General features: G+C 49.4%; 1 protein-coding gene across 5 annotated transcripts; it reads right to left on the bottom strand.

The window, feature by feature from the left end:
* Positions 1-18,286: 18,286 nt before the first annotated feature.
* On the bottom strand, positions 18,287-65,487 carry Usp10 (ubiquitin specific peptidase 10). Of its 5 annotated transcripts, none has more exons than NM_009462.2 (14): positions 64,908-65,487; positions 43,930-43,998; positions 39,259-39,316; positions 33,709-34,737; positions 28,681-28,772; positions 28,037-28,146; positions 27,374-27,429; positions 27,065-27,168; positions 25,389-25,488; positions 23,749-23,926; positions 22,502-22,667; positions 20,914-21,058; positions 19,584-19,649; positions 18,287-19,264 (listed from the first exon to the last, which is right to left on the bottom strand). In NM_009462.2, exons 1-14 carry the CDS (start codon positions 64,926-64,928, stop codon positions 19,077-19,079), a joined length of 2,382 nt encoding a protein of 793 aa, NP_033488.1. In that variant the 5' UTR covers positions 64,929-65,487; the 3' UTR covers positions 18,287-19,076. The 5 variants fall into 5 exon arrangements, with proteins under 5 accessions (NP_033488.1, NP_001297559.1, XP_030099273.1 ...); NM_001310630.1 differs by having other exon boundaries at positions 33,709-34,734; XM_006530845.4 differs by lacking the exon at positions 64,908-65,487 and adding an exon at positions 64,315-64,901 and having other exon boundaries at positions 18,293-19,264.
* Positions 65,488-66,177: the final 690 nt, after the last annotated feature.

The raw sequence follows: 66,177 nt of genomic DNA, 5'->3' as shown, positions 1-66,177 counted from the left end.
ATTATCAGTGTGTGTGTGATGGGAGGGGATTGTGGCCACAGTCAGAGGACCACTCTGTGGCTTGAGGTCCCCTCTTCTGCCTTTATTTGAGTTCCAGGGATTGGACGTAGGCCTTACACAAGTCTTACACAGCTAATACCCTACCTGCTGAGGCACCCCGCTGTCCCATATAAAAACATAATTTAAAAAGCTAGAAAGGTACCTCCATGGTTAGAGTACTGGCTGCTCTTCCATAGGGCCCAGGTGCAATTCCCTGCAACCACATGGCAGCTCACACCTGTCTGTAACTCCAGCTCCAGGGATCGGATGTCCTCACATGTTTCAAAATTATTTTACGAATTTTTGCCAGTATATTTTATTTTGTATCTATAATATATACATATCTATGGATTTTTTTTAAATGTGTGAGGGCCGGAGAGATGACTCACTGGGTAGAAGAGTTGCAGACATAGCTACACCAGCCTGGTGGCCCACTTTTGACCCCAGATCCCACACATTTATAATCCCAGGACTCCTATGGAAAGATGGGAGGAGGAGACAGGAGAACCAGCCAGAAGCTAGTTTGGAGTAGGCAGTGTAGCAGCAGACACCAGAGAGACATCCACACCCCAACCCACCTCCACTCCCATCCCCACTCCACCACCAAGGTGCCCTTTGACTTCCACATGAGCAGTGTGCTGCAAGAGCATACTCACACACACACACACACACACACACATACACAGAAAGAAAAAGTTTAGACACAAAGGCACCTCACACAGAGCTTAAGCCTTTGCTAAGGTGCCTGCTGGATGCAAGTATTTGGAGACACTCCTAGGTGTCTAGGACTAAGGACCATAAGGTCTGTTCTGAAGGAAACCAGGACAGACAAAATGGGACACATCAGCTCTAAGAGGGAACATCAGGGGAGGAGGATGTGATGGCAGGAGCAGTCCTTGAGGGGAACACTTTGAGGAAGAGCATGGGACCCCCCCCACAGAAGCTGGAAAAGGACGATAACTTAACCCCTGCACCTTCAGGAGCCAGCCCTGACACACTTAGACCCCTCCCACTGAGACAGATCTGAGACTTCTGACCTCTGGGATGAAGACAGTAAGTTTATACCTCATAAAGCAACTCAGACTGTGGTCATTTGTTATAGCAACCACAGGGAACTCATACGGACCCATGGCTAGCTGTGCCTGTGAGAGGGTGGCAGAGAGGCCGCAGACTGGGGCCACAGGCTCCACAGGAAACCATCATAAATCAGCCCATAGCACCGCCAGCAGTTTCTGGGCAGAGCCTCGAAAGGGCAAGGTAGCTAGAGGCTCCCAGACCACACACCACTAGGCGTGGCCCAGTGCTCTGGCTTCAGACGGGTACCTATCCAAGCCTCTTTACCAGAAATGCGATTACTCTACTTATTTCTCAAGCCATCAATTAACACATCCCAGATGTACAAACTGGCCAGCAGCCAGTCTCAGACTGCCAGGTATGGGCAGCCCACACAGGAGACGTGGGGATGACCAGAGAGGCTGTGAATGTCTGAAAAAGCCCCACAGGACTGAGGGTGGCAGAGACCACAGACAGCAGGCACTTGGGGCCATTGGAGCATCCCTTTTGAGTCCTTTGCTGTCCTCCTGGAAGGACATTCATATGACTCTAAAATAATCAACAGTCAGCCAGCTTGTCTGAGGCGACAAGACTATGAAGTGCTCTGTTCTTGGGGCCAGAGATGGGAATTAGGGCTTGCTTCACGATACACAAGTGCCCCACCACTAAGCCATGGTCAAGGCATCTGAGTGTGTTTGTGGTATATGTAGGTATGTGTGTGTTATATGTATATGTGCATGTGTGTAGCATGTGTGGTGTGTGAAATTTGTATGTAGGTGTGTGTGGTGTGTGTGTGTGGTGTATGTAGGTATGTGTGTTATATGTATATGTGCATTGTGTGGTATGTGTAGTGTGTGCAGGTATGTATTTGTATGATATATGTAGGTGTGCGTGTATGTGTGTGTGCACGCATTTGTGTTATGAGTGGTGGGTGTATGTAGGTCTGTGTGTATGTAGGGGTGTGTGATGTATGTGTCATGTGTGTGTGATATGTGTAGTGTGTGTAAGTGTGTGATGGGTGGTGTATGTAGGGGTGTGTGATGTTTTTAATACGAGGTTTTGGAAAGCCCTTCCAGGAATGACTGAGAAAGGAAGGTGCAGGCTTAATGGTGATGTGTTTTTCAGGTTGACAAGGGGTCAACTGTGCTCGATAATTTTATGTCAGCTTGACACAAGCTAACGTCATTTGAGAGGTGGGAGCCATAATCAGGAAAATGGCTCTGTGAGACCAGGCTGCAGGCACGCCTACATGGCATTTTTCTTAATTAGTGATTGACAGTCTCCATTATGGGTGGTGTCCTCCCTGGTCTGATGGCTGGGTTTTTTAAGAAAGCAGGCTAAGCAAGCCATGGGGAGCAAGCCATGGGGAGCAAGCCAGTAAGCAGCACCCTTCCATTTCTTCTGCTTCCAGATTCCTGCCCTGACTTCCTTCAGTGATGAACAGGGTTCAGCCCTCAGCAGCAGACCTGGGAAGTGTTTGATAGAGAAAGTCCCAGCAAGCCAGAGAAGTACACACACACACACACACACACACACACTCAGCTCCAGAGGAAGAAACAAATGGCCTGGCTCCCCAGATGACTCAGTACAGGAAAAGACATTGACGTCCGCCTAGCTTCCATTCTGTTACCTTGTGATGCCCACAGGTTAATCCAGGTGTGCGTCTGTATGATGTATTGTTAGCAAACACAGAGAGACGGGTAGGGAGACAACTTTATAAAACGCTTTCCACGCAAACACAAGGGCAATCTCTAGAAGCAAAGAGCTGGGCCTGGTGGAGGTGGGCAGAGTCTGGGGACTCCCGCAACCTAACTGGAAGCTCCGGGCCAGAGGCCTTGCCTCAGAAGCAGGTGGAAGTTCTTGAGAAATGACACCGGAAGCTCACACTTTGTGCACACACCAAGCCTCGGGGGCTGAGAGGCGGCTCAGTGGGATAAAGCCCTCGCCTTCAAGTGTGAACGCCCACAATCTGGATCCCTAGAAGTCACACAAGCTGCAACCCCAGCCGGCAGGGAAGAGACAGGAAATCCTCTGGGGCAGCTGGCAGGCTAGATTACAACGGTGTGACACGTGTACACTCATGCGCACGAACCCCACACTTACACACCAACCCCCCATGCAGATCTTACTGTAAACTGTGAAACTACTTATTAAAAGCTGAGTGGACTGGTGGGACTTAATTTCCACCATTTGGGAGGTGGGGGAAGGGTGGTCTCCTGTCTCCTCTGACAGGAGTGTCAGGAGGCAGTGGCCAGAGCCTAACCATCTTAAAAGCAGCTCCTCCATTTTTGCTAGCAGGGGTCAAACTGAGTTCATATTCCCCAGGTTCAAGATCCAAAGCCTACACTGCTTCTCCGTGTGTGTGTGTGTGTGTGTGTGTGTGTGTGTGTGTGTGTGTGTTTTGGGGGGGGGTGTTCTTAATTGTCCTTTAACTAGTAAAGTATGTAAATTAGGGGACTGCTGCCCAGGTACACAAATTGTAAACCGTATAGCTGATTACCCGTCGGCTCCCTGCGGCTGGTCCATTCCTTTGTTCCTGCATCACTCCCGAGCAAGTGTTTAGAAAGATGGATCTGGAACCAGAAACCCAGGATGACACTCAACCACCCACGGATACTCCCTTACTCAACGCTTTGTGTCAAAGATTTGTTTCTTTAGACAATCCCCTGGTTTTATGGCCCACTCTTTACAAATGCTGTCTGACTTCCCTTCGGGAAGGAGGTTCAGTTCCTGAACTGGCTGTCTCCCCATGCATACAGAAAATAAAGTCTTTGTTTAAGTTTCTCCTGGATCTCCCTGCTCCCCAGTCACTGGCCACCGGCCCAGGAAGACAAAGAGAGCAGAGAGATCCACAGGGTTTCAGATGGCCCATGAGGATAAGCGGTAATAAGTACAGGCCACACCAACTTTTTGGTTTTGTTTTTTCAAGACAGGGTTTCTCTGTGTAGCCCTGGCTGTCCTGGAACTCACTCTGCAGACCAGGCTGGCCTCGAACTCAGAAATCTGCCTGCCTCTGCCTCCAACTTTACTCAGGGTGAATCAAGGGTTCTATAGTTTGGGAGGAAGATGGGTAGGAATACCCAGGGTAGGCAAAGGTCATTGGCTGAAGGCTAAGGAACTCAAATGCCTCACTAGCATGGAGAGGCACTCCAGGGGTCTCAAGTGCTCGCTGGTCAGGTTCTTTTCCTGAGTAAGATAACTGAACCTGTTATATAACCAAGGCTACCATCATGACATTCTGCAGGGAGTGTGTGTGTGTGTGTGTGTGTGTGTGTGTGTGTGTGTGTGTGTGTGTATGTGTGTGACTTCTCCGGACAAGGTCTGAGGAGAAGCCCTGCTGACAGAGAGTCCGCCATTTTGTGTCTGGTCAGAAGGTTCTCTGGACAATGGTAGATTTCTACCTTAATTAGCAGGGCATCAGGGAGTGAGTCTTTGGAGTGAGTTTTCTTGGCTTCTCCCTAGATCCACCAGTGGGAAACCTTTCCAGAAGACAGGACTTTGGTCAAGGCTGCATAAGTCGCTGCACTCCCGCTACAGCCTCCAAAAGAGCTCTCAAGAAGACAAAAGGACAGTGACCTCCTCCCCTCATAGAATCAGCCATCAAATCCCAGCCAAAGATGAGCTGACTCCATTGTTGAAAGCACATCCTGACACTGGGCTGGGGGCGAGGGTGTCCGCCTCACTCACGTGGAATACTGAGGGATACAGAGAGTACGGTCACAGCAGCCTGGCATGGTGTTACGAGGCTCCCGCTTCACCCCAGGAGTCACGGGAGAGCAGCAACTCTTCCTACGTTGTGAAGAACTACATACCGAAGTCCTGTGGGCAACACCAGCATTGCTCTCCAGGAGCTAAACAGATTAAGCAAAACCAGAAGAGAGCGGCATGGAATCACGGTACAGAGCTGAATACAGAGGAAAGGAGGAAGGTGGCAAAGGGGGTGATGGGTGGCCAGGTTCCCCAGCTGTTGTGTCAGAACAGGAATGTCTGCATGACCAAGGGAGGGAGAGAGACAGAAGCAGGTAGGGAATTGTGACTCGGGAGGGAGGGGAACGTGGGAGAGCGGGGAGTCCTGAAGTGGGTGGGGAGAGGCTAGGAGTAGCCAGCAGCTTTCCTCTGCCCTGTTAGGCAATGGACAGCTGTGTGACAGACAGCAAGACATCTGTGACCCAGGGCAGACTGTCCACACTGTGGCAACCTAAGAGCTGTGTGCTGTTGCCAGATGCATAGGGAGGCGGAATGTCACCTGTCATCAGGGACTGCACAGGGTGACAATCACTGCACGAGCCTCTCAGGGGAACAAGTCTGTGACAGTCACTGTGTCCAGTGGGGGAGCGGGGGGGTTCTGATGCAGCAGCTAGAACTTACACCTCCTGCCAGCGCTGGGGAAGGACTGTGAGTCAGGCTGCTCACTGCTGGCTGCTGGCTACAGTCACCCACCGGGTTCCCACGGGCAGGAGGGAGCCAGCACTCTGGGAATGGGGATGGCAGCTCAGAAAGAACTTAGGCTTCCCAGAACTCTTAACCAAAACAGAATGCGCCAACCTCGTGAATTCTGAGGGAAAGCGCTCTTCACTGGCATTTCCCACATCACCAAGGCCCCTGAGGCTCAGTGGCTCCCAGGAGTCCCTGGGCCCCGGTGTTTGCTGACCTCAGAGGCTCCATGGAAGCTGGCCTGGGTTTGAGTCCCCGCTGAGCACCCTGGTGCTGTCGCCTTCTCTTGACCTCCTCCCCTGCTCTGTAAATGAAGAGCTTTTGAGGCGCTAGGTGCACAGTTGGTACCCAGATGCCCTTGTTCGAGAGTGGTGGTTTGCAATCATTTAAGCTACAGGCTCCTAGGGTGCTGGAGACAGGTAAGTCTCATAGCCCTCATGGAGACGATTCTATTGGCAGTAATAGGTAATTAACACAGAGATCCACAACTGGTGCAGAGAATAAGATACTGTGGAATGCTCAGCCCTGACTGGGACACCTGTGTCACAGGCCCTCCTCCGCAGCCTCAGGAACCTTTGCAGAAGAGGAGGCAGAGAGAGCACTAAAAGCCATGGGCTGTGGATGACTGACCGTCAGGAAACCGTCTTCCCTATGTAGCAGGGCAGCAGCATACATGAAGTCACAGCAGTCAGTTGTGACAGTGTGCACAAGACCTGTGTAAGCTCAGGCCACCCAGTCCTCCTCCCCTGAGCAGAGGAGCAAAGGCTGCTGGGAGAGGAAAAGCCAGTTAAGCCAACTCACACTCCAGTGGGTGGCCACACACCCAAGAATGGATGGGTGGCACAAACTGGGTTAGCTGGGTAGGAGTGTGGTAGATACAGAGTTGGGTGGGAAACTAAGGGGGGGGAGCGTGGATCAAGGAAGAGGTGGAGGAGGGGTGACTCTATGATCAAAACATATTATACAAGATTCTCAGAGAACTATTAAAAAAATTAAAAGGTACTTACAGGTCAAAGTAAGTGATAAAGAAAAAGAAAAGTGAAGCGAAATAAAATTGAGGTCCCTAGCTGTGTTCCTGAACCAAGCCACCCACCCACTAAAGCTCTGGTTGCCCAGGCCCCCAACCCTTCTGCTGACAGCTGCGCTGATCAACCGTTCCCTGAGACCCTGATGTACAGAGGAGGAGCCTGCTTGGCAGAAGACAGCACATTCAAGACCTCTGCATCCCAGACTTTCTTATTTTCTGTGATGGTTTCTATATGCTTGGCCCAGGGAGTGGCAGTGTTAGGAGGTGTGGCCCTGTTGGAGTAGGTGTGTCACCGTGGGTGTTGGCTTTAAGACCCTCATCCTAGCTGCCTGGAAGTTAGTTTTCTCCTAGCAGCCTTCAGATGAAGATGTAGAACTCTCAGCTCTGCCTGCACCATGCCTGCCTGGATGCTGCCGTGTTCCTGCCTTGGTGATAATGGACTGAACCTCTGAACCTGTAAGCCAGCCCCAATTAAATGTTGTCCTTATAAGACTTGTCTTGGTCATGGTGTCGTTCACAGCATTAAAACCCTCTAACTAAGGCACTTTCTCTGTCTTCTGACATCCTGGCTCTCTCTCAGGACCCTGTCACTGAAGAGTGACCTGCTGGCCCAGGTCACTCTCCCTCCATCATTGTAGGCTATCTGCGGCTCTGCTTACCAACCCCAGGGTCACAAATGGCAGAGGCCCTAGAGTAGTACTCAGTGCCACCATAGTTACAGTCAAACACATCTTTATGTCCCTTACCTACTATGTGTGCTGTGGCTCATATGACTGGCCCCTAAACACCCACATGTTGAAGACTTGGTTCCCAGCTTGTGATGTTATGGATGGTGGTATAGCCATGCCATTTGGATGGGGACCTAGTATTGGGGCCCTAGTACCTTCTCATCCCTCCCTTTCTGCTTCCAAGCCACCAGAAATGAACGAGCCTCATCTGGCCGTGCTCCACACACATCCGTACTACAGGTCCAGATAAACCTTCTCTCCTTGTAAGATGTTTATCACATTTTATCACAGTAGCAGAAGCTGACTGACAATCTGGTTCACAATTGGATGTGGTAATGTCCCCAGTCTTCATTGTCCCAGTGAGGAAGAGGACAGACTTCACGCTGGCAAAAATGCAGGATGAAGAATATGAGCAACTGGAGAAGCTGACGCTTCGGGCAGAAGCCTTGGCTGCTGAAAGGACGACTGCTCGACCCTTTATGCATTACTTCTATGAAGAGGTAAAAGGTCACTGGGTATGGCGGTTCACACCTGCAGTCCTAGGATTCAGAAACTGAGGCAGTGAGTTCCAGGACAGCCTGGGCTACAGACTGAAACTATGACCCATAACAAGAAATATGAAGCAAACAAACAGTTTGGAAAAGCAGAGAGGACCCCTGCCCCCTCCAGGTGCATCACATTCTGGGAAAAGCCAGATACCATCTCAGAAAGTCTAGAAACGGCCACCCTCACACTTGAACGCCCAGCTCCCCTTGTTATCAAGAGACCTAGGCAGGCAAGGACAGAAGAAAAGGAAGAGAGACTGGAGGGACTGCTCAGCGGTTTGGGCGCTGGCTGCTCCAGCAGAGGACCAGGCTTCAGTTTCCAGCACCGCAGGGCAAGTCACGGCTCGGTAACTTTAGCTGAAGAGGATCCGATGCCCTCTGCTGGCCGCCTCAGGCACTGTGCACACAATCTGCTGGCTAATTTGACTCAGGCTAATTGCCACAAACTTGAGTCAGTCACCTGAGAGGAAGGAGTCTCAGTTAACAGAATGTCTCCATCAGGATGGGCTGTAGGTAAGGGCATTTTCTTAACTAGTGATTGATGGAGGAGGGTCCAGTCTACTGTGGGTGGGGTCGTTCCTAGGTTGGTGGTCCTGAGTTCTATAGGCAAGCAGGCTGAGCAAGTCACGGGGAGCAAGCCAGTAAGCAGCACTCTTCCACGGCCTCTGCATCAGCTCCTGCCTCCAGGATCCGGTCTGTGTGACTTCCTGCCCCAAATTCCCTCACTGATGAGATGCTACCTGGAAGTATAAGTTGAAGCAAACCCTTTCCTCTCCAAATCATTTAGGTCGTGGTATTTATCACAGCAATCGTAACCCTGACGAAGAAACACGCACAATAATAGTAAATGAATCTTTCAAAAAAGGAAAGGAAACCGAAAACCATACAGACTGGACAGAGAGGAAGGCAACATCCCAGGCCATCAGCCACAGAGTATCCTCTACAGACCGGAATCCAAATAACAATGAGCATAAAGAATCATCCACTGAGAGGTGGTTCAATGGTTAGAGCAATGGCGCGCGGGCGGGGGGGGGGGGCCTTCCAGAGAATGTGGGTTCTGTTCCCAACACCACAAGACAGCTCCCAACCATCTGATTCCAGTTCCACAGGATCTGGCCTCTGGGGGCACAAGGCACACACTTGGTGCACAGACACATATGCAGGCAACACATCCACACACATAAGAAGGTAAAAATGGAGGAAAGACTGCCAACAGCTGTCCACAGCATGGGCTGCGATGGTTCCCCTTGGCCGTCCACTTGATGGCGTGCAGAATCACCACAGAAACAGCTCTGGGACTGTCTGTGAGGAGTGTCTGGATCGGGTTAACTGAGCAGGTTAAGACTCAGCTTGAATGTGAGTGGCAGCATCCCATAGGCTGGCATTCCAGAGTAAATAAAAACGAGAAAGTGAACGGAACACCAGCCCAGTCTCTCTCTCCCTCTCCCTCTCCCTCTCCTCCCCCTCTCCCTCTCCCCACTCTCTTTCCCTCTCCCCCCCTTGCTCTCCCTCTCCCCCCCTCTCTCCTGACTCTCGATGCCACATGACCAGCTGCTTCCCTTCCTGCTACTGTGCCTTTCCCACCATGATGGACCCCCAAAACTGTGAGCCTAAAGGAACCCCTTTCTTCCTTAAGATGGCTTTGTCAGGATGTCTTTAGTTTGGGTTTCTGTTACTGAAGCGACACCATGACCAAGGCAAGTCTTATAAAGGACAACATTAATTGAGGCTGGCCTAAAAGTCCAGAGGTTTAGTCCATTATCATCCTGATGGGAAGCATGGAGGCCGACATAGTGGGGAGGAGCTGAGAGTTCTACATCCAATGGGCAGGCAGCAGGGCCACGCTTGAGCATCTAAGACTTCAAAGCCCCCTCCAGAGATCAGTTCCTCCAACAAGGCTGTACCTACTCCCACACTGCCAAATCTAACAGGGCCACTTGCAATGGGCCTATGGGGGCCATCTTCTTTCAAACCACCACACAGGAGTTTGGTCACAACAATCAGATAAGTAAAGCAGGCAGAAATTGGTACCAGGAGGTGGAGAGTGGAGTCATTGTTGTGATGTATCCACCCAGGGGGCTCCAAAGTCTTTGGAGGAGTTTACAAGAGTTTGTAGCTGTGCGCCAGAGAAGTCCTACAACGCCTGGAGCAGGGCTTAACTGTCCTTTCTGATGGGAGCCTGAACCATTAGGTGACATCCCTCACACTCCCTGGCCTGTTTGTTTCCCCACTAGCTGTGAGCTCTTCAAAACAGTAGTGGCCAGGTAGGGCGTGATGGCTCGGGCCATCATCTTAGTTATTTAGGGGGCTGAGGCAGGAGGATCTCAAGTTCAAAATCGCCATAGTTTACAGGGTGAATTTAAGGCATTCCTGGGCTACTTAATGAGAGCATATCTAAAAGAAAAAAATAGGGTGACTGGAGAGATGGCTCAGTTAAGTAGGAGCACTGATTGCTCTCCAGGTCCTGAGTTCAATTCCCAGCAACCACGTGGTGGCTCACAACCATCTGTAATGACATCCGATGCCCTCTTCTGGTGTGTTTGAAGAGAACAACAGCATACGGACATATATAAAATAAATATAGCTCTTAAAAAAAAAACAGAAAAAGGTCTGGAAGCATTGCTCAGTGGTAGCATGCTTGGCTCACTTGCCAAGGCTCTGGCTTCCACCCTCAGTGCTGGAAAAAAAAGAGGAGGAGAGGGAGAAGGGGGGAGGAGAGAGGGAAGAGGAGGAGGGGGAAGAGGGAGAAGGAAGAGGAAAGGGGAAAAGAGAAGGAGGAGAGAGGAAGAAGAGAAGGAGGAGGAGGAGGAGAAGGGTAAAAAAATCTCACCTCCTGAGTTTCCTTGCACTATAAGCAAAGCAGAGACTGTGGTTGCTGACTGAACAAACATTCGCACGTGAAGATGGGTCCTCACCAGATTCTGATATCAGATTTGAGGCAGCTGTTTCTGAAAGCTCACGTGTGTGTGCTGGTGTGTGTGCTGCAGCCTGCCAGAGGGACCACAGAGGGTCCACTCATACCACCCTGGACTTTCAGGGAAGCTATCGGCTCAGTCAGTCAGTCAGTCATAATAATAGCATGAGGAACCCCTAAGAGCTAGGCTTATTAAAAACCAACTAGGTCTGAGGCTGGGACCATGGAGGATTTAGAAATATGTTTTCAGACTCTTTGCCAAATGTTTGATGACATCCCAAGACAGCATTCCCAAGCAAACTTCCCCTGAAGTTCGTAACCCACAAGTATTTAAGGGGGAACTTAATACTCAGGACTAGGATCTGTTTGTGCTTAGGTCACCCAAACGGAATGGCACTCGGTGCCCAAGACATCTCCATGCCCTGTGCTGTAGACGTGGAACTGGATCTCGGTGTCTTACGGGCACAAGACCGTTATGCTAACTCTCAAACCAGAAATCAGGGCTTGCCTTTCAAGAGGGCACAGAACTTGGCCTGTGTGCTCTCTAGTTAAGTCTGCTGGGTTTACGGCACAGTGAAACCTCAGGCCTTGGAGAAGGGTGACTGGTCTCCTGCAATGAAGGGAGTGAGCAGGAGTGGCTACCCTGGGCCTGGAAATGGAGGAGACAAACTTTGCCGATCAAAAAGGGGAAAGTGGCTAGGTGTGATAGCACATGCCCAGAATTTCAAGTTCAAGGCCAGCCTGGGTTACTTATAGCCCTGTCTCAAAACACAAACAATAAGCAAGAAGTGCCCGTATGGGAAAATCGTAGCAGAGATACAGCACAAAGCAAGCATCCTGGCTGGCCTCACACTGGAATCCACTTTCCTTCCCTGCACTGAGAGTTGGCTCTGCAGGGGCCGGGCGTGGCGCTGAAAGGAAGGATGCATCACTGTGGCATGTCACCAGGTCCTCCTGGCAAAACTTACAGGACCCAGAGAGTGGGGCTGGGTGGCACAAGCCAGAAGGGAGGCCCAGCAGGAGTCAGCACCCCCCAGGTCAATGCAGCTCTGCCCACAGCATCCTTTTCTGCAAAGGCACCCGAGGTCTCTGCTCTTCTTATGGAGCAAGCAGTTTAGCAGAGGCAGATCAGGGAGAGCAGCAGGGACATACCAAGGTGGGCAAGGGACAGTGCCTGAAGTCACCCACTGCTGACTGTGATGTCTGCTTCTTTGCTGTGTGGGCTCAGCCTGGCACCGGAGGGCTTGGTGACTGCCAGCAAGTGGCAGTCAGGAAGAAGGGACAGAACACAGTTCAGAGGCAAGAGATACAGTCAAGGAAATTGGCAAACCTGGGAACTGTTTGTGTCCAGGAGCCAGAGGGACTGATGGTCAAGCAGACTCCAACTCCAGAGTTCCTTACTGCAAATGTTCGTTACGTTAGTGGAGGTTAAGAATGCTGGACACCAGCAGGCCAGTGACTCCTGGAGAGGCAGCAAGCTCCAGGCCCTGTGGGTCCACACTTGAGGCTGCAAAACTGCTGGTGACTCACAAAGGAACCAAGAACATCCAGGGCAGACCTCGCTGGTAGCAAATCTATCCATGCACAGAGACAAACAGAAATGGGGGACCTCGGCAGCAAAGGGGGACACCATGAACAGGTAGGGGACGATGATGAGGGTGCAGACTGTTCGAGGCTGATAGAAACTCAGGTCCAAAATATCAGCTGCTAACCTGGGGAAATGAAACCCTGGGGGATCTGGCAACCTCTGGAGACCTTTTTAACAGCTACCCTGAAAGTGGGGTGGGGTGGGGGTGCTGTGTATATGTACATGCTCGGGGCCTTAGATGCTAGCATACATAGGAGGGTGCTCCTAAAGCCACCACCACCTAGACTGAGAGACTGGAGACATGACAGCCAGGCCTCAGCTCACGCAAGGCCCGGGGATCCTGCAGCCTGTTAGGACATGTGAGTCAATTATCACATCGAGTGCGTGAAATAAAGGAGTCAGTATGGTTTGAATATGATTGGCCCAGGGTATAGTACTATTAGGAGGTGTGGCCTTGTTAGAGGAAGTGTGTCACTGTGGCTGTAGGCTTTAAGACTCTACTCCTAGAGGCCATGAAGCCAGTCTTCTCCTGTTTGCCTTCAAAACAAGATGTAGAACTCTAAACTCTTCCTGCACCATGCCTGCCTGGATGCTGCCATGCTCCCACCTTGATGATAATGGACTGAACCTCTGAACCTGAAAGCCAGCCCCAATTAAATGTTGTCCTTTTTGTCTTAGGGTTTCTATTCCTGCACAAACATGATGACCAAGAAGCAGGTTGGGGAGGAAAGGGTTTATTCAGCTTCCACTTCCACTTATTTAGCTGTTCATCACCAAAGGAAGTCAGGACTGGAACTCAAGCAGGTCAGGAAGCAGGAGCTGATGCAGAGGCCATGGAGGGATGTTACTTACTGGCTTGCTTCCCCTGGCTTGTTCAGCCTACTCTTATAGAACCCAAGACTACCAGCCCGGGGATGGCTCCACCCAGAATGGGCCCACCTCTCTTGATCACTAATTGAGAAAATTTCTTACAGCTGGATCTCAGGGAGGCATTTCCCCAACTGAAGCTCCTTTCTCTGTGATAACTCCAGCTGTGTCAAGTTGACACAAAACTAGCCAGTACAATTGACCCCTTGTCAACTTGACACACAAATACATCACTAGTAAGCCTCAACACTTAGTTCTTATTCATCCCCAAGATCTAAATAACTTTAAAAGTCCCACGGTCTTTGCAAATTCTTACATACTAAGATTTCAATCCCTTTAAAATATCCAATCTCTTTTAAAATCCAAAACCTTTTTACAATTAAAAATCTCTTAACTGTGGGCTCTGCTAAAATACTTTCTTCCTTCAAGAGGGAAAAAAATATCAGGTCGGAGTCACAATCAAAAGCAAACCGTCTAGCATCCATCCAGCTCACCATCTTCTGGGCTTCTCCAACAGTTGCCTTAGTCATGTCAGTTCACAGCAGTAAAACCCCAAGGAAGACGCCTGCCCTCCGGGAAGAATTAGAGCATACTCCTGCTGTATCCAGAAATGAGCCTTCCTGTGTGGGGCTGTCAACATGGTCAAGCAGAAGTGGTCTCTGCTGCTGAGTCTGGTCTCAGGGTGGACACAGTCTCTACCCGGGTTATTTCTGTGCCTCAGAAGGTTTCAGAAAGCTCGTGGTATTGCTATAAAGGGAAGTAGATAATAATAATAATGATAATAGATAATAATATACAAACAACAGCCTGTGCAGCTGGCTCCCAGCTGGCCACTGAAAGGCTGGAAGAACATAGGTCCTGTCCCTCCAGGGCTACCACATAGCAATCACCCTGGGCTGCTTTGGTGAGGCTGCCTAGGACACAGGCCCCTTATACTGTTTCTTAGTAGCTAGCAGGAACGTAGCTCAATGGCAGAGCATTTGCCTAGCATGTGGGTTCCTTGAAAAGCACCCAGCAGGTAAGATCTATCTCCCTGGCCTTGGAGGTGGCTCGCTGAACTACATGAGCTTCAGTGAAGCACCCAGAACTGACAGGGTGATAGCAACCAAGATGGAGGTGGGGGTGGGGGTAGGTGTGCCCACAGGTTAGTGATCAGGCAAGAAAGGAGGAGGCAGGACTTTGAAACTCAGCTGCAAAGGCTGAAGCAGAAAGATTACTGCAGGCTACAGAGACCATCTTTTTCTTTTTGGATGGATGGATGGAAGGAAGGAAGGAAGGAAGGAAGGAAGGAAAAAGGGAGGGAGGGAGGGAGGGAGGGAAGGAAGGAGGGAAGGAAGGAAGAAGGAAGGGAGGGAGGGAGGGAAGGAAGGGAGGGAGGGAGGGAAGGAAGGAAGGAAGGAGGGAAGGAAGGAAGAAAGAAAAGAGCCGATTGCCCGTGGCTGTTCCTGAGCCGCAGGCCTGGGAATACATTCACTGACTTCTCTACAACTTCCTGCACAAGAATGGCCTGTTCACAGGAACAGCAGGATCATCCTGTGACCCAGCTGAGGGTCAGCTCCTTAGGCATCAGTGCACCACAGGGGCTGAGATGGCCTCTGTCCTCACCTAGAGTTTGTGTTGGTCAAGCTGGCTCCTTCCTGTCCTACAGGCCTGTGCCCCTACATACGTGCAGGGTATCACCCCACTCACAGTGATATCACAAGAGGGGGAAGGTGGGCTGCTGCTTAGATGTCACGAGGCTGGCCCCGTGGGCTCTGCTCCCCTCTTCAGTCACTGTGGGAGCCTTACAGCTCTGGGATTCCTGCCTGTGTTTCTATTTCTCTTCTACAGCCACCAGCCTCCGAACAAACACTATGTGACTCATGGCAGTCAGTCACCAGTGGCTCCCTCAACAGGCTGAGGTCTGGAAGGGTGTGAGTTCTTGTCTTCAGCACAGCAGGAATGGCTGGCACAGGCTCCAGAGCAGGCAAGTGCCTGCCAAGTCCCCGAGTGCACACACAAAAGCAGATACTCCTTGCAATAGCCTCAGGGTGCACAAGCCTGGGGCCTGCTTGGAGGACCAATCACAGAGCTTCCTTCAGCTTGGAATGCAGACAGAGACAGGGAAAACTGGAGGACAAGATCAAGCTGCAGGTAAGGGGATGCCAACCAGGGGTGCGCTCTGACCCAGCTTACCAACCTCACGGGGTAGCGTCTCCAACTGCAGCCCAGTCAGTAAGACACTAGAGAGCTGCCATCTTTCCTCTGCGGAGTACAGGACTGCTATAAACTACATATGAAAATGTAAGTCTAGGATGTGCAAGTCTTGGCGGCCTCACAGGAGAACAGACTCAAGGAGCAATAAAGGCTTGCCCACGGTCCGGAAGTGCTCCCTCAGGAGAGAATCTGGGCACTCAGAAACACTTCTTTACTTTAGAAAAATATGTAATTTATCTTAAACAGTAAAATTATCAAAATATTAAGGTAAAGTATGAAACCCTGCTTTTATTTGAAGTTCTAGCTAGGAGGATGCTGGAGTGATGGATGCCTCAGCTCAGTTAGGAGCACTGGCTGCTCCTTGTAGAGGTTCGATTCCTAGAACCTACATAGCAGTTCACAGCCATCTGTAGCTCTAGCTCCAGGGATCCCATGCCCTCTCTTGGCCCCACGGGCACCAGATATGTATGTGGTACACAGGCACATACAGGCAAAACATCCGCACATAAAAAATATGTATTTTTTAAAAGTATAGGCTAGGAGCCCAAGGGCAAATGTACAGCGACCCTGCTCTGGGACTCCAGGGAGCATCCTGGAGCCCCACCACGCGGCCCAACACTGTAAACCAACACACTCCAGATGGGCTTTGAGGCTTCCAATCCTGAATGCCCATCCTGGGGATACATGGCTGATGTCACCTTAGCATTCATTCACCTTGACTTAGAGGAATCTACACCCTGACCACTAGGCTAGGAAAACAGCTACTTCAAAAACCCCCGATAGCAAAGTTTGCAGGAAGTTCCAGGTATGAATGAGTCAAAGCCAGGGGACCCCACCAGGAAGCTTCGTACCTTAGCACCAACACCATGGTAGGATTAGACTCCAGGGTGAACAACAGGAGGCCTGTGTCCCAGGGAGAGAACACTGACAACGCTTCATTCAGGGCTGGTGTGTCTCATCCACCCCAGCTCGCGCACCTATCTGCGCCTGGCTACGTACTGATGTAGCTCAGGCAATACAAAACTGAGATGCTACCAAAAACTACAGACTCTGGGCTCGAGATAAAGCCCAGTAAGGACATTACACACAGTGGCTCCCATCTATATAAGTCCAGTTCCAGGGGACCTGGCTGGGTGTTAAGTACACTGGTTCCAAGGTGTGAATGTGATGCACTGAAATGCACACAGGCAATGTGTGTGTGTGTGTGTGTGTGTGTGTGTGTGTCTTAAACAGTAAAAATATCAAAAAAGGTAAAGTATGAAACCCTGCTTTATTCGAAGTCCTAGCTAAGATATATTTTGATATACAGGACGGTGGTGGCACACACCTTTAATCCCAGCACTTGGGAGGCAAAGGCAGGCAGATTTCTGAGTTTGTGGCCAGCCTGGTCTACAGAGAGTTCCAGGACAGCCAGGGCTACACAGAGAAACCCTGTCTTGAAAAAACAAACAAACAAACAAACAAAAAGGAAAATTTAAGACTTGCATTAAGTTAAACCATACAGAGTCTACAGCTATGTTCATCTATCTCCAATGAGGTTTAACATGACCTTAAACCTCAGGAAGGAAGCTATTAAGGTTCTAGGGGTAGCCATTAAGGTTGGGCTAACGGCTAGAGGGTCTAGGAGGAATGCGATGCCTTCTGAGAAAAACAAAAACAAAAAAACTAGGGTTCATACTGCCTCAGGAGGATAACTGAAGTGTCTATGTAAGTCAGGAAGCCTTAGATACAGGATCTGGCCCCTCTCGACCAACAACTATTGCTAAACAGTACCAGAATAGCTGCGCAATCAGTAAAGAGTTAAATTAGGGGCTGGCGAGATGGCTCAGCACTGACTGCTCTTCTAAAGGTCCTCAGTTCAAATCCCAGCAACCACATGGTGTCTCATGTCCACCCGTAATGAGATCTGACAATCTCTTCTGGTGCGTCTGAAGACGGCTACAGTGTACTTATGTATAATAATAAATAAAAATCTTTGGGTTGGAGCAAGCAGGGACTGAGTGAGCAGAGCTGACCAGAGTGAAATGGGGCCGACCGGAGTAAGCAGAGGTCCTGAAATTCCATCTGTACAGCTACAGTGTACTCACTAAGCACTGCCCTCCAATACCAGCTTTCTTCTTGACCTGAGCCACACACAGGAAAGGGTGCAGAATCTCATGCTGGCAACAGAGTGGCCAAAGTCAAAAGTCCAGACACACCACGTAAGAAGACAGCCCCCAGAAGAGAGCTGCAAAGCTGCTAGCTGACGGAGATATCCGTGCGCTGCACCAGACTCACTTCCTCGCTGTTCACCGTTCTACGTGGCCGTCATCTCTCAGGACAACACAGGCTCCAAATGGTACTGGGGGTAAACTCACCTGCACACATGCAGCTGCTCATCTACATGGCAGGCATGTGTCGGGCCTCTTGTAATGGCTTGAGACACAGTAAGCAAGCCCCAGCTGTGGAACGGTGTGCTCTGACACATTTGTCCCAGCAACACCCCACGAAGAACGAGCACCTGAGTCCCTCTGGCTGTCACCAGGTTTCCAGGAAGCACGGGGGCCACCAGCTCCACATCCTGAAGTGAGGCTAAGCAGGACTTGGGTGGAACACTGCCCCTTAACGGAAGGAAGGCGCTCCAGAGTAAAGGGTTTCAAGCCAATGGAAGCCCTGCCCTGTGCAAGCCCCGTGTACAGCCAACTTCCTATGGCTGGCAGAGCCCTCTTCGTCTCTGCCAGGAACTGAGGCAGCATCAGAAATACTCAGGGAAGACGCAGGCTTTGACCTAAGTCACAAGATCAGAGGGAGCAAGACTCCAAGACAGGCCCTCCCCCACTCAGCAACAGCCACACTAACCCAGCATAGCCAGGGTCCTGGCTAAGTTCCGAGGCTGAGCACACCAAGAAACACAGCTTTAAACCAACTTTGTGATCTTTATTGATGGGTGACAACTTTATACTCCTAGGAATCAATACACTGTGTACGTGGGGGACACGGCATCAGAGAGGCGTGGCGGGAGATTACACAGCAGACACTGGGAATTGTCAGTCCATCATTGTGCCCACTGTTCATGTGTACACAGCATGAATGTGATTTGAAATCTTTTCAGGGTAATAAAGTTACAATCACCCACCTCTGCAGCCTGACGTCTACCCACATGTCTGACCCGCGGTGTCTACGTCAGCGGTTTCCCTCTCGTAATCGTTAAAATGTGTTTCCTATTAGGAACCAGCAACAAGTTTTTTTTGTATTTATTTCCTTTTGAAGTAAGAGCGATCTCTAATGACGACTGGCTCGTTTTTGTCATTTATCAAAAACTACAGGGTAAAGGAGGAGAGTGTGATGAATTAAAAAAATTATTTTTTTAAGGAAAGATAAAATTCATTTTCACAAATTTACAAGAGCTGCTGGTGCGGGACTTATTCCACTACGCGATCAGACTGGGACACGGTGCGAGCCGCCTCCTCCGCCCGGGAACCAGCGGTTCTTCAGAAGCGGCGGCTCTCGTGTGCCCTCACCCAGGCAACAGTCCAGCTTCTGAAGTCAGTCAGCACGAGCTGCGCTGTGCGGGCCCTCAGGCACCTTCCATCCAAGCCCACGGGCGCAGAGGGAGTCTCTCTACAGAGCCACTAGAGAGGTGGGTAGTGAGTGAGTTGGGAACTGTAGGAAGCAGCGTCAGGCACACACGGGCACACGGGCACGGTTACAGCAGGTCCACGCGGCGGTAATATAGGAGGTAGGCTGTGCGGTCGGCAGGCGGTTTCACCACCTGGTACTGGTTAATAACCTTGACCGTTTGGTCATCGATTCGTAGCCAGCCATTAAGCCCAATCTGGAAGACGTCCGTAGTGTAGTGGCCGCCTGTAGCGCTGTTGCCATGGTGGTAGACCACTGGAAGACAGCACAGAGCAGGCAACCCATGAGAAAAGGCTCTCACCCTGCTGCCACAGGCCCCCACTCCCACGACCCCCTCCACAGGGAGGTGGCCCCACTCGGGCCTGCAGGCTACTGACTCAGGTGGACACTGACACCCGGTAAGACCCCTCTCTCCTGTCAGCCACAATTCAGGGCAAACATGGTCCTGAATGCTTTCCTGACAACCAGGCTCTCCTAGAACAATCTCTGTGGGAGAGTGATCCAGGGCAGTGTTGCCTGGCACCCTAGCCTCTGTTCACTGTGTTTTGGGGGGACCAGAGGCAAACACACTCACCTGCAAACAGCCTATAGGTTCTCTGGCATTTAAAATTTTTATTTTTGATGCCTGGAGAAAGTAGTTCTGAAAAACAAAATAGCAACACTTCAACAAAGACTTCACAGAGCAGCAGGGCTGGCTGAACAGGGTCCCCTGAAACACCCCCCCCCACACACACACACACACTTTGAGGGTCAGACAGCCACAGGGCAGAGGAGGCAAGCACACACCCTGCTCCTAGACTAGGAGATCAGGGTAGGCAGTGCTGGGACAGAGGAGGGCCAGCTCCACCTAGGAGCTTCTCTTAGAGCAGATCAGATCAGATCAGATCAGATCAGATCAGATCAGATCAGATCAGATCAGAGCAAGACACAGCTGTCTTTTGGTTTCCCGGTTCTCTGTACTCTGTACTCTGTGCCACACTCCGGCATCATCTAAGATGTTCACCCACATGGTGGATCCAGTTCCTCCAAGGTGCCTTCTGATTTCCACAAGAAGGCTAAGACATAAAAGCCAACACATATGTGCTTTGGTATGAATGCCTACACTCCCACATACACAACACACACACCTATTTAAACAACCTTCATTTATATAAGTACCAGTCTCTTAGGGCTCTTCAAAACTTGCTGTCAGAGCTAGTGAGACGCCTCAGCACTGGCTGCCCTTGCAGGGCACCGGGCAGATATGCAGTGCTACCGCTGCTGAGCCACAGGCCTGTGGAACGCAGAAGCCAGCACATTTCTGCACAGGCACCGTGCTGCTGTGTGGGCGGATGAAGACCCTGCCAGCACCAGCTGCTCTTCTGCTTTCTGCTTTAGGTAAATTACGTTTTGCTACTACCTGCACCAGGCAAATCACTATAATAAAGTTCATGGCCAGTCTAGTTTACATAGAGAGCTCCGGGCCTGTCAGTACTTCATATAGAGAGCCTGCCTTAAACAAAGATAAAACACTTGACTAAAATATAAGGCAACGTAGGGGGAGCTGGAGAGAGGGCTCAGTAGTTTAAAGACCACTGGCCAATTTCAGAGGACCAGGGTTTGATTCCCAGTACCCACATGGCGGCTGACAGCCACCTGTAACTCCAACCCCAGGGGATCCAATGCCCTCTTTGGGCCTCTGCCAGCATCAGGCAAGCACACTGGGCAAACTTGAGCATACAGGCAAACGGCCCCTAAAGCAAATTTAAAAATAAGAAAACTACCTTAATGAGCATTTCCATATAGAATCCACAAATGTCAATAAAATTAAACAAAGAGAGTCCTAACTAAAGGTCTCCCTGGTGACTGGGTGGTGACAGGCTCCTGCACCTGCGGGGCCTGCAGTGGGCACAGGCCAGCATTACCTCTGCTGATCTCCAAGTCCACAGGGTAGTCAATGTTCTTGACCAGCTTCTGGCATCCACCTGTCTTCTCATAGACAAAGCGCTTCAGGTGGAGCACGAGGACAGGGGGCAGCTTCTCCAGAGTCACTCTGCGGCTCACCTCAACCTGGGACAGAGTAGCCAGGGTCACAGGCTGCCTGCCTGGCTACAGCTGCACCCTGTGGGGCTCCCTAGCCCTAGCCACACCTGCACCCCACCCCTATGGACACCTGCAACTGAGCCATCTGAGCAAGCTGGCTGAGGTACGGCTGGAGTGGGTAGGCACCAGCCTGTCTCGTCATCTCAGTCACAAACCTGTCTAGTAGCTTTCTTCAAACACACGTTTCAAGTAATCCTAAAGCCACTGCCCTGCCACTCGCTCCCCGGGCCCTTTAGTGCTTTCACGGCCTCCTGAAGATCCTTAAGCAGCAATGAAGATAAAGCTTAATGGAGTGTAACTCAGGAGAGTGTGGTCTGGCCTGCTGGAGCCCTGTTTCTCTCTGCCCACCGCACTTTCCCAGCTATGACGACTCTTAGGGTTTCTTTGTTGTCTCCACTAAATGGTTCTTCAGTCGCTCACTCCTCAAAACCCCATTATTTACTTGAAGAGAAAGAGAATTTAAGTAATAAGCTAAAAGACAGAAACCCACAGACACAGGCTGAACCAGCTAGCAGCTGCCCACAGCCAGATCAAGGGTACCCGCATGCCCTCTGCTGCAGGCCTTCAGCCCCGCACTTCTTACTCAGGCCAGCTACCGGGCTTCTGTCCCTGGCTCCTGGTACTTAACAACCACCAGGCCCGAATCAGACAACATGGTGGAGACCTTCCTTCTGCAGGTCCCCAGAGTGTGGCATGGCCGGCCGGCCAGAGTGGGAGACCTCAGAGGGAGCCGAGGCTGGGGTGTCTTCACTCCTCAGTACACAGCTCACAAAAGGGCATTTCTGAAGACAGGTCTGAACTGGGATCTCTTATTTAACCTTGTAGCCTCTACACTCCACTGAGTGTTTCCAGCTTTCTAATACCAAGAACTCTTCAGAACAGCGCCACCCTAACTAGCCAGCATCCATCTTGCCTTATGACCTCAATGCCACAGTCTACAAAGGACCTGAGAGAGGATGGCCTCCACTGCAGAGCAGTCGGGCAGGCCACTGAGAGCCAGACACCAGCCCCTCTCCATGAGCTGCAAGCCCAGCTCCTGACTGTCCAGGATGCATACATTCAAGACTATTGCCATCACCACATCAAAGAGCAGCAAGCATCAGAATAGTCTGTCTGTCTGTCTGTCATTGGCGATCTATGCTTTTGCAACACAGATGTGCCCGGAACTCCCTCACATCCTAACGCCTCCCTCTGCTAGAAGTTGGCTGGCTGCAGATCCCAGGATTAGATTCTGAGGAACTGAGACACAGAGGCAGAAGAGAGACATTCCCTCGGGTCACAAGAGCCAGAGACACAGCTGGGAGTCCGTCTGGTTCAACTACTGCGTCCTGAAACCCTGGGCCTTCTCAGTAAAGCAACTGTGTGAGAGGCGGACTCAGGTCGGCTTCCCTCAGCCAGCAGTGACCATACCTCCTGCTTGGTTTTGGTGGTGTAACCTTGGACAGACTCCCTGGCCACCAAGCTCTCCAGCGCATCCTGGACTGTGCGTATCTTGTCAGACTGGATGTCCAACTGCAGCGTGAAAAACAGTTGCAGAGTAGCTGACTCTTTGGAACTCTGCTGGTAGACCACAGACCTAAAGATTGCAATTGAAAACAAACAAAAGTAAGAGGCCACTCTCTGTCACTTTCCCTTAAAACTAACTAACAGAGAAGGAATAAGTACACAAGCAAGTTTATTCAGTATCACAGAACCAGAGACAACAGAACAGCCAAAACCGCCCTGAATTTAAAAATATCTCCGCCAACTACCAGCCTCTGTGACTAGCAACTGAGCTGTACATTTTCCCAGCTTGGCTCAGACACTTCAACTTCCAAATTCTTTGCTTGTACACCAGAGCACAGCATGCACCAGCTAACAAACTGAATGGAGTAGGGGTGGAGGTGTTTAACAAAGTATCACAGCCTGTTCTAGTGCAACGGGGATTGCGGGAATCCCCAGGGGACCGGGACTTTTAATGCTGCTCTCCTTCTATAAAACCATCAGGAGGGGGAAGGGGAGCAGGCTGATGACAATAAAACCATGTCGATGGTCTGGGAGGAGAGGCGACCAGCCTTGAGGGTAAGGCGCCACCTGACCTTGTTGTTTCCTTAGTTGTTTTTCTTCATCTTTCTTTTTCTAACTTCTTCTGAATAAAAACCATAAGTGCCTCATCTCTCATTTCACCTCATCCAGGGAACACTCTATGATTCAATCTTGTTTGTGCAGCCTGGTGTCCCAGTTTATGAGCAAAGCAGAGCTGGTGGGAGGTGGCTCTGACTGTCGGGACAGATGTGACACCCAGCTGAAATCCTTCCTGTCAGGGTCGAATGCCCCAGCCTTCCTCCGGAGTGCCAGGCAATGACTGACGCCCCCTGGGTTCCCAAAAGAAAGTTGAAAAACATCAATGAAAGTAAACCGGGGCAGTGGTGGCACACGCCTTTGATCCCAGCACTCAGACAGTTCAAGGCCATCCTCCGCTACAGAATCAGTTCCAGGACAACCAGCGAGCGCTATATACAGAGAAACCCCGACTCATATCAAGCGGCCCATGTCAAGCAATGGGCCAGAGCCCTGGGAGCTGAGCATTAGAGCAAGGGGAAAGCAGGCAAGGCAGATGGCAGGGAGGATCCAGACACTGTCACACCTGCCCCATGGGAACGTGGGAAAGCACAGACCTGATGTGTCCCCCAAAAATGCCAGTGATGGGCGTCTGGACGAAGTCCGCCTGCCGGGTGATGGACGTCTTATTCTTGGGACCCACTTGCTCCCACTCGTCCTCGCTGCCCTTGCCCGTGTCTTCCAGCTCCTCGTCCTCTATCAAGTCGCTTCTGGGCCCATTGGAAACAGAGTGTTCTAAAAAGGAGAGGGCCTGCTGAGGCTACTGTTTTCAAGAACAAACTATCCAAGCAAGTACGTCCGCACAGATTCTATGATAAGAGCTGGCTAAACAGACTCATGAGGGCCAGGGAGAAGCTCGGCGGGTGAAGCCACGTTCTCCGGGCCTGACAATGAGAATGTAACTCCTGCGGTGACGTGGTGAAGAGAACGGACTCCTGATTTGTCCTCTGACCTGCACCTTACCTCAGAAACCTCTCTAGCGCGTGCGCGCACACACAATTACAATTGCACATGGGTGGGTGGGCGGGCAGGTGGACAGATGGATGGACACACACACTCAGAAAGGACCAAAATAACAAAAAACCCCACAAAGAAAAAAGACCCCAAAACCAAAACAGGTGACCAAGCAGTGGTGGCCCACACCTCTAATTCCAGCACTTGGGAGGCAGAGGCTGGCAGATCTGTGAGTTCAAGGCCAGCCAGGACTACAGAGTTCCAGGACAGCCAGGGCTACACAGAGAAATCCTGTCTTGCAAATCCACACATATAAGAAGATCTAGTTATGCTCTACACTGAAAGTCACAGTAGGCAACTGAAGCAGCCAGCCTCACTGGACACTCTCAGACACCAAGCTCTGGAAATGCCACGCAGGCAGGGCACTGAGACGGGCTAGAGCACAAAGACTAAGCGTTCCAGGCCAGCCAGAGCTTCAGAGAAAGACCTTGTCTCAAAATCCAGAGACGTTCACATTTCACAGTTGTCTTTGGACAACTGGAAAAATCTGAAGAGACTCTGTGGCTTGAGAGAAGAAGCTATGCTCGAAGAGGAGGCCTTCAGCAGGGGCAATTATCGCCAACCTCCCATCCCTAAGGCAAACGAGCAGAGCAGTCTGGAGTGAGCTTGCACCCACGGGGGTCTTCCCACTCGCTTCTGTCTTTCTGTATCTCAGAGGTCATTTGAATGTGAAATTCTCACGGAACTCCACACTTAGCTCTCGGCTGGTGGCACTGCTTAGGCAGCAGAGGCTGGCTGGAGGAGAGGACATTACTGGCTGGGGCTTACAGCCTGGCTCTATGCTCTGTCCACTCTCTGCTCGCTGTGTGTGGGTAAGCGTGGTCATCTAGCTTGCCAGTGTGCCCTCCGCTGTGATGGACTCTACCCCCCCGGAAGCCTAAGCCCGAGCAAAGCCTTTGCAACGGAACAGGAACTATAGAATCTCCCTCTAGAGTAAAAGTTGAAACATGTGCGTGAGCTGGGTACATTTCAGTTATCCAAGCCCAACTTTCTCACTGCTCTACTAGGAAATGAACAACAGCTGGCTTTTGATGTATGCTAAGCACTGCTGATGGACAGGAGACTTCTAACTGTGCATGCCTGCACATGTACATGCATGCCCATGTGTATGTATCGATAGCACAGACACGTGACCTTCCTTGAAGCCACTATCAGGCAAACAGTCTCACCCAGAAGAACCTACTTTCGTGCGTGGGTGAGAGTAGCTTCTTCAGGCTCAGCATCTCTTCATGGAGTCCATTGAGGATGAAACCTAGATACTCCTCTGCGTCCTCCTGCCGGCCCTGAGGACAGACATGGGCACATTAATTCCAACCAGCTGGAGTAAGGCCTATAGAAGCCCCAGCACCTAGAGCAAACTACACCTTAGATGAATGCTCTAGACCAGTGAACCCAAATCCCCAGAGTTGCCATGAGAACTCTGTAGCCTATTTCTATAGCTAACCTCCTAGGCACAGATACTGGTACACACAAGCTGGTCTTAGACAATAGCGCCACTCAGCGCTGTGAAAACGTCCACAGTTCTAGAAGGTCCCTGGGTGCCTTCCACCTCCACTCCACTGCATCTGCACACTGTCGTTACACTTCTGGTTGTGCTTCTAATCCCCACTCTTGGGAGGCATTCCTAGCACCCCAAATCCCAAGTAGTGGGAAGTGAAACTCCAAAACAAGAAAAGCTGTATCACAGGCATTTAAAAAAAAAGCTAGTGGGATGGTGGTGGCGGCTCAGGATTTTAAATCCTAACACTGGGGAGATAGAGGCATGGCAGATCTCTGAGCCTGGTCTACAGAGTGCACAGGACAGGGGTACACAGAGAAGCCCTATCTTAGAAGGGAGGAAGGGGGGGGGATGGAGGGAGGGAGGGAGGGAGGGAGGGAGGGAAAAGAAGCGGGTGAGGAGAAAGGAAAAGCTAAAGTTGTGCAGCTGGTGTCTTTGTGTACCTGGATGCTCACTCTATTTTTTTTTAATTTTTTATTAGGTATTTTCCTCATTTACATTTCCAATGCTATCCCAAAAGTCCCCCATACCCACTCACCCCCACTCCCCTACCCACCCACTCCCCCTTTTTGGCCCTGGCATTCCCCTGTACTGGGGCATATAAAGTTTGCAAGTCCATGCTCACTCTATTTAAAGCAATACAGCTTCCAGACTATTCATTTAAATGGCATTCTCTTACTATTTTTCCACTCTGAGTAAGCTTCCTGTCTATACCTGCATTGCACTGCTCATGCCAATGCATTAGACTTGGCACTGGAAGACCAGCTGGATGCTCTAGACAATGACCACTGGAAGGCCGCCTGGCTCGCTCGCCTGCCCGCCTGCCCGCCTGCCTGCCCACCCGCTCACCTGCCCTTAGTTACCTGCTAGCAGGATTTTAGGAAAAGCCAGGCTACAATGGCTGAGTTGATGGACTCACTGCTGTAGCCTGAGCAGGACTAAGATGGAGGCGGAGCACTCCAGGACGAGGAGGAACCCCCCCCCCCCCACTCAAGCACATTGCAGCAACAAGGGTCAGACTCAGAAGCCAGGCTCTGCCCATCAGCGGTGGATTCACAGGCTGGCAGAGCCAGTGAGACTCCGTCCTTGGGTCTCAATGCTATTAAATGTGGGTAACTGGCACGTGTTAAGTCATTGAGTGTCTCCACCATAAACCTCACCCAGTTCTCACCCCACCAAGTCACAGCTCGAGGCATGCGCCAACAGCCACTTCAGGGTCATCTACAACTTGCTCTGTAGCAGGCTAGGCTTAGCTTCCCAGAGATCCTCTTGCCTTGGCCCCTATGCTCTAGGACGTAGGCATGGTCCCCTCCCCCAGTTCTTGGGAGCAGTTTCCATAGCAACCACAGAGCACCCCAGACCTTTTCAGACAGGCTCGACTTGATGACTGTCAGGAGTCTGTATATGTATGTGGGTTCAAAGGCAGCCCCTGGGCGGATATCTCTCACGATTTTATCCCCGAGAGCTGCAAGAAAAAAACAGAAGATTCTGGTAAGTAAAGAGACCACAGAGAGGTGAAAGCAAATCCACCCAAACTCCCATCACACGGGGAAAACACCTTGGTTTAAATAGACACTTTTTTCAGTAAGACCACACATTCACCACACGCCACCCCCTCGCTCCGTGTCCCCAGTGACAAGGCGCCTATCCCGGCGCGAGCTCTGACTCACCTTGGCGGGGTTTGGGAGGCACTGGCATGTTAGTGAACTCATTCATGAGCCGAACACTAGATGGAGAAAGAGCAAAGCAGAACTCACGTTAGGAGCAGGCCTGGGCACGGTGGCACATTAACCAGCAGCTAGAACAGCACCCAGGAGCTCTTATGTTAAAATCTACACATGTTATGGGACCATTTCCAGATGGCATTTTAAGCTGGTAAACAGTACGGGGTTTCCTACGGAATCTGAAGGGCAGCAAACTCTCCAGTTATATTCCACATCAACTTCCATAGAAAATCCCAACAACATCTCCCTTTAAAGGAGAATTCCAGAGGCTGGAGTTCAGAGACTTGTTGCTCTTACAAGGGACCAGGGTTCAGTTCTCAATACCCACTGCCAGCTCACAAGTAGCTGTAATTCCAGGTTCAGGGGGTCCAAAGTCTTCTGACCGCCACTGCCCACACGTGGCATGTGCCCTTACATGTATGCAGGCAAAGCACGCATTCACATGAACTTAAGAGCAGGGCGGGGGAGATGGTGGAGCACTCGTCTGTAGCAAATCAAGAACTGAGAGCTGGCGTCAGCCCCGGGAGCACCTGCTCGGCCAAACCGCTCGTTCCCATCACCGCAGGGAGAGCCCCCGACCACTGGCACGTGTGCGAGCGCTTTACTTACAAGCTATCTATCATGGGCGTTGATGTGCAAGGCCGCTGCACTTTTGAGTACAGAGGAATGAACTTCATCAGGTGATACATCGGAGGGCAAGCCACCAATGCCTGCAGGGTCTAAATGTCGGTAAGGAAGTGTAAAGGAAATGAAACAGACACAGAGGAACTTTTCTAAAAGGCACGTAAAAAAAAAAAAAAGATAAGCCAAGGACACTCAGCTACGTGGATATGTAAACACAAAGAGGAGTAAACCACATGAGAAGACAGCTGCCTTGTAAAGGCCATGTAAGGATCCTCTCTCTGTCGGCCGGCTGCAGGACACTCAAGAGCCTAGCTAGCTGAACAAAACACTCCCACTAGTTAGAGCAAAGCCTCTAGTTCTACGCGGCCATTCTGTCCTACTGTCTACCACCACTCCAATGAGAATAGAACATGCCCGACTCTACCCTTCATAAGCCAACAGATCAATCCTCGGACAGAGGGCGGAGAGGCTCCAGAGTACCACCGACCATGAGGCAGGCAGAGTGATGGCCCAGTCTCCGTGCTCAGAGCGCAGGCCGGCAGCCCTGGGGACGCTGCGGCAATCAAACACACCCAGACGGGAGAGTGGGCATGGTGGCCAGGCGCAGGGTTGGCAGCCAGGAAGGATACGGCATTAATGTAGCACCAGTTTCCTTTATTGATCAGCCCACGGGGTTGCAATGACACTGGCTTATGTATTAGGGTTACAGTCTCCAATAACTCTGCAAGAGTGAAGAAGCAAATGAAGACATTAACATTGCAGTCAGAATCCATGCACGGCGTTTCTGAAGTGCTGAGAGTCCTTCAGAAGAGCGTGTCCTCCGAAAGCCTTCACTTAGCACCGCTTTGTTACTAAGTTGGGGTGCAGGGGTGGGGGGCAGTTGTCTTGAACATCAACATTTACAGTTATCCTCTCAGTTTACACTAGGACGCTCCATGGCCAGAGACACCGACACAATAGCTAGCAGCAGAGAGCGGAGGTGGAAGACACTGGCATCCCCACCAAGGCTGACAGCATGCTTCACCAGCTGCTAAGTCCTCTGGATACCAGCTTCAAAGGGACTGTGGGGCAGGAGTGTGCCACCGGGCTCCCAGAAAACCCGGCAGACCACAGTGGGCGCTCAATGGCCGAGTATTAAGTGACAGCAGCAGCTCCTGCCAATCATGGAAGTGAGATCAGCCATTGGTCCACTAACTCCTCACTCCATTCAGAAGTGGGTGGGGCTTCTCTCCTGACACCCCGGAAACCACTTTTTTACAGCTTTAAGAAAGCTGTAAGCTGAGGAAGCACAGTGGGTGGCTTGATGTGGCTCCCATAGATCACTTTATCTGAGAAACTAAACCATTACAGGCTCCAGAGAAGCACCAGACACAGCCACTGAGAGCAGCCCCTTAGTGAAAGGTGTGCAGATCTAAGACAGGAAGACGCATGCTGACAGCTCCCACCAGTCCTGGAGCTGTCCAGTAACACTCAACTGCATAGTCATAACTCTGCCAAAAAGGGACTCTGACACCTCCTCTTACAGATGAGAAAACTGAAGTCACAGCACTGAGCCAGATACAACTGTGGGTCTACCTGGTGGGCTCAGCCGTTCCTAGCACTTGCTGCCAGGCCTGATGATCTGAGTTCACAGCCCCTTGTGGTAGAAACACAACCAACTTCCACAGCCTGACCTCACAAGCACACACACTTGTACATACACACAAACATGCTTGCAAGCACAGAAGGAACAAATAAGTCTAAGGAAGAAATGTTTTTAAATATTATGTAAGGCGGGACGCCCTCTTTCCCCCTCCCACTGCCTTCTGCCACCTGTTCTTGGGCTAAACAAGGATCCATAGTACAGCAATGATCACAGTAACCTCCAAACCTGTGTGTTCAAACAAAAACACACCCCAAAGCAACACCACAGGCTCTACAGCAGCCATCAACGGTGTGGCAAGCTTTTACAGAATTAGAAGCTAGGTCTTCCTACCATGGCTGACCTCTGTAAGAACAGCTAATGCATCCCGCGTGCACCCAAGCCTGCAACTAGCCCCGCTCCAGGCCAGCTCAGACAGGTAATGAAGGGCTCACTGTCCCGGACAGCACCACAGACTGTAAAAGAGTCTGGGGAGTATGCTTCACCTACAGATATACCAAGAGAACAGCTAGATGACTGGAGGCGCAGACATCAGAAAATAGGCAGTGGGGGAAAGGTGTCTGTCTATCCGGAGTAACATAAAGGACAGCAGGAAGTATGAACACTGAATGGCGACTTACACATAGGTATCAGCGTGCTGCAGTCCCAATACTCCCACGGTCACGCACAACCTTCAGGTTCAGGGTGCAGACTAATGGTATCAATATGAAGAAGCAAGCCAGAGATCTGGGTAAGAAGGTGGAAGCCAGTGTACACTGCTCAGTGGGATGCCTGGCCCAGGAGTTAGAGCCACATGGGCGGAGAAAATTCTGTTTTCCTAGTGAAGGCAAAGCCTTCTTGCGTCAGTTGAAGGTCGGAAGGGGTGGGGTACCATGATATTCACACCTGCTTTGGCACGGGCACTGACTGGGCCACATTTTTAAAAAATGAGAGACCTATGTGATGACGCTTGCCTGTAATCCCGGCACTTCGGAGGCAACGGTGGGCATCAGGAGTTCATGATCACTACACAGCAAGTTAGTTCCAGGGCTACAGAGAGACTGCAGGCTAAGGCGAGAATCTCCCCAAATTTGTGGGTACCTGACCTGGGTACAGTATGCAGTGAAGTGGCAGAAACAAAAGACACTGCTTTAAAGACAAGATAGGTGAAAGTAAGACCTTGCTCCCTAAAAGCTGACTCTGACACCACGAGATGCCTTTGGCAAGCATGCACACCCACTCACACATACGTGAAAACACACACACCGTAAGACTAGTGGTGTGGGTGTGCTGCATCAGTGTAAAAAAGAACCCAGCACCACATGTGACAGAGCTAATTCCTTTTCAAAAGGGAATTGGGTAAGCGGGTTGCGCTAAGCCCTAGAACAAACCTCTGTGGACCAGAGTGACCTCAACAGCCTGGGGGCTCCCACAGGTGACACAGGAGAATGCAATCCAATCTGAAGCCAGCTCTAATCAACTCCTTCCCAACTGGGAAACCACATGTTCAAGGCTCATTTCTGCATGGTCCTCTTCTAGAACCAGCAGGTTCCATTTTCCAAGATAGTGAGCCTGTCTCTTAGCGCCACCCAGTGGTCTGTTCAAAACCTGCACGCAAGCAGACCTGGGACACAGACAGTGCAGCAGACAGGACAGACAACTGCTGCAAGCAGTGCTCAAACTGCTGCCTTCTGGTAGAATTCTCAAGTGCAGGGTAACTCTTTACAGGCAGGTAGAGAAGAGAGACCTAGGTTTTTCTTTCCCTAAAAATTACTCCATTGTTCTTGGGGCTGGAGAAACGGCTCAGCACCTTAGCGTCTCTATGCTGATACTTCAGGAGAAGCTCCATGCCCTGCCCTTTGCCCCCAGACTGCTGCCTCTTGGCAAGCCCTGGGCAGTCAGCCCTGAGCACCTCGCTGCTCACTTACTCCCGAGAGTGGTGCAGACATTCTTCTCCCGTCAGCAGTATGCCAGTTCCATGGTTCTCAAGTTTCCTTCCACTGATTTCCTGATTCAGTTACTCCTACTAAAAATGGCCAATATAGGTGAGCAGTGGTGGGGCACACCTTCAGTCCCAGCACTCAGGGGGCAGAGGCAGGAGGATCTCTGAATTTGAGGCCAGCCTGGTCTACAGATTGAGTTCCAGGACAGCCAGGGCTACACACTCGCTATCTTGAGCTTACTACCCACAAAGGGCCAATATGCACTGAGTGACTGAAGTAAACAGCAGAGTGAGTGTCTCCCATCCTTCAGACCTGCCTGGTTAAAACTAGTGCTCCTTGTGCTGTTACGATTTTCCGGCTGGCACAGAAGCCAGAGATCATCCTCTAGCTTAGGTTGCTGCCAGCAAGCTCCTAGGATCTCCCTGTCTCTGAGCCCAGTGACAGCGTCACAGGCCAGAGCTTTCTTACAGGTATGACAGAGAATCAAACGCAGATGCTCAGGCTTGCATAACAAGGGCTCTCGTGTACTGAGCCATCTCCCAGTCCTGCACCCAGTGCATGGTAGAAGAAATATACCCATATCTATTAAATGGGGCGGGTGGGCGGGCGGGAGGCGGAGGGGTGGAGCAATGCATGTAGAATCCCAGCCCCTGGGAGACTGGCAGTAAAACTTTACAGTCTGTGAAAGGCATGCGATACAAAGTGAAACTGAAAAGAAAAATGGGCTGGAGAGGTGGCTCCGAGGTGAGTGCACTTGTTGCTCTTCTAGATGTGGGTCAATTCCTAGCACCCACATGGCGCACATGCAGGCAAAACACACATAAAATAAAATAAAATTTTAATTAAAAAAAAAAAGGAAAAAGGTACTGGTGGGGTACTGTAGAGAAGAAAACCACTTTACTTGAACAGTACCAGCTACTATTCCAGAAGAGCCGGGTTAAATCTCCAGCACCCACACAAGGGTTTACAACAGACTACAACTCTAGTTGGAGGGAATTTGATGATTTCTTCTGGCATCTTCTGGAACAAGTGTTGCCTGGACATACATGAAGGCAAAGACCCATATACATAAAAGTCAAAAATAATAAATAACGACCCCCACAGAGCACAGCGGCGAACCCTGTGATCCCAGCACCTCATCAGGAGGTGAGAGCAGGAAAAAAATCCACTTTGAATACAGCCTGGGCTAGAAGCGAGTACAAGACCAGCCTAGGCTACATGATAAGATGTTATATCAAAGACCAACATATGAAGCCTAAAACAATAAAAATAAAAATTTCATCAATTTTCTCATTTGAAGAGACCTTAGAACACTAAGAATATTCAGAACAGTATTATCACATACAGCCTAAAACGTTACCATCTTTGTTTTGGCTTCTTTTAAGACAGGGTCTTGCTACTGAAGCCAGGCTGACTTTAAACTGCAGCTCTTCCTGCCTCTGCCTCCGGAGCTCTGGAATTACAGGGCTGTGTTTCCAATGTGATTAAACTCCTCTACTTGTCACCCCAACCATCAAGAGGATACGCCTTAATGTCTGCAGGGACGCTGAGCACTCCAGGGGCCCGCTGCAGCTGTCTCAGGAGCTGGGACCTGAAGACCTGCTTCTGCACCACACATCCGGCGCCTGCCTGACTTCTGCCCTTACTCTGTGGCTATGATTCTCAATGAAATCCATCACTGAACCCAAAGTCACTAAAGGAAGGAAGATGGGGGGTGATGCATTATTTTTAGAGTACCTTCTTCTGTAGATATAGAAAGAGCGTACACCGTGAGTGTGAGCTGAGAAGGCTCACTAGACCTGATGGACACCCTAGCTACAGCACAGGGCATGTGTGCCGTACATGACAACAGTAATGGCACCGAGGAATGGACATGGAGTTTGTCACAACAGTCATAGCAGACATGGGTCTTCCCTGCTTACAGAAAGGCACGGCACCCTCTCCCTCCATCTTCCTCCTTACACACACCGTTTGACTACTGGATAACACTGACACATACAAGTCCTTTACTACTGTTTGCACACCGGTCGGCTACCACCACTGGGTACCAACAGCCGGCTCCCAGGCCCACTCAGCCTGTCCTTTAACTGTACCTGCAATCTTTATGGCTACAGGATCCTCTGACACTGGAACAAGCCCTTCTTTGACTTCCATCTGTTTTTCAGAGGCCAGGGGGGATGGGACAGGGGGGGAACACTTAGTTTCCACATACGCCATGGGTGAGGAGGCAGAGGGCTTAGAATCATGAAAGAGACTAGCCCAGGACTTTGCAGGCTGGCTAATGGGGATGGCGCCAGAGGCAGAGAGCGCACTTTCGGCAGGAGGTGACTGGCTCTCCGGCTTCGCAGGGTCCAGGTCTGCACCCTCGTCGGTGTGCAGTTCTGCCCCGTTGGCAGCAGTGTCCTCGCCCGGGGATTCAAGTATTTTCCCATTAGCAACTGCGAAGTTCTCAGTAGTATCGGTGCCAACGTAGGGCTGCGTCCCAGCTGTCCTTAGCAGGCTGTCTGCAGGGAGGCAGGGCTGCTCAAAGTCAGCTTCATGGCAGCCCTCACACAGCCCTGCAGTCCTGGCATCGCCTCCTAGTGTCCTGGGGAACGGACTGTCAGGGACAGGGCCACTGATGAAGTCCACAGGATTCTGAGGGCTGTCACAAGTCCTGGGCATGACTGGAGGAAGCACGTCCATGAACTCGGCGTCCTCCACAGCCTCGCCGCTCGTGCCCACTGAGGTGGCATGGCCGTTGACCAGGGTGGCTGGGGAAGCACTGTCCTCACCGCCATCTTTCAAATAACTGTAGTACCCAGGGGGCCGCTTCTTCTTCTTTTTCCGTTCCCTCTGACCAAGGCCGCCGGCACCACTGTCGTTCTCCAGGGTCTCAGCCTCTGCGTTAGAGTTGCTTTCCAGAGCCAAGGCCGAGGCGGGGTACTGGTCAATGGAGCTGTAGGTCTCATCTTTTTCAACGGCTTCAGGGATCTTTTTAGAAGTCGTACAACCAAGGATAAATTCGGGTGCCTGGGGGTTCAAGGTGCTTGAAATACTGTAGCTAGGAGTTGGCGGCAGCCCCTCACTAGGTTCGATGACTTCATCTACACCAAACTCGATCCTCTGGTGCTCCTGTCCTGCTGAGAAGAAATGACCAGTCAATGTCTATCCATCCAGAGTACAGGGTGCAAGGTGCACAGTACCCAAACCATTGGTCCTCTTTGAGAGGTGACACTTTGTATCATTTCCTAACAGGGTTATAACAGGTTTTAGCCTAATCTGTTAAAAATGACATGTAAAACAAGACCAACTTGGGTATATAAAAAATAGAAGTCTATCCTCATCCCTGGATATCTGGGTAACTAAGAGTTTAAAAAACAGAGGGTAGAAATTAAATTAAATTTGTAATTAAAAATTATTGGGGTGTGTTGTTTCAGTCCTGGAGTGGCTGAGGCAGAATTGGGAACTCAAGGTCACCCTCCACTCCAAGGTGGCTGCTGGCAGCCTCATTGTACATCCCACACACATGCATCTTGTGGCTTAGGTCAGAGGCAGACAGCACACTTGCCTGGAGTCACTCATGTCTTCAGAGGTACAGGGACAGGTGCTGGCTCACACCTGTAATCCTGACACACAAAGCTGAGGCATAAAAAGTCCAAGTCCTGGACGGCACAGTGAGACCTTGTCCCTCCTTGCAGACCTCATGGTGCTTCATGCCTAAGCAGAGGGAATGTGGGCTCTGATGGTACAACCTGAGACACGGGTACACTGCAGAACCAGGACCCCCTAGGCAGGCTGTGCACAATCCCACTCTCTCGGACTCCTCCACTGAACACTCGGACTGAGGTCTAGATGCCCCCCTGCCTCAATAGCAGCTAGCTAGTGACTACTCAATTCAGACGGGGGTGGGGGTGGGGGATGGCGGTGGTAAAGCCACTTTTGAAGCCTATAAAACCAAAGTTAGAACTAAACTTTGAGGGACTCTGAGGCAGGATCTACCGTGTAGCCAGCCTAGCCTGTTTTGGGGCCTAGGATCACAGGCATCAAACACTGTACCTGCCTAGGACTTTGAACTTGAAAATTCACACTGCGAGCTCTAGTATGTGCTCTTCCCAGTTAGCGTTAACCTGCTCCTCCCATACATGTCACGGTGGACACTGTATCTTAGTCTACATCTTTGCAAGTAGGTTACTAGAATCAACTGTATCCTTCAACAACATGGAAGACCACTGAAATGCCATGCATCTAAAATTAATGCCTTAAACTGTAGTACAAGGTGGCAACAGTTTTTTAAGTCCCTTATTTCAAGAACAGAATTATAACCCAAAAATTATGTCCTAAGGATGTTTAACCCTGGAGGGCTTGTGATGGGAAATGAAGGTCCAGCAGAAAGCCAATGACATGCTAACTGTGGGGTAGAGGTGCCTAAGCCAGTGAGTGACATGCTGACTGTGCGGTAGAGGTGCCTATAGCTGGGGAAGAAAGAAAGGCAATCCTACCCCAAACAGTGACTAGCAGTAACACAGCAGTTTTGCCTGTGCTTGCAGCAGGTCACTGACTGAGCAATTTTTTTTCCCTCACTTTAGAATGGATTACCAAAAACCAATGGCTTCTATTACACCTAGAGTCTAGATTCTATGATACTGCACATCCAAGCACATCCACGATGCCTGGAGCTGCCAGCCACAAACACTAATGTGCTTGTGCTTGGATGGCTCCCCGCTGAGACACAAATGCTGTTGTGAAATCATTTGGGTTTACTGTGCTGGGCTGTGAAGCTTACAGGACTGCTTACTCCAGTAGAAAGAAAAGGGCCTTTCACATCCATTCTAAATCTTACCAGAACAATACTCTAGGTGTGACTTGATATCACAGCACAGTACTTCAGGCCAGTTTCTCTTTTGTGTGTGTGTGCGCGCGCGCGTGTGTGTGTGTGTGTGTGTGTGTGTACACTCACAGCATAAAGCTCAGAATTAGACCCATCCTTCGGGTGAAAAGAGAGACCTACATATGTGACTCTGAATAGCTCAGCACCGCATAAGGAAGACAACACCCTGGGCTTGTGAAAGTATCTCTGCTGGGAAAGGAGGTCAGGGAAAACCAGGCAGCATAGGTTAGAGATGGCTCCGTGGTTAACAGCACTGGCTGCTCTTCCAGAGGACAGACCCAGGTTCAATTCCCTGCAACCACATGGGAGTTCACAACTGTATGGAACTCCAGGTCAAGAGATTCCATTGCCTCATTGGGCACCAGACAAACACACAGGATACAGATATATACATAAAAGGTAAAACTTACACACACATACATTAAAAAGAGAAGAAAAGGTGAGGGCATTTTAAAGCAATATTTCTCAAAGTGAGTTCCATCAAGCACGCATACCTCTATGGTGGCTGGAGACCTTCCCAAGCAGGGAAGGCTCAGTGAGTTCACATTTACGGGGGAGAGCAAGTGAGGTAACAGTGGGGAAAAAAAGGCAAGAAGGGCTTCGGGTGTGGCTCAGAGGGAGTCAAGGGCAAGAGAAGATTCAAAAGTTAGTGTGATGAAAATAACTGTCCCAGCAGGGTGCAGTGACACCCTTTAATCCCAGCATTATGCACAATTCCCACAGAAGCTATTCAGACAGCAGGAGGACTTCAACAGTTAACTGGATGGATAGCATGGACACACTGCTTCAAAGTTCAGCAGTTGCCCCCCCAAAAAAATGGTGGGAGGTAAGGCACGGCTGTGGTGCTGTGGTGCCGAGGTCGCCTGCTGTGACTGCCCACGCTGGGAGACAGACAAGAAGGAAGCTCTTCCTCATGCACACACATTCTAAATAGACACTAGGCCACGGCAGACATTCAGATATGGAGATATGGGGGTGGTCCCGACCATCCACGTCTGGACAGTCTAAAAGGGAGGCAGACTCATTAACTCGGTATGGAAGGCCCTAGGGCAGTGGTTCTCAACCTCCCGAGGCTGCGACCCTTCGATACAGTTTGTCATGCTGTGTTTATCCCCAAATATACAATTATTTTGGTGCTACTTCCTAACTGCAATTTTGTCACAGTTATAAATCATAATGTGAGCATCTGGTGTGCCCCTGTGAAGGAGCCGCTCAACCCCTAAAGGCCGTGACCCACAGGCTGACAACTACTGCTCTACGGAGAGAAAACAAAAAACACTACACAGATTTTAGAGACAAGGAACCCTTAAGTGGTTATACCAATTAACTGAGCAAGCAGGCAGTAGGACCCTAGACGTCTTACCACAGGGTAAAGAATGACCACCGCCAGTACACACAGCGATGCCCACACAGCGATGCCCCACGGGCCCACACCTGGAGCTAGACAGCAGCAGATCAAAGGACAGCTGGCTTCTGCAGCTCTGCTCACTTTGCTAACTATGCTAAGCTGTTACTGCCCTGGCCCTCAGGCTCTCCCGTCAGCACTAAACTGCAGACTGCCAACATACTTACTTTTGGAGATATTCCCGTAGTCTTTCCAAGTTCATGCATGAACCTGATTTATAATTAACACAGGTCTGACATGCTAGATAATCATGGAATCTAATCCCTGGTTCTATTAAAAAAAAAAAAAAAAAAAAAAGATTTTCTTTTTCTTGGAAGCAAGGAACCTAAAACAATCCTGACTAGAAATGATCACGTGGGCCTGCAGTGACTGCATAGCCAGGATATCTTAAACACACCTCAGTAACAAACACTGCTGCACCTTGATAAACATGACACTTATGCATAAATCGGCCAGGGCTCATGCTGGAGGCCTAAATGCCCAGGCATGGGTCATGAACACCAACTGCTATAACAACTCCCTGGACCCGGCAGAGTTGAGCACAGCCATGTGGGATGACACACCCACAACACCAGGGCCTGCTGAGGAGACTAGAGCACCTCTCTCCTGACCACAACTTACCATGCCCAGAGTGAGCGTGGCACAACCTTGAAAGCACACCTGCCAATCTGAGTGACTTGGCAGTTGTGGTGGTTTGAGTATGCTTGGCCCATGGGCCGAGGCACTGTGGGTAGGTGTGGCCTTGTTAGAGGAACTGGCACTGTGCGGGTGGGCTATGAGACCCTCCTCACTGCTTGCAAGACTTCTCCTGTTTGCCTTGAGAACAACATAGAGAATTCTCAGCTCCCAGTGCCATGCATGCCCGGATGCTGCCATGTTTCCCTCCATGATAACGGACTGAACCTCTGAACCTGTAAACCAGCCCCAAATAAATGTTTGCCTTCATACTGGCTGCTCTGGTCATGGTGTCTCTCCACAGCAATGGAAACTGTAAGACAGGAGTTAAGTGAGCTGCAGGTCAGAGCAGAAGCTTCAAGCTCTAATGAAATGCGCCTCCGGCTGAACGGACACTGCAGCTCTGGGCACAAGCCTGAGCCTGCTAACCTACAAAGGATGGGAGTCAACAGGGACAGATCAGGGAGACAGCTCAGCAAGAGACTTGCTGCATAAGCCCGATGACCTCTGTCCAATCACCAAACCCAGGCAAAAGCAGAAGAGGACATATTCCAGAGAGCTGACCTCTGACCTCCACACAAAAGCACACTCCAAAATAAATGAATAAATAAAAATTTGTGTTGAGAAAAGATGACCCAATGTTGGACATGTTTGCAGGTTTCCTGCCCACCCAGTCCATGCAACCCGGCTTACCATCTGGCAGTTCATCTTCAGCCTGTATGCTACACAGAGTCCCACTGTATGGAGGGAGCTGCGAGAGAAGTCAGAAACAAATCTTAACAGATTATCAAAGCCCGACAGAAGCCACTGCACCAGCTCAACCCTTCCTCTAAGCTCTGCAGAAGCAACTGGCCATGACATCACGTTCCCAGGAAGACACAGATTCGCCCCAATCTGAACCAAACAGTGTAGGAATGCTTTCAATCGTTTACCACTGCTAAATACACTGCAACGGAGACTGGGATACTGCCTGAGTGTCAGGCAGGCAGGATGATCCCAACCCCAACACTCCATCTGTTAACAGTGGGAACTGAAGAGTCAGCACCACTGGCAGAAGTGAGCCAGAGTCCCCAAGAAAGGGCTGGGCCCTTAACTGTCATTTTACAGTGCGCCATGCAGATGAGTTAATGGTTTAACGTCACCTTCCTTGTATGAAGAAAGGAAGAAAACAACATAGGTCTGGCTACTTTGTGAAAACCTGGCAAATTTTATGAACCTCTCAAATACTTCTTCCTGCTAATTCTATTATTTATTTAGGATTTGGGGGTGTCTGAGAAGTGAGTCAGCTGACAGAACCGAGCCCCAAACACCACCCTGCTGCAGCATCTGTGAAGTAGTCCAGGAGGCTCTAGCTGGTGCCCAGGGCAATCACTGTCTGCTGTGCCCGTGGCCTCCTAGGCTCGTGTCTCCAGATGAACTCTGGCTAGCCAATGCAACAGTTCTAACGAGGCAAGGTTACTTCCTTCCCCAAAAATAAAGTGCTGGGTTCTCTCCCCAGGAGGTGATGACAAACAGCAAGAAAAAACCAACCATGGCTGGAAAGGAGCCCAACCACTCAGGACCTGGCAGCCTAGGACTTAGCACCTTGACACAGGCAAACTCTTCCACATGCCATCGCTGACAGCACACAGAAGCAGTGTGGTACAGCAACATCACCACGGCTGCTCACCAAATCCCGTCTCTAGGTCACAAAAGGGCAAGACACCCTTACAGAGAATGTCTGCTCTGTGGATGGTACTAGGGGACAGACGGAAGTGTGCATAATCTGGACGCCTAAAAAAGTGTCAATCAATCCATTCACACAAGCGTCACCCTAACACTGGGAAAGAAATCTTCTGAATCTAGAAGGGACCGCCTAGGAGGACCAGCGATGGTGCCCAGGCCTGCTGGGAAGGTAAACCACCCCAGGAATGCACACAGCTTCCCTGCCAAAGCTTCACATCAGTGTGGTTAGAAGTAGAAACTTCCCTTGTAATGTGCAGAGGTGGGGTCTCTGGGAAGTAGAAAAGGTGAGTAGGCAGAGCCTCCACTCGTGAACAAGAGGACCGAGACAGAGAGGATAATCCCCTGGGACTATTCGGTCGGAGGTCTGATCAACACAAGCTACCAACATTCCCACCATCAGACTTTGTAAGGCAGACAGCTAAGCAGCTCTTCTCAAAACCATCAGCCGACCTCCAGCAAGACTTGTTAATGGCACCAGCAACGAGCACAGTGAGGTGCTGTGATGGGCAGAGACAGTGAACAGTGCTGAGCAAGGGCTCCCAACACTCCTGCTCCCGGGACCTCAGGAGGGGGCTTCTGAGACAGCAGAATAGGACGTCAGGCTAACGGTTTCCATCACTGGGGCAATATGACAATTTCATTTAAACTTCTTTAAAATTTTCATTCATCAGCCACGTGTGGTGGCACATGCCTTTAATCCCAGCACTCGGGAGGTAGAGGCAGGCGAATTTCTGAGTTCAAGGCCAGCCTGGTCTACAAAGTGAGTTCCAGGACAGCCAGGGCTACACAGAGAAACCCTGTCTCGAAATAAATAAATAAATAAATAAATAAATAAATAAATAAATAAATAAGGATCCTGGGGACTGAAGCCAAGTCATGAGGCTTGGCAGGAAGGACCTTTACCCACTGGGCCACCTCTCCAGCCTTACTATCATTGTATATTGAGTCTATTTAGGGCATTTTTCTTTAGGGTCTGGTGAGATGGCTCAGCAGATAAAAAGGTTACTGAACAAGTCCAGCAACCTGAGTTTAATTCCTGCAAGTGACTCCACAAAGCAGTTCTATTTGGTCTCCCATCGAACCAGGCCCCATACACACGAGGCCCACCTGCAGCTGCTTCCTGAGAGCTGGGATAAGTGTGTGCCTGCACCACCACCTCCAGCACACACTATTACCTACTTTGGCTGCCAGATTGCTACCATCCCAGGGACCCGCCCAGTAGGAGAAAAATCAACAAGCTGTCCTCTATTCCCACACATACTCAGACACGTACACACACACAAATGAATGTAAAAATACTTAACAGGGCCAGGCAATGCTGGCCTTTAATCCCAGCACCTGGGAGGCAGAGGCAGGCGGATTTCTGAGTTCAAGGCCAGCCTGGTCTACAGAGTGAGTTCCAGGACAGCCAGGGCTACAGAGAAACCCTGTCTCAAAAAACCAAAACCAAAACAAAAAAACCAAAACCAGCTTAACAGGGCAGGTGGGGTTGGGAGGGAGAAATGACTGGAATTGGGCTGAGGTGGAAATCTAGTGCAGTGGGAACCCCATGGAACCTGGCGAAGACTCCATGATGGGGAACATGGATCGTGAACCGGCCATCTTATATAACCAGACAAGGCCAGGAGTGGAGTGATCGGGACACCAACCCAGCCATAAAACCTTTGACCTACAGTTTGTCCTGCCTGCAGACTCTGGGGCCAGTGCTTAACAGAATTGTCATTAAAAAGACCAAGAGACTTTGCCCCACAACTGATGGGAGCAGATGCAGAGCCCCACAGCCAAACACTGAGCAGAGCTTGGGAGTCCTTCAGGGGCAGGAGGAAAGCCTGGAGGAGCCAAAGGGGCTGGGGATACACTAGGAGAACAAGGCCCACAGAATCAACTGACTGGGCCTCACGGGGCCTCACAGAGGTCACGAGTCTCTCAGGGTCTGACTCTGTATATATGCTATGGAGAGTAGCTTGGTCTTCTTGTAGGAATCCTGACAATGGGGAATGAGGGGCTGACCCTGACTCTTGCCTTCTCTTCTTCCTGGGTTGCCTTGATGTGATGCTATGTGTCTGATCTTAATGTAGCTTTGTTATGCCGCGTAAGCCTGATGTTCCTAGGCCTGTTCTTTTGGAGGGTAGGCAGGGGGGGCAGGAGATAGGTCAAGGCGGACACTGCAATTGGGATGTGGATAAGAGAGAAGAATGTGAAACTGTGACAGGTATGTGATGCACGCCTGCAGCCTCAGTACTCGGGAAGTGGAGTCAGGAGGATTGTTGAGTGTGAGGCCAGCTTGCACCGTAGAGTACAACTGTGGAATGGCTGCCTTGGCAAAAACATGATTACTTTTGCTCTCTGGTGTGTAGCATCCTTCACCCAATAAACTACAGCTTCACTGAGAATTTCCCTTGTGCCAACAGATACAGCAAGCACCATGAGCAGAACTATCCAAGTGGATCACTTTCTCCAGTTAGTTATACAGCTGCTCAGAATACAAAAGGACTGGACCGACCCAGCGTCTCTACCTGGAACCCCAGCAGTCAAGAGGCAGAGGCAGGAATTCACTATGAATTCAGTTTGAGATACATAGTTAGGTTTCAGGGGCAGCCTGCACCGGGTAATGTTTCCAGCTGCCTCCTCTACTCAGTCAGAAGGCCTCATCTTACAGGGGTACCATGGTCAGTTCACCTCAGCCTGTAACTCCTCTAACTCTAGCTCCAGGGGATCTGACAGCTATGGCTTCTGGGGACACTGCACACACACACACACAATTAAATTCCAGGGTAAAGCTGGTTGTAGTGGTGCACTTTAATCCCACTACTTGGGAGGCAGAGACGGTGAGTCTCTATGAGTTCAAGGCCAACCTGATCTACTTAAGTTCTGAGTCACAGCCCTGAGTCCTTGCCATAAATGAATGAATGAATGAATGGATGGATAAATGGTGGGAAAGGGATCTATGGGAATGTGAAACACCACCAGGGACTCCCTCAGGAACCCACTTCGCCAACCAGGAAGCCCCTAGAAATAAGCACACAAATATAGTGTTGCCAATTAACCACAATGTGTGTGATGGACCATGCTGAGCCGTTAAAGTCAGAAAACGGGCTGGAGAGGCGGCTCAATACCGCCTGCTCTTACAGAGGGCCCGGAGTTCAGTTACCAGCATCCACAACACGGCTCGCGAGCATCCGTAATCCCAGCTCCAGGGTATCTCCTGTAACCTCCATGGACACCAGGCATGCAAGACACATATATATCGAGCAAAACACATAATCACTAAAGAAATGAACAAATAATAACAAAAACAAAGCAGCAATGTCTTAGCACGGAGAACTCAGCATCCTTTTCAGGCGAGCTGCAAAGGGATGTCTGGAGGCACACACAGCACTCAACCCTTCCTGTGGACAGAGCGCTACCCACCCAGCAGTGCAGCCTCAGGGAAGGCAGGCGTGAAGAAGAAAGCAACAGGGGCTTGGCCTGTATGTGAGGGTATACTTACTTCTTTGCTGAGACTTACAAGAGCCAGCGAGCGGGCCCAGCACACTCCTAGGATAATCTCTACTCGTTTTGAGTTAGAACTCTCAACTAAAGTGAAAGTGAACCGTCAATCACCTCGACAAATATGTACGTGACAACAATTTTTCTTACCTCAACAGAAGAGCGGGGAGTCACAAAAAACTGATTGAATTCATCAGGGCTGAAATCGCCAAAGATATACTGAAACAATAAAATAAGAACACTTGATTACCTACAACATACACATGACTTATTTTGTAAAAGCCACATATTTTATGTGTTTGTCTTAGGAAGCATCTATACTAGAATTTTCCAAATCCTTTTCAAGTAAGGAGTGAGGGACTACAAGCTAAGGTTCCTAGGGCAGGCAGTATTTCCCCATGACAAGCAAGAAAATGTCATCTAGCCTTTTCTGTAAATTGTCAAAGAACAAATTTGAAAAAGCTTATTTTGAAGCAAATCAAGTTTAGTCCCAGCTCCTGCCTTTGGGGAATCTTCCTGGTTCCCCCTTTTCGCCTCCACTTAGCTTTCTGCTGAGTCATGTTATTACCTACCTCCATTTTATTTTTCCCTGCCAAAGGATAGGACAATTCACTGGGCAATGTCAGTGACCCTGACTAACAATCTCAAGAGAGATGTGTATTTATTATAGACATAAAGTAGAACGACGGGACTCCAGCTTCATATTGCTGTGAGTGACCTTAACTCACAGGATCTAGTACAGAACGGGTGACTCTGCTACATGGCCGCCAGCTCCTAAGAGCTTCAAGAAGTCTGCCACTAACAAGTTATCACTATGGAATTTCCACAGCATGCATACATGCATTCATTCAGCCAGCCAGCCAGGCAGCCAAGTACATATTTATAAGACTCAGGCCTGGGTCCTGAAAACAAGCAAAGCTGTCTCTCCAGCTCTACTGCAGCTTAAAAAATCTAGAAGTAGCCGGAAGGTGGTGGCCCACACCTTTAATCCCAGCACTCGGGAGACAGAGGCAGGCGGATTTCTGAGTTCGAAGCCAGCCTGGTCTACAGAGTGAGTTCCAGGACAGCCAAGTCTACAGAGAAACCCTGTCTCAAAAATAAAATAAAATAAAATAAAATAAAATAAATAAAATAAAAAATTCAGAAGTAACTTCCAGGGAAGTTTACAAACCACATCCTATAACCAAGTAAGTAGAAAATACTCTTTTATTATGCAAAAGCGCTGTTGGCGGGAAGAGTAACAAGGAGACCACCCTGAGGCTACTGAGCTGTGTCTACTAAAACCATGGCAAACCCTGAAGACAAAGCTGTCCTCTCCCGTTGTGCACACATGTCCTGGGCCACAAGCTGACAGTGGACAGAAGACAAAGCTGTCCTCTCCCGTAGTGCACACATGTCCTGGGCCACAAGCTGACAGTGGGCCGCCGTCACGTCACGGTGGAAACACTGAGATCCCACACAGTCCAGAGTTTTCTCATGAAATGCTTTCTAACTCAGCCTCTTACCAACTGCAACATTAGCCAATTGCTCACAGTATGAGAAAGCTTATATTAACATCACTCACAGAACAGTGTGTGAGAAGGAAACAGAAGACCCACAGTATGAATGGTGAACACCAGACTAAACTCAAATCACTTATTAAAAACTTCAACTGGTGTGTTTAGTGGCAGAATCGATGTATATAGCAACCAGGAGGTTTTAAAAACTAAGAAACTAAATGCTGACGTCTTACTTCCACAGAATTCCATCCCATAAATATGTTACTCAACGTATAGTTAACATCCTCAAGGAGCAGGGGTGTGGTTAGTTGTAAAGCACACGCGGGCCTGACATCTATGGGAAGTTTCTAAATCCCATTAAGAGAACTATGGTGACAGACAGGGATGGATACAGTGAAGCCAATGAAACTCAGAGACACCAGAGAGACCACACCTCCCTCTCAAGGGAAGCAACACTCAGAAAGCCTTTTGGGTCCTCTTAGGGATAAGAACTAACTAACTAACTAACTAACTAACTACTAACAATGTAGGAAAGATATCTATGGATGAGAATTAAATCAGTGTGACTTGTTAAAGTTATGGGTGTCTCTGACCTGCCTGATGTGGGTGCTGGGAGCTAAACCCACCAGAGCAGCAAGGGTTCTAACCACTGAACCATCTCTCCAGCTCAGAAATGTTCACTTACATTTCACTTGGAAACACACTTTCTAATTTGTTCACATACAATCCATTTTTTTTTAAAAGAAATGGTTAATTCAGAAAGGGCTAAATCTTGGAAATGTGCAGTCTGACTGCAGAACCCAGGCTCCCTCCTGGAGGGAGAATCAGGTGACAATCTCTCCTGGACTTTTCACTTGGTTCCTTATTTGGTGTCACTTGAAAAAGTCTGCCAGAGTGCTTTTCTTGCAAATAATTCATACCAGGACATGGTGGCCTTTGCCTTTAATCCAGGCACTGAAGAGGAAGATGGGTATCAGATTATCTAAGTTCAAGGCCACCTAAGAGGGCCTGTTAAAGACAGACAAACTGCTGATCAAAGAGCCCACCCCCGCACACACATGATGCGAAATAAAAATGCACATATTTGTTCAAAAGCTCTGGACTCATGACCTAGCCGGGTCTGACAGAGCTCTGGTAGTGTTGTTAGTAGGGTGTACTATTTTAGAATTTTTCTTTTTAAATCATGTTTTATTCAAGAAACTGACTAGGAGCTGGAAACATGGCTCAATGACTAAGAGAAGATACTCCTGAAGTTCAATTCCCTATGTCTGTGTGATGTCACACAACTGTCTGACTGTCTCTATCACATTACATTCTTCAGGCCGCCATGGGCACCAGGCATGCACCTGTTACACAGACATACATGCAGGCAAGACAGAAACTAAGTATAGGATGGCAGTATAGCGCTTGGGAAGCAGAGGCAGGTGGATCTCTTGAGTTTGAGGTCAGCCTGGTCCACAGAGTGACTTCCTGTACAGCCAGGGATGTGTAGAGACCACATCTCAAAATTCAAAATACAAAAGGGAAACTGTGTGGGTATAAAGAACAGAATTCACAGGTCATGCGTAAATCCACTGCTGCACAGGCACCACTGTGTGTGTGGTGAAGACCTCAGTTATATCCTGCTGAGAATCCATCAAAGGACACAGTAGGGCCTGTTAACTGGAGCTATGCCACACCAAACATCATCTGGTGACTGACAAGGAGACAGCAGGGCTGCTTGCAACTCCATCCTGACTCCTCCCTTCCCACTGGTTCCTGTGCATCAGTGAATCCCATCAAGACGCACACAGCACATCCCCCTGCCATGAGATCTATTTTCATGAGGTATTTCAGTGAGCCATTACACCAACATATACAACGTCTTGCTTCGGTTTTGTAGCTGAAGCCAGCAGGCGAGGTTCTAACATCGGTGCACTGGATACGCTAGTTCCAGGCAATCCAATGCCTTCTTATGGCCTCCAAGGGTACACATGTTGGCAAAAACACTGTGTGTGTGTGTGTGTGTGTGTGTGTGTGTGTGTGTGTGTGTAAATAAAATAAATATGAAAAAAACACTTAGAACTTCCCGGGATGATTCATGGACCATGTTAAGCGCAGATATCACATGCCATCCCTTTTAAAGGCTTTACAGCCATGCACACCATTGAGAGATCACTCTAGAGATGGCTCAGCAGTTGAGAGCACTGGTTGCTTTTCCAGACGACTGGAGGTCAACTGCCAGCAACCCCAAGGTGGCTCACAAGCATCCGTAACTCCAGTCCCAGGGGGTTCTACTTCTGATTCCTGAAGAGCACGTGGTCCATAGACACTTGTGCAGGCAAAATACCCACATAATAAGTTAACTAAATTAAAAATACTGGGTCGTTCTGAAAAGGCCTTACCATTATCACAGAGTGCTTCCTATCGGACACATTTTAACAGTTTACATTTCTAGGAAGGTAAAAAGGGAAATTACAATATGCTGATAAACTGCAAAAGGCAGAGAAAGCTCCTGGGAGTGGAAGACAGGATTTACAAATTTAAGAAAAGACAGGGAAGAAAGACCAAGACAAGACATTCTGCTCAAAAATCTTCTCTTCCCAGGGAAGGCGGAGAGGTGACCCAGGCTCACTGCAGAGTGCAGACCAGTATCACAGGACACTTGAAGACTGCCATCTGTGTGACACTAGGGGGCACTGGAGAACAGCATTCCTCAGTCTCTAAGCTTCCAAAGGGGCTACTGAAACTCAACGGAGGGTGTGTTGGCTGACCTAAATTAACGCTCTTTACCTTTTGAAAAGGTCCCTGGTAATATGAGGTGGCTCTGAAACAAGTAATCAGCTAACCCTTTGCTCTTTTCAGTAGTTCTCAGTATCAAGGGAGATGACCAAACCGGACAGTTACCCACTGCAGTGCACAGCTAGGCAAGCAGCCTCTCTACCTGGGAGGTCAGGGCCATCATGTGAGGCAACAGAGGCTGTGAGGGAGCAAAGCCTCTCTGCAGAGGACGAGCTCACCCGCCAAAGCTCCAGATTTCTCACCAACTACAAGAGCTCCTGGGCCTGACTAGGAGTAGGAAGCCATGGGTAGGACTGGGGAGGTGGGGGTGGGAAGATGGGGGTGCCTGGCATTGATGAGGCTCTATGCTGTGCCCCAAGCATGGCAAACACAAAACAACACAAGCAAAACACAAGCATAAACAAGAAAAGAGAGAAACATGGACATGCACACATCACACCAATACCTACCTGCTCAACACTCTAAACCTTAATCGAAAAAAGGCCAGCACTGAAAAGGGGAAGTAAGCCAGGCACTGTGGCACACCTTTAATCCCAGCACTTGAGAGACAGAGGCAGGCAGCAGGTCTCTGAGTCAGAGGTCAGTCTGGTCTACAGAGTGAGTTCCAGGGCAGCCAGGGCTACACAGAGAAACCCTGTCTCAAAACAAACAAATATTGGGATGGGACCTAGAAAGATGGTTCAATGGTTAAGAACACTGATTCTTCCAAAGGACCCAGTTCAATTCCCAGCACCCATATGACAGCTCACATCATCTATATTAACTCCAAAGCTGGGGCTTCTGACACCCTCACACAGACATACATGCAGTCAAAGCAACAATGAACATAAAATAAAAATGATTTACAAATTGTATTTAAAAAGTCTACTAGAAGCTGGGTGTGGTGGCACACGCCTTTAATCTTAGCAGAGGCAGGAAGATTTCTGAGTTAGAGGCCAGCCTCGTCTACAAAGTGAGTTCCAGAACAGCCAGGGCTATCCAGAGAAACCCTGTCTCAAAAAAAAAAAGGTCTGCTAGACAGTGGTGGTGCACATGCACACTCAGGAGGCAGAAGGTGGCTCTGAGTTTGAGGCCATTGTAGTCTACAGAGGGAGCTCTAGGACAGCCCAAGGCTAGACAGGAAAAAAGTCTCAAAAAGAAAAAAGGGGAAGATGCTAAAGCCTACACTAACCAAGAAACCACTTACAATTGGTAGCTGCTGGGGAAGAGGCAGTCACTTTCCCCAGAGTGTCTGTCACTGGGTCCACCAACTACTCAACCCCGTGCCTAGGCAGACTTGGTCAGCACAGAACAAGTTCTGTGACTGGTTTGCTTGTTTGTGGTTTTTGTCTTAGTTTTTTTGTTGGGGGGTTGAGGGGGAGAGAACATGATGTTGGATAGGCAGGGAGGTGGAGAGAATCTGGGAAGAGAAAAACATCAAAATAGAGTGTATGAGGAAAAAAACAAAAACAAACCATAAAAAAGTCAGAGAGTAAGGTAAGGCCAACTGCCTGCAGCTCCGCTCACATGGGACGCACAAGCTTCCCAGGGTGCGGGGAGGGGGACAGTGTCACCACTGTCCCACACAGGGCGGTAGTAATAAGCCTCAGACTGAGTTGTACCCAAAGGAAATGCATTGGGTTGCTACACATTTCAAGGTCGATGCTAACTGGCTTCAGTAACAGCCACACTAGACAAATCACACTCTGGAGAGAGTGGTGTGATAGCTTGGGGGACACCTGAAGGTGACACTGCAAGCCGGGAGTTTCACTGATGTCACAATTCCCCCAAGTGAACTGGTGAGACTGAGGATAACGTGAGCAGATACTGAAGACTCAGGACATCAACCCTCAATGGCTGTCACAAGGCAAGCTAACTGCAGGCTGGTGAATGTTACAAAGGGCAGGAGCTACTTCTCTGAGCTGAGGGTCCGGGCACAAGGGAACAGTCATTAGCATTACAAGTCACTCACAGAGTGGCACAGAGTGGCACCCAGCTTTGGAAAGTGCGGGTTTTGGTTTGGTGTCTATTTTGTTTGCATATTTTATTCCAAGTACTAAAATCTTGTCAGGCTTTCAACAGGCTGGCTGCATATTCTTGGTATTTTCATTGAAAATTTGAGCTAAATTGTTGCTACAGACGCAATCTCAAAATTAGAAACCATGATTCATGTAACAAAACCCCACTGTTAGCAGCTTCCCAGTCCTGTCTACAGAGCAGCAATGGATGCTCACAGAGCTCTCATCACACTAGAACTGCTAACAAACACAAGTGGACAAATGGAGAAGTAAGTCCCACGTACTCTCTGCTGTACACCTTGAGGCTGGCCTGAAGAGAAGCGGGAAAAGAACCATGTAAATAAATAAATAAATAAATAAATAAATAAATAAATAAATGTGGGCAGGTGCAGTCCCGGGCAGGTACCAGCAGATAATAGTGCCTCCAACAGTGGGAACCTCTGGGCAAGGAAATTATTCTGTATTTGGAGTTATGGTGGGCACACGTACTGTACAGGACTATAGCTCAACACACTGCTGTCTGCCAGTTCATTGGGATGGCCGGCTCTCCTTGAAATCCTTACACCAGCCCTAGGCCAAGACCTCACCAACTAACTACTGATGAGTGCCCATCACCCCCACAGTGTTAATTCTGCACAGGCAGGCACCCGCAGGTGCCCCCAGGTCTACAGGACTCCCCACTGAATGGAATTGCTGGATCAAAACCAACAAAAGTCCCAATAGCTGAAGGTCGGCTGCCCGGAAGGAAGTCACAGCAACAAGCCTTCAGGCCATGACTGACCTGGCTTGCTGGCTTCCCCAAAGGTTGGTTTTACACCCCAAGGATCTAGAGCAGCTGATGAAGAAGCACACAGCTCTTCCCACTTTAAGGAGGAGGTCAATATCGAACCTCTCCAGTGGGGAGGAGTGGGAAAGGCTCAGCAGGCAAGCGTGCTTACTGCCAAGCCAGACAATCTGAGCGCAACCCTAACTTTTACTTTAGCACTGGCTCTCCAAGTTGTCCTTTGACCACCCAGGTACAAATAAGTAAATGTTAAAAAAAGAAAAAAGGAAAGAAAAAGTTTTTTACAGTATACAGAGTAACCCTGTCTCAAAAACAAAACAACATAAAATAAAGTTTTTAGGGGCTTCAGAAATGGCTTAGTAGTTAAGATCACTGGCTATCCTATCTTACAGGCTCAATTCCTAGCACCCACACGTGTCTCACAACACAGCCACCGATAACTCCATCCCAGGGGGTTGGATGCCCTCTTCTGACCTTAGAGAGTACCATGGGGTGTGTGTGTGTGTGTGTGTGTGTGTGTGTGTGTGTGTGTGTGTGTGTTATCTTGTTTTGGGAAGTCTCCAGAGGGAGTCCGGTGAAGCTGAGGGTCTGAACCTTCAGAAGAGACGCAATTGGCCGTCAGTGCTGCTTCTGCACAGAAGCGGGAAGCGGGGAGCCCCTCTTAGGCTTGCTTGCAGCACACAGGCCAGGCCTGTAACAACTCCCATCAGTGCCTGGGGTGGAGTCCAGCCCTCATCCCAGCTTTGAGACACTGAGCTGACTGATTCTGACTTGCTTGGGTTCAATCTCTGACTGGGGTTAACCCCAGGGTCTGAGAGAAACCTGCGCTACTCCACTGTCAGCCCTGACCGAGAGAGAGGAGCGAGAAAAACTAAGCGGAAACAGGAAGGTAAGAACTACTCCTCTGTGTAGTTATCTGGACCATTTATTCATGAATAGATGGACCAACGGAGAGAATCTCTGAGCCCTCTTGATCATTAGCAACGGTAGATGGCTTTTTAAAAGCCAGGTATACTGGCTCATGTCCTTTACCCCAGCCTTTACCTAAGGGTAAAGCCAATGGTCTGCCAAGTTTCAGGCCAGCTTGAGCTATCTGAGTTTGAGGCCAGCCTGGACCAATGTTGTGAGAGCCTGTCATTAATTAATCAATCACAAACAATGCCAGGTGTGGTGTCTTACATCTTTAATCCTCTTTGAGCTAACCCAGACTAGCTACATAGAAAGTTACAGGATAATCAGAACTATGTGGGGGCCTTGTCTATGACAACAGCAGCAATGGGGCTGAAGAGCTGGCTTGGCAATCGGATGCAGCATGCTCTCCTGGCCTTCACAAGCACAAGGCATGCATTCAGTGCACACGCACATAGACAGGCTATGGTTGTTTGAAAGAGAATGGCCCCCCATAGACTCATATATTTGACTCCTTGGTTCCAGTGGGTAGAACTGTTTGAGGAGAATTCGGAGATGTGGCCTTAGGAAGAGTCCTAAGGCTTCAGGGACAGTTGCTGTGGCTTCAGCCAGGCCAGCAGGGGAACTGGCACGCTCACTAATGCACTTGTGCTTGCTGGCTCTACAGGGGTGCTGTCTTTCCCTCAGCCCTCAGGACTACACTTGTCAGGAACTACAGGAGAATATGATACAGTAACTTCAACACGACATGCTGCCGCTCATCACCTGGTCTGAAGAAACATTTTTGGTTTTGAGAAATATTATTTCATTGCAATTCTTATCAAAAGAGCATCTTAAAAATAGAACTAGAGAATGAGTTCCAGGATAGCCAGGGCTACACAGAGAAACCGTCTCGAACCCCCCCCCCCAAAAAAAATCAGGTTGCCCCAGCAAGTCTGCCGGGAGTGGTGGCGCATGCCTTTAATCCCAGCACTTGGGAGGCAGAGGCTGGTGGATTTCTGAGTTTGAGGCCAGCTTGGTCTACAGCATGAGTTCCAGGACAGCCAGGGTTACACAGAAAAACCCTGTCTCGAAAAACAAAAAAAAAAAAAAAAAAACAAAAAAAAAAAAGAAAAGAAAGAAAGAGAGAGAGAGAGAGAGAGAGAGAGAGAGAGAGAGAGAAAAGGAAAGGAAAGGAAAGGAAAGGAAAGGAAAGGAAAGGAAAGGAAAGGAAAGGAAAGGAAAGAAAAGAAAAGAAAAGAACAAACTAGGAGTAAGTAGTAGTGCACATCTTTAATCCCAGCAGAAGCTCGCTGTGCCTCGTTCATACACACAGTTCTGGTACAGCCAAGACTACATAGAGACCCTCTCTCAAAAAAGAAAAAGGAGGGAAGGGGGAGGGGAGGGAAGGAACTGAATTAGGGGGCAGGCATGGTGGTGGCACATTTGGGATGTGAGATGGGACTTGGGAGTTGGAGAAAAGCCTGAACTATGACCTATGTAGACAGAATCCTGGGGCTGAGGATGTAGCCCAGTAGAGTGCTTGCATAACATGCAGGAAGGAAGCCCTGGGTTCCATCCTTAGCACCATGGGCAGGGCACCACTGCCCACACAACCTTAATCCCAGCACTACACTACTTAATCCCAGTGGAGGAGGATCAAAAGCTCTAGGTCACTCTCAGGTACAGTTCAGAGCCACCTGGGCTACAAGAATCTCTACCTCAAACAAACAAAACCAAGCAAAACAAATCTCAAACAGCAACAGCAGAACAGAGAAAATGTGTGCACACACAGTGGACAACAATCCTCTAGCCACAGGAAGAACAAAGCTACGTCATTTGCAGGGAGGTGGACGCTGCTGGAGATCACATAAAGCAGTCTCAGGACGATAAAAGCCACTGCTCTCCTCACTCACCCATGGACCCTTTCATTACAAACACACATAATGAGGACATGAAGGCAGAGGGGACACTAAAACGCAAGATGGGGAGGAAACAGGGACAAAGATGGTATTGTCCACTTGCAAGAAAATGGCAGTATACTAAATATATAGGATTTAATGGGGGCTTGAGAGATGGCTCAAAGTTCAAGAACACTGACTGCTCTTCCAGAGGTCCTGAGTTCAATTTCCAGAAACCACATGATGGCTCACAACCATCTGTAATGGGATCCTCTGCACTCTTCTAGTGTGTGTCTGAAGACAGCTGCAGTGTACTCATAAATAAAAAATAAACAAATCTTTAAAAAAAAAAAAAGAAAATGGTAGTATAATAAAAATATGATTTAATGGGGGCTGGAGAGATGGCTCAGCGGTTAAGAGCACTGACTGCTCTTCCAGAGGTCCTGAGTTCAATTCCCAGCAACCACATGGTGGCTCACAACTAACTATAATGGTATCTGATGCTCTATTCTGTCATGCAGACATACATGCAAAATAGCTCTTTTTTTTGTTGCTTTTGCACAGGACCTGGGTTCAACTTCTACTGCCCACGTGGCAGCTCATGACTTCTGACTGATAATTTCGGTTCCAGAGACTCTGAAAACCTCCATGGGCACGAGGCTCATGCATACATATGGGCAAAAACATCCACACACATAAAAATAAATGCATCTAAAGAAAGAAAATCTTCAAAGCACACTCCTGAACCCTAATCAGCCCTTCAAGGCAGTAAGCAGCCCACTCATCTACCACGTTCCCTTCACTTACTCACACTATCCACTGGGGAGGCCATGAGCTTAGCCATGGATTCAAACTAAGCATCCAGCCACATCTGGCGAGAATAGTTTTTAAGATTCTAAATGGCTCTGTGATTAGCAGGTACAGAGGCTGGGGACATAAACCCATAACAGGCTGCAGCAGCAGGAGCCACTCAGAAGTAAAGAGGAAGCAGAAGCATCAGCCTGTGAAAACCCAGAGACATCCTGAGGAGGCGCATCCAAGACCAGGAGCTACCCAAGCTCGACCACTCCCACTCAAAGTTGTGTACAACTCCAGGGAATTCCAGGCCAGCAGTTTCAAATTCAGTTAACAGTGTGAGTCTGAGGTCCTAACTCCAGAGGGACCTGAAGCGGCCACTAGCCACTGCTCTGGGGGACACCTATGGCTATAACAAATGAACCCCAGCAAGGTAAGGGGAAGAAAACAAAAGCTGGGTAAATGTTTGCTGAAGGATATTAGTCACACATAGTGACCCACAAATAAAACAGATACCACACTGAAGAGCTAACATACAGACCTTCACAGGGCGAGACTGCAGGCTTCTAGGGGCCAGTCCCACCCACTGCACCTAGTGGACACTACCACCGAGAACAAACCTGTGTTCTTGTTGGCATTCACACCCACACAAACTGGAGACATTAAAGACACTGTCGGGCCGGGCGTGGTGGCGCACTTGGAAGGCAGGTGAATTTCTGAGTTCAAGGCCAGCCTGGTCTACACAGAGAAACCCTGTCTCTAAAAACCAAAAAAAAAGACACTGTGTCAGGGCATGGGGGTACTCGTCTAATCCTAGCACATGAGGCAGAAGCAGGTGCCATCTGCGGGTTTCTGAACTTTGACTCTGTAGACCAGGCTGGGCTGGAACTCAGATCCACCCACCTCTGCCTCGAGTGCACTAGGACTAAAATCGTGCACATGCACTATGTGACTTTGCATCTCTGTGAGTTTGAGGCCAGCCTGGTCTACACAGTGAGTTCTAGGACAGCCAGAGCTGCAGAGGGGAGAGGAGGGGAGGGGAGGGGAGGGGAGGGGAGGGGAGGGGAGATGCTCGAACTGATACAGAAGACCTCGGTTTGCATTTTATTAGGGTGTGAAGTAAATGTGCCAGTCTGGAAAGGCAAGAGTTAGAGGGTGAGGAGTGTTTTATTTATCTGGCCACTGCAGAACATTGATGAAAAGAAAGATAACTCTGGAGAAGACAGAAGAAACATTTCAGGTTAAGGGGCTGTAGAGATGGATCAGCAGTTAAGTGCAATCAATGGTTGCTTTTCCAGAGTACCAGGGTTCAATTCCCAGGACCCACAAGGTGGCTCACAACCACCTCTAACTCAGTTCCATGGTATCACCTCTTCTGGCCTCTACTAGCACGGTATGTATGTGATACACAGCACAGACATACATGCAAGCAAAACAACCACACATAAAAAGGAAAAATGTTTTAAAAGAAAAAAGAAGGGCTGGTGAGATGGCTCAGTGGGTAAGAGCACCCGACTGCTCTTCCGAAGGTCAGGAGTTCAAATCCCAGCAACCACATGGTGGCTCATAACCATCCGTAATGAGATCTGACTCTCTCTTCTGGAGTGTCTGAGGACAGCTACAGTGTACTTACATATAATAAATAAATAAATAAATAAATAAATCTTTTAAAAAAAAGAAACATTTCAGGCTAATTGGCAGATTCTTTTCTAGCCACTCAGGCAGATGACCTACACTCTCTCCAAACCATGGAGGGTTTGTCCTTTAGGGCACTATAGAAGAGGAAACAACAAGAACTTAACTTGAGAATTGCCTCTTTCATAGTATAAAGCCAGAGCACAGGGCTACAGTGGACTATGGAGTTGGAGAAGTGGCTTAGCTGTTAAGAGCACTGGCTACTTTTTCAGAAGAACCAGCTTCAACTCCCAGTATCCACACAGTGGTTTACAACTGTTCACAACTCCAGTTCCAGAGGATCCAATGCCCTCTCTTTTTTCTGTGGGCACTAGGCATACATGTGGTACAAAACCCATACACATAAAAATAATAAGGGCTGGTGAGATGGCTCAGCAGATAGGAGCACTGACTGCTCTTCTGAAGGTCCTGAATTCAAATCCCAGCAACCACATGGCGGCCCACAACCATCTGTAATGAGATCTGATGCCCTCTTCTGGCGCCTCTGAAGACAGCTACAGTGTATTTATGTATGTTAACAAATAAATCCTTTAAAAAATAATAATAATAAATTTTACCGAATTTCAGAATATTATCTAAACTGTTCCAAGTATGGGGCACACTATAATCCTAAAGTGTGATGCCAGGATGGGGAGGCGGGGTAGGAGGAGCCTGTCATTAAAACACACACAAGACACAGACACACAGACAGACAGACAGACAGACAGACAGACAGACAGACACACACACACACACACACAGTGTGAGGCAGCTCCAGTTCCTAACCCCAGTGCTTGGGCAACAAAGCACATTCCAAATCCACTGCCTTGTCCAGGTTGCCAAGTTGTCCAGAGAACCCGTCACCTGACTCTAAATCAAACCAAAACAAAAAACCGAAAACATACAGATGACAAAGTAAAGATGAAGGATCCGTAAAGAAACCCTTTATTTTTACATCTCCCACCTCCTTTGCAGGGGATGAGCGGCTCAAGATAGCATGTCTTTGTTTTATAAGTAAAAATCAATCAGCAAGGACTGGACTGCAGGACAAATGCACAGTAACCCTTGCAGGCAGGCAGCAGGCAGGCAGGCAGGCAGGCAGGCAGCAGGCAGGCAGGCAGGCAGGCAGGCAGGCAGGCAGCAGGCAGGCAGGCAGGCAGGCAGGCAGGCAGGCAGGCAGGCAGCAGGCAGGCAGGCAGGCAGGCAGGCAGCAGGCAGGCAGACAGCAGGCAGGCAGCAGGCAGCAGGCAGCAGGCAGCAGGCAGCAGGCAGGCAGCAGGCAGGCAGGCAGCAGGCAGGCAGCAGGCAGGACCTTCTTTATCTTCTTTATCTGGTCTCTGATTCTAGCTCTCATTTGAGGATCACTATAACATCCCTCGGTGGACATCAAGCTCTGGCCTATGTCCTCTGTAAAATCAACTCTATGAAGTAGAAAACTCAAACCAGAAGGACCTAACCCTGACTTATCAGCCTCTTGACCTAGAGGCCTGCTGCCTCTTCTGTGGTGTGTGGAACAGTGATAACAGTATGTGACAGCTGACACAGGCCACACAGGAGGACCACAGTACCAACCAGCCACTGCAATGTCCCTTCAAAGTCAGGTGTGGTATAGTATACTCCTTCTTGTCCAATGTTCACCTATCCAGGAAGCCTAATTTTGGTCATAAATAAAGAGTGACAGCCTTGGCACCCACCCAAAGGAAATCATTACTTAAAATACCAAAAGATTATGTGGGAGATGTCTTTAACGTCTCAATTTTGCTGTGATCCTTAAATTACTCTTAAAAGAAAAAAAAGTTAACCAGGCAGTGGTGGCGCATACACTTAGGAGGCAGAGGCAGACTGAGTTCCAAGGCCAGCCTGGTCGACAGAGTGAGTTCCAGGACTGCCAGGGTTACACAGAGAAACCCTGTCTCGGGAAAAAAAGAAAGAAAGGAAGAGAAGAGAAAGTCAAGTGTGGTGTGGTGGGCACGCCTTTAGTCCCATCACTCAGGAGGCAGAAGGATCTTTGAGTTTGAGGCCAGCCTTACCGATAGAGCAAATTTCAGGACAGTCAGGAAAGCCCTGTATGCAGAAGAAGGGAGGTGGTAAGAAAAAGTTTAAATATATCAAGATATGGGCTAGGATTGTGGCTCCGGGCACACCCTTGCTTCAGGGCAGAAGAAATGATATTTAAATTTTAGAAGGGGCATGGTAGAGTGGTTAGAAGCACTGGCTGCTCTCTGGCAAAGGACCCAGGTCCCAGCACCCACAATGGTGGCTCAAAGCTGTCTCTAATTCAAGTTCCAAACAAACAGATGCAGACAAACACTCATACACAAGAGGGACTGGGGGTAGGGGAAAGGGTGGTAGAATGGGCAGGTATCACAAAACCTGGAATTAAGCTTCCTTTTCAAACTGGCTTGCTTACCCCACAGCTTTGATGGGTACACTGTAACAAAAAGATGTTACACCCTGGGCTTGTGGCTACAATTGATGGAAGCTAAAGAGGTCAGAAGCAAGTATTTTAAAGTTAAGTCCTGGGCCAGGAAAACAGCTCAGCAGGGAAATGAAATGCAGCTGCTGTATAAGCCCAGATCTGGGTTCTACTTCTGAAACTCACATACATACTAAGTTTCATCTCTGGAACCCACACAGAAGTGGAAGGAGCCAGGCAGTGAAGGTGCATGCCTTTAATCCCAGCGCTCCAGAGGCAGGTGAATCTGGAGAAGAGCCTGGTCTCCACTGTGAGTTCCAGGACAGGACTACCAGAGCTACAGAAAAAAACCTACAGTGAAAGCGACCACTAACCCTCCAGTCCTCCAGCTCCCACCCAGGCACCCAGACACCTCCCACCAGGAGGAGATACCCTCCGAGGGTTTACATCTGAGATAAGCTGCCTAACACAGGCAAGATGCAAGAGACAGAAAGAAAGCAATTCTAGAAAGCTTCTTGACAGCTGCTGGAATCCCAATCAATCCATAAGCTAATGGTCCTGAGCCCGTTCAGATGACAGTGATGGAGTCGAGGCGGACACCCTCTGCCCCAGCAAGGACACCAGCGTGCGTGTGAGAGTTCAATGCTGCAGCCACAGACGCTCATGCAAAGGTGACTCCGGCTTTCTAATGGAGTCTATTCAATGTTCTTTGGCAGCCTAGTGACAAGGTCCATGTCTTGCAAAATGTAATCCATATATTACTTCAGCCTCACTCTGTGTATTTCATAAGATCAATTTTGCAGAGTATACACCTCTAATCACAGCGTTCAGGCGACGGAGACATGACTGCTGCCCGTTCCTGGCCAGCAGCTGTGACACAGCAAGACCTCAGTCTTCCAAATTCTGTCTCTGTGAACACAGAGCTGTACCAAATATGTCCCGCCAGCCACAAGACCAACCAAGGCCTCAGGGCGCACTCGTCATCAGGCAGCTTCTCTCAGCCACAGCCCGGTCACCCACCGACACTGGCCTATAGCATGGCTACTGCTGCATGCTCAGTACTTTTCTGAGTCTAATTCTTGTGGAGCACTTGGATGCCAACTGATACACACAATGCTCTGAGCTGTAGCCTCGGAGTCACACAAATCAGCACGGTGCCACACTACTGTGATCTCAGCACTGGGGAAGTCGGAGGAGGAGGTTCCTAAGTCATCCCTGGCTAGGGGGCAACTTTGAAGGTAGCCTTAGCTACACTTAAAGTCATACATACACACACACACACACACACACACACACACACAGACAAACACACACACACACACACACACACACACACACACACACACACACAGACACAGACAAACACAATAATTTGGGTTGCCGGGGTTTGAGATAAGGTTTCTCTTTGTAGCCCTGGCTGCCTCCGCTTCCTGAGTGCTAGGATTAAAAGATGGACACCTTGGGGCTGGGGAGATGGCTCAGTGGTTAAGAGCACTGACTGCTCTTCCAGAAGTCCTGAAGTTCAATTCCCAGCAACCACATGGTGGCTCACAACCATCTGCAATGGGATCTGATGCTCTCTTCTGGTGTGTCTGAAGACAGCTACAGTGTACTCATACATAAAATAAAAGCTTTAAAAAAAACAAAAACAAAAACAAAAAAACAGGCCAGTTGTGGTGGCGCACACCTTTAAATACCAGCACTTGGAAGGCAGAGGCAGGCGGATTTCTGAGTTCAAGGCCAGCCTGGTCTACAGAGTGAGTTCCAGGACAGCAAGGGTTAAACAGAGAAACCCTATCTCAAAAAAAAAAAAAAAAAAAAAAAAGATGGACACCATTACCCAACAAAGTTTTAAAAGAACATTTTGAAGCCAGGCCAGGGGATTTAGGGGGAGGGTAAATTTTTTTTTCTTTTTAAAGAACATCTAGAGCTAAGCTCACCAGCCAAGGCACTAAGGCAGAGAAGCACCCAAATGTCCTCCGGTCCCCACAAACACATGGGCACGCACCTACACACAGGAGCAACCCCTCCCCATGGGCTCCTTCCTGCACATACTCTCTGCTCTCCTGTAAACATGAAAAAGAAGTTCCAGGGAGAGGTTCTTTTCCCCAATTGTCCCAGCAGACGGCCTGCCCTGCCCCCAGGGAAGAATAACTGTTGAGAGGGGCAGACAAGAGTGGACAGCTTCTCACTTCCTAGGTCTTCAGATGAAAAACAGCATCAGGCCCAGCATTTCCTACACCAACAAAATAACCAGGTCGTGAACAGCTATCATTTAAAAGCCACACTCATTTACTATGAATCACACATTTTTTGATTTTTGAAACAAATAAACTTGCCATGTGGACTACCTTTTTGTTCCAATTTATGTTTTTTTTTCCCCTTCAGACAGAATTTTGCCATATAGCCTAGGCTGGCTCAGATTTCCAACCATGCTCAGCCTCCCGTGTGCGGGGATAACAGATGTGCACCACCAAGGTTAGTCCAAGGCTTACTTTTCTTTTTCTTTCTTTCAACTTTATGAATATGCGTGTTTTGTCTGCATTATGTGTGGGTATCATGTGCATTCTGTGCCCCAAAATGCCATGAAAAGGTGCCAGATATCCTGGGCCTGGAGTTACAGACAAGGTTGTGAGCTACCCTTTGGGATCATACCCAAGTCCTCTGCAAGAGCAGCAAGTGTTCCACAGAACCATCTCTTGAGCCCCTGGATTAACAGCTCTTAATCCAGCCTGCCCAGACAGGATGGTCACACAAGGCCTTTTGGGAGATCACTTGCAGACAGAAAAACTGCAGTCCAAGCACATGCAAGTCTTAGAAATGAATAGTGCCCTGCTGAAGTGGCACTAAAAGACAAATGACACTAATCCAACATCCCATGGCCAGCAAATTCCACTGCAGCCGTGTCTGCTCTGCAGCAGTGGCTCCTCATGTGTGCCAGTCAACTGCAATGCACTAGCCTAACCACAAATTCAAAAGCAAGCTCTGCTAACCACTTCCCATAAACATTTACTTTGGTTAATTATCAATGACAAGTGCCTCCCAGCCCCATCTAGTGCATCCTGAAAACCTGATCCATCGCTCAGAAATGCTCACACAACTCTGATCTGCAAAACTACCAAGACTTGATGTACCTCAGCCAAGAGAAGAGGACAGCTTTTCCCCACTTTTGACAATTTAGTCTGCATGAGGCCAAATTATGACATCTTTCTCCTTTTAATTTTCCTGTGTACACCACTATTCAAATCATGCTACCTCCACATAACAGAAATTGGGACACCTGTTCTAGTGGTAGCCCTAGAGAAGACTCCAGAATCATGTCTGTCCACTAACTGTTGGTGCTGAGTTCCCAACAAGGAGAGCTGAGAGAAAGGAGGGCAAGTCCAGAGACACAATAAGCCTTCAGAGGACTCCCAGCTCCGGGACTCAGCAGTTATAGTCTCAGCACTGACCGAAGTGTTTGCTGTTGTTACGCACAAAAAAATATCTTCAAATACCCCATAGCCACTTCAAAACTGTTAGTTCAGTTGCACAAGCTGTGTAAGATTCTGATGTAGTAGCTCAAGAGACTAGGAAGTGTGAGATTGCCTGCAGCCCCTACAGTTAGGTCCACAGGCTACATAATGAAACATTGTTTCAAAAAAGGAAAAGTATCTTTAAGAATTACCCCAATCTAGCTATCAGTAACAAAGGCAGTTCCAAAACAGTGTAACACTCTGCCACAGAGCTAGAAACTGTATCCAGGGAACTCCCAGCATGTAAAATGTGGGGGTCTATGTTAAGGATAACAAAAACCAATAGCACTCTACCCAACCTGGCTACAGAATCTACACTGTGGACCCAAGGCCAGCTTTTCAACTATAAGGAAAGCTGGTAGCTTCAAATTAATCTGCTCAGCTCACAGAGCCAGTTCTGACGCAGGAATGCCAGATTCACTTCCACCTCAGGTGAGAGCTCCTTCTCTAAACTGGTTTAGCTGGTGGACAGGAACGCCCTAAACTCAGAGTCTTTCCAAGTTCACAGTCGCCCTCAATTCACAAAACAGGAGTCAAACAAACCCAAAACATGGAAATGAAAGAGTTAACTTGTAACCTCTGAAAGTCCACTGAAAATTGACCCTTAACTGTAAACCTGTGACAGTTACTTCAACAAAGCCCTAGAGGACATTTAGGCTCCTCCCTAAAACCTGAGAGGCTGAGGCAGGAAAACTCAAGTCTAAAGCACACCTGGGCTACATTGTAACCCTGTCTCCAAAAACAAATCAAAACAAAAACCACCCACTTCGAACATCATGGAGGCTAGCCCTAGGTAACCTGCTAGTATCTGACTGAATGAACTAATTGTTAAAATACTTAGGACTCAAAACAGACTCAAAACAGTGAACTCCTGTTTCTCCTCCTCCTCCCCTTCCCCCTCCCTCCTTCCATCTCCCCCTTTTTCTCCGTGAAGGGGAGAGAACTGCACCGTGCTCTGTACTTAGGGATGACCTTGGATTCCTGATCCTGCCTCCACCTCCCGCATGCAGGGGGTACCGGTGTGCTCCACCTTACACAGCTATTTCACTCGTCTTTTCAAAATAAAACAGGACTAAAACTACCATCACCTCTTCTCCCTTCTACCACTAGCTGACCCAAGGCACTGCTAACATTTGTTTGGTTTCTCCGGTCAGGCTCCATGCAATGCCAGGACAATGGACCCCAAGGAAATCACTCACCACCACTTCCACCAACTGGATATTGTTGCTGGTGCTTGAGAAAGTGAATTCTGCTTAAGCATGCTTTCTTTGCCCCAAAATCATACACACACACACACACAGAGAATTGACATTACAGCTCAGTTCAGAATGAGCAGTACAGACTAATTCCAAAAATAAAACAAGGTAGTCAACTAGAGGTTTTTGGTGTTTTTCGAGACAGGGTTTCTCTGTGTAGCCCTGGCTGTTCTAGAACTCACTCTGTAGACCAGGCTGGCCTCAAATTCAGAGATCTGCTTGCCTCTGCCTCCCTAGTGCTGGGACTACAGGTGTTTTTGAATTGAGCAAGGCTATGAAGGGCTGATGGCTCCAAGGTTTAAGATAGTTGCTCTTGCAGAAAACTGGGGTTCCATTTCTACCAGGACTCAGAGGCTAAGAACCATTCTAATTCCAGTTCCAGGAGATCCAACACCCTCTTCTCGCTTCAATGGGCACCAGGAACATACATATATGCAAGCAAAGCATTCATTCACATAAAATAAAATAAAATAAAAATGCCTAAATAGAACCAGATGTGGTGGTGGTGAATATTCCGAATCGCCAGGGCCTCTGGTGACAGAGGTAGGCAGTTGCCTTAATCGCAAGCCAACCACAGCTGCATAATGAAGACCTGTCTAAAACTTAAAAAAAAAAAAAAACCACTTGTCAAAATATTATTCAACAAATACGAATCGTCTGCCTATTGAAAAAAAAAAAAGCACACCAAATACAAAAGCATTTACAGATGAGGGGAAAGGTCAAACAGGCAAAGTTCAGATTTGATCTATGAAACACCACATACTTAAGAGAACGGAAGTTTCTCCTAGGATCTAACCTTTTATTAAAAACAGTTTCGAGGTTTAAATCCCATATTGCAACAGTTACTAAAACCTTTCAAAAGCACATGGTGGCTCTTGCCTGCAACGCACCAGGCTGAGATAGGGAAAAAAAAAAACTTAAGTTAGAGGCGATCGTGGACCAAGAGAAAGATCAAATAAAAAGACGATCGTTCTTCAAAGGTGGCCTCACCAGACCGACCTCACCTGCCTTGTACATACATCCACCTACCATCCTCAAAAAGGCAATTTTACTTCTTAGTTTCCCGAGAGTCGCAGCCCGGAGAAGCGGCACCACGTGCTGACTTCTCACTCGTCCTAAGTGCATCTTAGGAGAGGGGCTGCAGGAGCAGCTCCGGGCACAGAAAACACAGCAGGCAATCCGGCCTGCCGGGCCCCGACCCAGCCCGGGCTCGGACACCGTGCAAAAGGTGTCAGTCTCGGGCAAACCGGAGTATGCCGCCCCGGCGCTTCCCGGTTTTCTTTGCAATAGAATTCCCGAGGCCAGGGGCCAGGTCCCCGGCGGCGCTGGGCCAGAGCGTCGCCCGGGACTCGGCGGCTGCGGGCCGGGCACGCGGAGGCCTTCCCTGCGGCCTCGGGCGTTCTCGGGGCGGCTCGGACACTCTCGGGGCGGCTCGGGCGCTCTCGGGGAGATTCGGGCGGCCTCCGAAGCCGGGGAAGCGCGGCACTGAGGGGCGCGGCGCGGGCCTAGGCCGGCAGCGTGCCGGCGCCTCCCCCACCGCTCGCCCGCCGCGCACCTCGCGATCGTCGCCCCGAGGCCGTCCCGTGGCCCAGACCTCCCAGCCCAGACACGGCCCGCGCTACCTGTGGGTTGTGGAGGGCCATGGCGGCCCGTCTCAATGAGGTTCGGTGCTGCTCCGGCTTCTCACGCCGCGTCTCCCGTCGCCGCCATCTTCTCGCCGCACAGACACACTCGCAGCGGCCGCCGCGCCTGCGCACTGACTGCGCCGCGGGAGAGCCAGGCGGCGTTCTGCGCCTGCGCGCGACAGGTGGGCGTGCGCCCCGGGCCGGCGACCCTTCTGTCCCCAGCGCGCCGAGGGCGGCTGCTCCAGGCGAGGGCGTGAGGATGGAGCTGGCCAGGCACCCTGGGGCTGCAAGGTGGAGTTCCGGAGTGGTTACTGCGCTGGGTCCGCCTGAGCTCCGCCCTGGGATCTCCGCTGGAGATCTCCAAGGATCCCTTACCCTATGGAGCGCGCTCTTCTGACCGTTCGTTCATTCATTCATTCCTTCACTCTTCATTCTCTTCACTAGCTTGTTTTACCTGGCATTGGGGAAAAAAAGATTTTTTTTTTCTTTGTAAAACATAAAAGTAAACGTTGAAGGAGCTAGTGAGATGACTCAGCGGGTAACGGAGCCCTGCCTCCTGTACCCTTGAGGACCAAATGAGTTCCATTCTCTGGATCCACATGACGCCAGGGGAAAACCAACTACAGACTGTCTTCTGACATACAAAGGGGCACACGCAAAATAAACAATTTTAGAAAGAACTCGTTAATCCAGGAATTGTACTCCTGTGAGCTCAGTATATAGACTGCAGAGGTAGGACGATCATCTATGAATTGCAGACCAGTCTACATAGCAAGTTCCAGGTCACACACAGCTACGTAAGGTAGCTCTGTCTCGGGGTGGGGGGTGGATAGTCATGTTGATGACTTAGCACATTCTGCAAAGGGTAGAGACTCAGTAGGTGTTAGTTATTGCACACACGCAAGTGTATACACACGGGAAAGTTCTTGACTCAGCCATATAGGCAATAATAATAATAAAAACAAACAAAAAACCTTACTAAACCTCCTACTCCCAGCTGTAGACCAGGCCGGCCTTGAGTTCTGAGATCTGCCTATCTCTGCTTCCAGCGTGCAGGGATTAGGGATTAAAGGTGTACACCACTGCCGGGCCAGGAAAGAATTTTATGACAAGCCCCTGTGGGGCAAAGTTGGCAAGTTTATTAAGTAGAGGTGAGAGAGGGTACACGGGTAGGACTGAGTTTAGGATCTAGAGACAAGAAGGAAAAGGATAATGTTCAAGTGTGGGCACAGCTGCTCCAGAGAGTTGCCCTCAGGTGTCTTGGTTT

This window comes from Mus musculus, chromosome 8 (genome assembly GCF_000001635.26).
Source record: "Mus musculus strain C57BL/6J chromosome 8, GRCm38.p6 C57BL/6J".
Classification (NCBI taxonomy): domain Eukaryota; kingdom Metazoa; phylum Chordata; class Mammalia; order Rodentia; family Muridae; genus Mus; species Mus musculus.
Note: the sequence above shows the minus strand (reverse complement) of the source record. Positions and strands in the feature narration are given on the sequence as shown.

Bases quoted from the DNA above. Each gene is read 5' to 3' on its own strand.
- Usp10 (XM_006530845.4), bottom strand. From the start codon at position 64,410: ATGCACTTAGGACGAGTGAGAAGTCAGCACGTGGTGCCGCTTCTCCGG. The intron at 43,999-64,314 runs GTAGGTGGATGT...TTATTGTTTCAG, and splicing joins AAATTGCCTTTTTGAGGATG to TATATCTTTGGCGATTTCAG. The intron at 28,147-28,680 runs GTATCCTTCCTG...ACCGACATTTAG, and splicing joins ACTGGTGCTACATTAATGCC to ACCCTGCAGGCATTGGTGGC.